Genomic DNA, 72089 nt, shown 5'->3' with positions numbered 1-72089 from the left:
TTATGACTGTGCAATGCATGCTTGACTTGTTTTAATATTACGGAGAAAATGCATTAGTAAGTCAATAGCTGGACATCATAGCACATACCTGGGACCCCAAAACCTGGAAGGTGGAGGCAGGACAGTCAGAAGTTCAAAGCTATCCTTCACTACATAGTCATCCTTAGCTACATAGCCAGCCTGGGCTACATGAGATCCTGTCTCAAAAAACAAGCAAACAAATACACTACTACTACGCTTATAAATCTGTTCCTGGTTGGCCTATTTTTAAAGCATACTTAGCATCATTTTATGAAGATTCATTTTCCTTAAAAACAGGTGACTAGGGTAGACTGGAGTACCACTCACAGTTTTCAGAGTTCTAAACATACTGAAGTGGGTGTGTTTTATCTCTTATCACTAGAGTGTTTCATGGCTGTACAAAAAGAAAATCAAGAGCTTAACAATTGTACTAGAAGAAATTGGTGTAGTTGGTGGCATGGTGATACGAGGCACGCACCAGCGCTATGTTCTTAGACTTCTTTAAGAAAATACAGGATGGGGACAGTGAAGAGTTGGCTCAGTGGTTAAGAGCCCCTGTTGCTCTTGTAGAGGACAAGGGTTCAGTCCAGGTATGCACATAGTGCACATAATATATATGGAGGCAAAACACACATACGCTTGAAGTCAAATAAACCTGAAGGAAAGAAAATGAAAAATACAGGGTATGGTGTGGAGAGGTGGCTCAGCAGTTGACAGCACATACTTCTGCAGATGACCGAGTTCAGTTCCCATTTCCCAAATCAAGCAGCTCACAACCGCTTGTGACTCCAATTTCAGGGGAATCCGAAACCTTTGGCCCTAGCAGAGTCCTGCACAGACTTCTGTGCACATACTCACCTACAGACCACACAAATGCACACAAATAAAAATAGTAAAAATAAATCGTTTATAAAAGGAAAATATAGAGAAGGAGCCAGTGACATGGATCACTGGGTAAAGGTGCCTGCCACACAAGCCTGTCCACCTGAGCTGGATTCCCAAAACCCACATCAAGGTGGATAGAGAGAACTGACTCCACAAAGCTGCCCTTTGACCTCTGTGTGTATGCTGTGGCACACACTCCCCTATCCCTGCAAACACACACACACACACACACACACACACACACACACACACACACACACACACTAAAAATTTTAAACAGAAAAAGGTAATTATTTTTATGGGATGATTTGAAAACTACAAAAACATTAAATACCTGGATACTTATTGCATTAGTCAGGGTTCTCTTGATGAACACAGCTGATAGAGTGAACGTCTATGACTGGGGCCCAGCGAAGTCAACCACAGCTGTGTCCCCACAGGAAGACTCCAATAGCTACTTAGTCCACAAGGCTGGATGTCTCTGCTGCTCTTCAGTATACACTGGAAGGCTGAAGAAGTGGGCGCTAACAGCAGTGAAGGATTCAGCATCAGGCTAGAAGAACTTGCCAGTGAGAGTGAGAGCAAGCAGGCAAAAAGCAAAAGCTTCCTTCTTCCAGTCCATGGGCTGCTGTGAGATGTGCCCCAGATTTAAAGTGTGCCTTCTGACTTCAAAGGATCTGGATTTAGAGTGGGTCTTCTCTCTCAAATAATCGAACCAAGAAAATTCTTCATGGGTGTGCCTAGTTGCTTGGGTGTTTAATTAATCCCAGATGTATTCAAGCTGATAACACTGTGGAAACAAGAAATATGATAAGACATCCCATGGGTCATTGCAGAATGACACACGGCATGAACCTGATATTGTATAAAGTAGTAGATGTGTACATAAACAATGTCAATGTGCAGAAGACCAGGGAGCAGACTCAGTCAACTTCCATCGGGGCAATGGTACCTCTGTGGGGTGTGGTGGGAGAGAGACTTTACTTCTCACATACTTTTCTATTATTTACCACACTTAGTGAAATAAACTCATATGTTGTCTTGTAACCTTTTTAACAATATAAAGAAGTAAACTATGGCCTGGGTGGGTGTATCACTCCCAACAGTGGGAGTGTGGGCCCAAGGTAACCATGGACTGTTACAGATTGAGAAAGACAGAGAGAAACAGTGGAGGATGGGGATGAAGAGATGGGTGGCGTGTTGACATCACTCTCTAGTCCCTCTCACCTGGCCAAAGAGAGGCAGGTCTCTTGGACAGTGTCTCAGATACTTTTCAATAGCTGTGACAAAGAACGATGGCCAGAGCAACTTCTGAAAATAAAGTGTTTAATGTGTGGCTCACAGTTCCGGAGGGCTAGAATCCATGACCGTCATGGTGAGGAACATGGCAGCAGGCAGGCAGGCAGGCATGGTGCTGGAGCTGGAGCTGAGAGCTCATGCACCTACACACAAATGTGAGGCAGGGAGAGCTAACCGGGGATGGTGTGAGCCTTTGAAACCTCAAAGCCCACCCTGTTGGAGTATGATGCACCTCCTCCAACAAGGCCACACCTCCTAATCCTTCCCAAACAGTTCCCCCACCTGGCAAGCAGCAATTCAAATATATGAGCCTATGGGGGCCATTCTTGTTCAGAACTACCACAGGCAGAGAAGGTGGTATCTGGGTCTTGGGGCGGGAGCTACATGAGGGAAGGGAGAAATAGTAAATACTGTAAGAAGAGGCACAGCCCACATCACGCACCAGAAGGGGGCACGATTAAATGCAGTGAAAGTATCCCCAGGTGCCAGCCAGGATGACTCTGGCGGCTGCCCTGGGGTTACAGGGTAGCAGTTGGATAGCGAGGGGTCAAGGGATGAGTTAGAAGGGAGAGAAAGTGCAAAACGGTCTTCCCAGAAGCAAAGCTGTGGGAAAAAAGAGCTAAGGGGACCCCTGGGAGGCTGAGGTGACCCCTGGGAGGTGAGTGAGGAGCCCTGTGAGGTTGCAGTATGAGGAGGGCAAAGCCAGAGAGCGAAGCTGGATCAAAGAGAGTTGTCTCCACCCAAGGAGACCAGGGCAACTCCATAGCCATTCCAGGCTGGGTGGGCTGGGTGGGGCAGGCTGGCTGCCCTGAGAGGGGAGAGCAGCTGGGCTGGGCCAAGGAGTCAGGGGAAGTCAGGGAGAGGGCCGAAGGGTCACTGGAAGCATGGAGTGGAACACTAACTACAAGGGTGTGTCGACTCCTTTCTCCTCTAGTCCTTGTTGTGAGTAGGGTGAGACGTGAGAGGCAGCCTGGCAATCTGGGGCTAAATTTAGCAGGGGATGAGCAGAGCGGACAGCGGGGAAGAGGGAAGGACTGGACTGGTCGCGCTCAGGGAGAGCTGCCAAATGGAAGAGAGTCTGGGGGACCACCGGGCAGGAAGAACGGGTTAGAGACAAGGCCACAGAGCTCCTGAGTAGGGGTGAGGGTTGTGGTGAGAAATGGACTGCTAAAATTTAAGAGATGATTTTAAAAATGGGAACAAAGAGTCTGACTCCATTAAAGTTACTGTCAACTGACTATAACACAAGACCCCCCCCCCCCCAAAACACAGTTTCACTTTTTTTCCCACTTAGAGGAAATCGAAAGGAAGGTGATCTCTTGGTGCCTCTAAAAGCTTCAATGACCTGGGCTTTCATCTGTTTTCCTGCCTTCCCATCCTGGCAAAGGGCTGGGAGTCTCAAGGTCACCTTAAGACTCGCTTTGGCTGCTGTGTGCCAGCTGTTACATGTGTGTGCCGAGCAGCTACAGACTTTCAAAGCAAAATAGCATAGCTCCCAGCCCAACACACTCACTTTCATCTCTCCACCTAATCTAGGCACCGGACCAGGACCAGAAGTGAAGAAGATGGGGGGGGGGGGATATATGATGTTTTCCTTTAAGACAGTGTCTTACTATACAACACAGGGCATCCTCAAACTCTTTATCCTCCTGCCTCAGCCTCCCAAGCACTGCAATTATAGGCATGCAATACCATTACCATGCTGAAAAGCCAGTTCTCACTTAAGGTAGCAATGGTCCAGGCTAACACCAAGGTCTTATTTCTGTCCTCCTTGCTGTGACCAAATAATTGGCCAGTGCAACTTAAGGGAAGAAGAGATTATTTCTGCTCAGGATTTCAAGGGATTTTTCAGTCCATCATGGTGGGGAACTCATGGCTGCAGGTGACTCTCTGCCCGTGATGGAATCATGTATCAGCAGTGTGTTACTTAGCACGGACCACGAAGCTGACTGGTACACTGTAACACTCAAAGCCACAGTGATCTTAAGTCATCAGCCAGCTAGTTCCCACCTCCCCAGGTTCCATAAAATTCCCAAACGGAGTCAGCATCTAAAGCAAGTGTTCAAACACATGAGCCTATGCAGACGTTTCACAGAGGTCTGTCACTGAGGAAGAAAATGTAGAAGGCAATTTGTAGATACCTTAAGAGCAAGCATTGCATGGAAGACTCACAGTAAAGCAGACTCTGCTCTCTCTAAAGTAAGTTTGTGTTCCAGGTGTAGTGATTGCCCAGCTAGAGTCCCTTCTGGTGAGCTCAGGAGGAAGTCCTGGTTGCGACCTCAGTGTGGCCATCACCAGGTGTCCCCTGTTACTTGTCCAGTCTGTTTTTAAGCTGACATGAACTCTAGCTAGACAGTGCTAAACGGTCTGATCGGGGCAGGGGTCACAGGGGAGCACAGTGTCCTTCTGAGCAACCTGTTGGGCTTGGAATCCACTGTCCACCAAGGTGGAAGAGTCTGGCCCTCCACCCACCACCTCCCTCTGGATCTCATTCGTCGCTAAGGTAGGAGGAGAATTCACTGGGGATGAGAATTCATCTAACCCAAGTTCCGAGGGCTGAGCACGTGGTGCCTCCCTCCCTCTTCTGCTGACACACAAGGTCCTGATAGCGCGTCCACCTCTCAAATGCCTGCAGTGCTGGTCCCATGGACATCCTAGAGAACATCAGAGCAACAGGAGCACCTGACCAGTGCTTTATACAATTCACAAATGAAGACCCTCAAATAAAACCGACTGAACACAATTGAAAAGTACATTTAAAACTGGACCACCATCCTCCACTTATGGCAACCAATAATCACCACTCCTTGGCTCAGTTTACCTATCACACTCTGAGAAAAAAAATTTTTCACTTTATCTGTAATTTTTTCATTGACACACAATAAATGCAAACTATGGTGTACAGTGTGACATTTCAGTATCTGTATGCAATGTAGAATTAACGACCAGATCAGGGCATTCGGCAACTCCATCTCCTCAGACATGCAGCATTCCCTTGTGCTGAGAACATTTAGAATCTTCTCTACTAGCTATGTTTTAGAAATATTTGTGGTTTTTGTTTGTTGTTTTGCTTATTTGTTTTGGAACAGGGTTTCACTATGTAGCCCCGGCAGACCTGGTATCACTGTGTAAAAAGACCAGGCTGGCCTTTGGCCTTGAACTCGCAGAGATCTGCCTGCCTTTGCCTCCTGAGTACTGGGATTAAAGGCAAGCACCATCAGGCCTGGCCTTTTTGGTTGTTTTTTTTTTTTTTTTTTTTTTTTTTTAATTAATGAGTATGTGTGTGAGTCTAGATGAGTCTATATGAGTGACCAGGTATCCTGGCCCTGGAGCTATGAGTTGTGGGTACTGAGCCCCAGTCCTCTGCAAAAGCAGTAAGCATTTGTAAAACATTGAGCCATCTCTGGAGCCCCATGCAGCCTCAGTTTTATATTTTATAGGTGTGCTTGAATGTATGTGTGTATGCACCACATATGTGCAGGTACCCACAGAAGCCAGAAGAGAGTGTCATATGCCCTGGGGTGGGAGCTACAGGTGGTTGTAAGCCACTGATGTGAGTACTAGGGATCCAACCCAAGCCCCTGGGCTCTGAACTAAGTATTCCATCAATTGTTGTCAACCATAGATGTCTAACTGCTTCATTACAGGGTATTAAAAGTTATTCCTCCTGTCCTACCACATTCCCTGTTTCCATTAATTAGATAGAATAATATAAATGAATGAAGTTGAATGCTTGAAACTTCACCAGTTAAATGAATGAAGGGGGAAAAAAAAATCTCCCCTTTAGGGAATGTTATTCCAAAGTTCCCTGAAGCTTCAGAAACATGCTTGAGAGATTTGTAGCTGAGTTTAAAGGCTGAGATGAATTTGTGGTCCTCAGACTAAGAGAGAAGCTTGTAGGTCCACTGCAAAGTTGGAGCTTTTAAACACACCAGGGAGCCAGGGATAGTATCACATGTCTATAATCCCAATACTCAGGGGAAGCAGGAGAATTGCTGAGAGTTTAAGGCCAGCCTGAGCTACAGAGTAAGTTCCAAGCTAGCCTGGGCTCCTGAGAAAAACCCTGACTTATAAAAATTGGAAAGAAAAATCCATGTGTACACCTTTTCAATCTCCCCCTGAACAGGAAGCCGGTCTGGTGGCTGCAAACACACCTACTCTGTGTAAGGTTGGTCTGGCTCCGAGGGGCTGCTGTCCCCATCAGGTTCAGTCATGCTCAGTCCTAGGTCCTCTTAACTAGTCTCACTGTAAAAATAGAGCTAAAACAAATCAGGAGGTGTGCAGGACTACGTCTAGGCAAAGACGCTAGGCCATGAGTGACGGTTTTCGGCAGAGACTGGCAGAGCCATTCCATGCCCTAATGTTCCTGTTGTCCCCAGCGGTACCTGAGCTGCAGACAGGCTCTGCAGGGCCACCTGGCATGCTGTACATGTTGTTGCAATTCCCCACCCAGACTGAACACCTGAGCGATCTGGCAAAACAGCCTGGGAACCGCTGTGTGCTGTCTGCCCTGCAGAGAGTGTCTGTGGCAATCTGTTTGTTTTCAGTAGGAATGCCAGTAGAATTGGAAGGACCCAGTCGGAGCAGTCCAAATTCATTTAGACTCCAAAGGAGTCCTTTGAGTTATAGATTCACAAGGCCGCCCGCCCTTTGAAGGCGGTTGTTTTTGATTTTCCGTTGACTTGGCATCTGTCAGGAGCGTAACCCTGAAGACTGTTGAGCATCTGAACATGGTGTCCATTCAAAGCTCAGCTTTCCTTCTGTGTTTAGACTCAGCTGACCTGGAACTCAATAACCCTCCTGCCTCGGCCTCTGGATTACTGAAATTTCAAACATATACCCATCACCAGCACAAAGCTTCCATGGGAAACATTCTCTTGAAAATTTACAAAAGCAAAAAAGACACATGTCAAAAAGGAATGTCTTTTTTAGACAAGGTCTCACTTGGTCCAGGTTGGTCTCTTACTCATTATAGACCTGGAGATGACACAGAATGGCTGCCTCCACCTCTGGAGTCCTGGAATCACAGGCATGCATCAGCACACCAGGTTTATGTAGTGCTGGGGATCAAACCCAGGTCCTCAGGTATGCTAGGCAAGCACTCTAGCAAATGAGCTACATCCCCAGCCCTAAGTGGAATTGCACAACATCCTGAGGAGGCATCTTTAGGAATTTTTATATGCAATGGGAATGATAGTTTTATTTCATCAAGTAATACATAAACAAAACAAATAGGTGAGTACCTTCCTTGGAAGCCTCTGACATGGCGGCTGACTGTGCACACTCGGTTAGTATCTGACTGAAATAATGCCTTTGGTACTATGACTTGGGGCAAGTTATAACCTCTGTAATCCTCAGTTTATCTGTCTGTAAAATGGGGATAATAATAGTCATACTTCAGGAGATCGTTGTCTGGGTTAACAAAGGTGGTGATTAGCAAGGGTTTCATCTACACACAATAAACATTCAAAAACTGGCAACTACCTTTATTTTGTCATTGTCCACTATGAAGTAACAACTAATAACAACACAGAGGCTCATGGGTGTTTTCCATGCACTGCTACATACTAATATTCTCTCTTTAGACATTCGGAGATAACTAAACTTGACTGGATACTACTCCCCCACTGTTGACTGTGGGTGCCTATTTGCTGTGTTCTGGAAGAGTCTCAGTATAGTTAATAGGCCAGCAAATGTATCTCACTTGAAGGCAGAGAATCAAGAAATAGAGGAAACATTAACTTTTGGGTATCTGTCTGTGTATGCTGTTAAGTCAACAAACGTGTTGGGCTTTGGGAACAGTACCATGAGCTGAACTTTCACTTGCAGAAATACTAAATCACAAACTGGTTTTCAGAGACCAAGTCAGTCTTTTAGATTCTGGAACAACTGTGTTTGGATCATATTTTTAGAAGACATGGTCCACTAATAAAAATGGCTCAAGTATTTCTCAGGGCATATCATTGTATTCACAGGGAAAGTGGCCGCACACCTAGCCAGGTGTGTATGCGTGCATACCTCCCCTCCTGTTCTGAAGTGAGGAGGAATGAGAGAGGAGAGCAGGTGGAATTACAACAGCTCTGAATGTTTAATGAAAATGTTTAAATCACTCTCTCCCTCCTCCTCCCAGCCTCCTGCCATCTCATTTTTATTAGAGTCACCAGCTTCCAGATAAAGCCTTCCTTTGAGCGGGAGCTGGCCCTGCTGCTCACAAGAGAAGCACATGAGCATCCCTATCCTGTTTTCTTGAACCCTTTGTGACCTTCTGCAATGAACAAAGCAAAACAGTCCAGTGGATTTTTTTTAAGTGATTTCATATCTTTTTTTTCTTTTCTTTCTTTCTTTTTTTTTAGCCCTACAACACAAAAGGTAGAAAAAGGAACAAATAACACTTCCATGCAGTAAAATGCAGAGGTCGGCAGCTTCCGCTTCGCCATGTGCACTGAAAGGCTGGGTCTCAAACGCACAGGTGTGCTGGCTGTCTCTCTGACGGCTGTCTGAGGGTCCTGTGTTACGGGACACTGTGGCTGAAGCCCACCAGGCCTGAGTCAACTGCAAGAGCCAGGGAGCATTCAGATCCCACCAAGAATGTGAAGACACAAGCTCAGAGCAAGCCTGGCAGGCAGAGGACCAGACCCCTCCTCTACCTTCCTTCCCCTCCTCACTCGGTAGCCATTTACCTGTCACATCCCTGGGGTGAGATGGAGGGTGAGTGAGACACAGAGGCTGCCCTTGGAGTCACAGGCACCAGCACTGACTGGAAATCAACCAGCTTTCTTCAGAGCAGCCCCAGGAACCTTGGGGGGCGGGGGTGGGAGGGCGTGAGGCTCAGCACTCTGTGTACTCTGGTCTCCCCGCCTTGCAAAAGCTAGCTCCTGTTTTTGCTGACCACAGCACATTCCAGACAGAAGTCTGAGCAGGGCCCCCTACTACTTCGTCAATAGAGACTGGGACACAGTGGGGTGACGATGCCTGCAGGGAGGGAACTGGGAGCAAAGTGTCACCCTGTCCCCAGAAAGCCCACTGTTTAGTGGGAAGCACTAAGATGTGTCACCCATCAGCACAAACATGTGGTCTGGAGAGCAGAAAGAAGTCAGTGCTTGTGCCTGCCAGGACCCAGAAATGCAAATGGGACACATCCCTAACACCAGCCTCAAGGAAAGAAGACCTCCTAAAGGTTCATTTTTATGTAATGCCTTCTTCAAGAAAATAAACATAGATAGGAAAAATAATGGAGAAGGGTCAGGGGTTCAACTCAGTGGTAGAGTGTCAGGCTCTGGATTTGACTCCCAACACTACCACAATCTCCAGAAGAGAAGAGGAGGCAAGGAGAGGGGGGAATGGAGGATTGTACTGTTGACATCACCTCCAGAGGATGACCACACATCAAAGAGTACACGGGCAATACAAAATGGACTTGATGGGTTAAAAGAAAGAAGGAGGAAAAAAAAAAAAAAGAGGACACAAGTTAGCTTGATAGAAAGAGGAGTTTGGATCTGAGAAAAGGTTGGGGTGAATCTGATCAAAATACATTGTACACAAATAACTAACTAAAAATTGAAAAGAAAAAATCTTTAAAAATGTTTTAAATAGAATTTAATAGTGATCACAAAACATCCTGGTTCTCTTGGGGCTGGAAAGATGGCTCAGCAGTTAAGAGCACTGACTGCTCTGCCACACGACCTGGGTCCAATTCCCAGCACCCACATAGCAGCTCACAGCTGACACCCTCACCCAGACATGCATGCAAAACACCAATGACCATAAAACAAGAATTAAAAACAAAAAATAAAAAATAAAAAACATCCTGGGGCCGGGCGGTGGTGGTGCAGGTCTTTAATCCCAGCACTCGGGAGGCAGAGCCAGGCAGGAGGATCTCTGTGAGTTCAAGGCCAGCCTGGTCTCCAGAGCAAGTTCCAGAAAAGGCACAAAGCTACACAGAGAAACCCTATCTCAGAAAAACAAACAAACAAAAAACCAAAACCAAAACATCCTGGTTCTCACAAAGGATCTCAGGAACGCTGGGCTTTCTGGTGGCTTTGTTTTGTTCTGTTTGTGAAGTATGGCTCGGAATTGCTTGGAGAAGTAGTTTGGGCTTGTTTTGCCTTTTTTTTTTTTTTTTTTTTAGAATAATGAGTGAGCAGTTGGCAACAGAAAATGTCAGAGGGACTCAGGCACAGCAGTTGAGTTCTCAGACAACCTTCAGCGGCTCTCCAGACCTGATCCATAAGAAGTGCTTTTAGGCAGGACAAGAAAAAGAAACAGAAATAAAAAAAGAAAAGAAAGAACGGACCAATAAAGGAAGCCATTGCGTTTCTGCATTCGCCCAACCGGTAAGGGAGACTTCCTTGCGTGGCCTACATCGGCTGACTGGCCATTTGTCATTCAGGTTAAACACAAGACAGAAGTGGGCATTGTTCTGATGCTGGCCGGATAACATCCCAAGAAAACTGGTGTGAGGGAGAGAAGCAGATCATGGGCCACGCCGTCATTTGAGTTTCAAAAGCACGATTTTTCTGTTAAAGAAACATCTTCAGTTTCCCAGGCTGGACGCACAGTTCCTAAGAGCAGACGAAAATTTTCCACTGGACTCACTTGTGAGCAGAAACTCTATGTAGTGGCCAGGGGGCTGCCAATCTCAGCTGTCCCAGGACAGTAGACACGGCCCACTTCACAGCCACCAGCCTCACTCCCCCTCACAACTACTTTCTGTCTCTCCCTCGCCTAGTGAAATAATTTTGCAGACTAACAATCCTAGTCTACTGCAGTCTAGGCTTATGAAAACAAAACTTTATACCTATAAAACTCGTGGTTGTGGTTGTGTGTGTGTGTGTGTGTGTGTGTGTGTGTGTGTGTGTGTTTAGTCCTCTAAGTAACCCTGTAAAGTGGCTAGTGTCATCCCACTCATCTTCTTACCAATGAAGCCAGTTCTCAGGGGAGTCACTTGCCTGAGGCCACCCAGGGAGCAGGTGGAACACAGCCCAGGCCCAGCTGGGCTCTGACCTGGCTCTTTTGCATCCCGAGGCCTGGCCGGCCCTACAGCTGGTGGATCAGCTGCTGTTCCTCAGGGTTGCCAGAACCTTCCTGGCCTCCCGTGACCCTCTCTACCTGGAATTACACTTCCTGCTTCTGTGGCCCAGCCTCTGCCTCCTCCTGGAAGTTGTTCCGAACAGTCCCCTCCACTGATCTACATGTGCCCAGGCTTTAGTGAGCTGCATAGCAGAATGTGAAGTCTTTTATTTGGATATGGAGTCTTGGCTCTTCCAGTCATCAGAAAGTGACATTTGACTCCCAAATTCCTCTTCTTGGGTGCCCAAAGGAAGGCCTACTTCTACAAGATCAAAGCAGGAGAGAAAGGGGTGGTTAAGGGGACATGGAGGAAGAGGGGAGTCAGTCCCTCGCCTGAAATCTGGTTCTCCACATCTGACAGAGTCAAGAACTTAGGCACAAATGACAGACTGGAGGGAGCTGTAAAGATTGCTTGGGTCATATGGCAGTTCTGTTTTTAGTTTCTGAAGAACCTCCGAAGTTTTCACAGCAGCGATGTATGAGTCCCCTTTTCCCTATATGCTCATCAACATTTGTTATGTGTTTTCTCAATGCCTGCCGTTCAGACAGATCACTGCTCAGTATTTATCCAAAGAACTCTATGTTGACATAGCACAGAGACACTTGCATATCAGTGTTGACTGAGGCATTGCCCACAAGAGCTAGGCTATGGAACCTGCTTACATGTCCTAACACAAAGGAAGTGGGGAAGAAATGTGGTCTATATATGTGTGGGATGTTAGTCTGCCAAAAGGAGTGAAGTGCTCTTATTTGTCGGAAAATGGAGATGGTCACATTAAGGGAATCGAGTCAGTTTCAGACAAACAGTACATGCTTTCTTTTATCTGTAGACCCTCGATATTGTATGTTGCATTAAATCACGTGTGTCATATGCCATGAAGGCAGATGAAATTGTCTAGAACAAAAGGTACTAATGAGAAGGGAGGGGGGAATAAACAGGAGGGTAGGAGGGTGTCAGGAACGTGGGCAAAGTATATCATGTGGAAACATCTTTTTAAAACCCAGTACTATGTACAATGGACATACACTAAGAAAAGGAACGGAAAGACGGCCTGCATCAGCATGACGCTCTTCACAGAGAGAACTCTCAAACCAGGTGTCACAAGGACTAATGAATGATGTTTAAAACCAAAACATGTGTCCTTTTAAGAGGACCCTTGCTGGGGCTGGGGAGATGGCTCAGTGGTTAAGAGCACTGACTGCTCTCCCAGAGGACCGAGGTTTGATTCCCAGCTCTCACATGGCAGCTCACAGTTGCCTGTGACTCTAGTTCCAGGGAACCCAACACCCTTACAGACATACATTCAGAAAAACACCAATGCACATGTTTTTTTTAAAATGTTAATTCTTAAAAAAAAAAAAAAAAATACCCTTGTCAGCATTTCTCTGTCGTCCCTAAAACTGAGCAAACCCTTTTATACCAACACCTATAATTTCATTCACAAAAAAAGCTATTAAGATCAGGGAAATAAGCAAACCAGCTAATTTTTTAAAGTTAATTTTTGAATTTTGCCTAGTCTTTGAATTTGGTTGTAAATTATACCCTCTAAAAGCAACATGGCTTTAAAATCATATAGGTGATTATTGCTAAGATAACAAAGGCACCTTCCTCTCCCCCATTGTGTGTGTGTGTGTGTGTGTGTGTGTGTGTGTGTGTGTGTATGCATGCCCGTGCTTACATGAAAGCATATACTACTGATCTACAGATGTGGTTTTGAGATTGACAGGACCCTTCTCAGCCCAGCTGTTCTGACCCAGGCACTTTGGGCAGTGGAAGCTCACCTAGAAATGGGGCTCTCAAGTTCATAATCTCCAACCAAACCGACACAGATGTATGTGGGAGTAGGCAGAGAAAAAGCAAACTTTCCTGAGGGAAAGTGAGAAATTCCTGAGCGGGAGAGCTTCCCAAGGCAGGAAAAAGACAACAAACTGGTTTTGTCTAGGCTTGTTGTTTTGTGTTGTTTGTCTTGAGTGAGATGTACAGCCAGACCTGGACAAAGACTGAGGTCATTTCTGCTGAGGTTGGCTTATTCTCTAAGCTATCGTGGGCCAAGCCAATGGAGGGCCTGCATGCTGTATGCATGCCTCCCTGGTCCAGTCAGGGAGATGATTACACTTGGTTCACACGCTGCCCACCCAGGTAGGGCTTGCTGAAAGCCCTCTTTGTCCATCTCTCACTAGGGCTTTGTCAGCTGCTGACCTTGACTGTCTGATAGCTGTTAGCCCACCCGTCATTGACTCTGCAGGTGTCCAGCTGGCCAATTAATTAGAACTGCTGACATCATCTTATGGTCCCATTGACCCTAGAGACCTAATAATGGATTTGAAAGAAGTGCTTCCAACATCTTAAAATGTGGGTGACAGAAGAGGATGTTTGGAGGTGTGTGAAAATGTTCACAAAGTACAGTATGTAAATATATGAGGCTGTCCTAATGAATCCATTATTTTATTCAATTAATATAACATGAAATACTTAAAAATATTACTGACTAGTGCTATTTGCATAATGAAGAAAAATAACTTGGGGGATTTGGGAGAAAGAGAAGGTTTATGTTCTCAGTTGATGAGGGCAGTCAAACCCTTGGCTCACCCTTCTCATTTGCATGGCCTTGAAAAGAGTTGTGTTGTTTACTTTTCCAGTGTTGCGATAAAGCACCATGGCAAGGCAACCGGGGAGAACAAAGAGTTTATTTGGGCTCTTGGTTCCAGAGGGATAGGCATCGCTCGTGACAGGGGCTGAAGCTGGAAGGTTGAGAGTTTATTGAGCCGTGAGCAGGAAGCAGAGGGATCAATCTGGAAAGGGAGTGCATCCTTAAACTCTCAAAGCCCGCCTCTGATGAGACACTTCCTCCCGAAGCCACACCTCCTAGACCTAAGCAGCTCCTTCAGCTGGGGACCAAGTGGTGAAGCTCGGAAGCCTCTGGGGACATTCTCACGCAAACCACCACGTGGACATTGGCTCTGGAAAGCTAGAAAGCTCCCCGCGTTGAATTCCCATCTTTGTAAAATTGAGATGAGCCAATCCCTCACAGTCGCTAGGAAGATGCTGTAACTCATCCTCTTATTAACACAGGAGAATCACTTTCCATACTCACATAGAACTGAACGAGGCCTTAGAACCTGTCCTCTACCCCAAAGCATGTCATTAGTGGGCAGGTCACTTTGTGAGGATTCTATAAACATTTTCCAAGTGCCGATGAGATCCCAGCTTAAATGAAACCCAGATTCCAACTGGATGTGGTTACAGGATTGAGGGGAGCTACAGAAGGATGAATTCTTGACCCCAAGAGATGTCAAAAAGAGAACACACTCTGGAGAGAACAATGCCTTTCATTCCTCACACCCCCTCATCCCCTGGTAGCATGGTCATTGCATGCGATTGTCTAAAATTAGATTGTTCCTGGTTATGGCTCCTGATACCTGTCAATTTTGTCACTCTTAACCAGGAAACTGTGAAACTACAAGATTTGTGTTCAGAATAAAAACTCCCTGGGCTGAGACGACTTTCTTTGAAGACCTTACCCCCAAGTTTCAGAGAGTGAATATACATAGAAGGAAGCAGATATGCCTCCATAGGGTGAGGGAATGAGCATATTAAAAAGTCCTCCACAGTGAGTAACACATGGCCAGATGGCTACTCAACAGCTTCTGTGCTTTGGAACATGCGCGGGACATGTTGGGGCTCAAAGAACATTTCAAATAGCAACCCTTATGAAAGCGAGAGGCACAATCAGCCACATAAAAGAGAAGAATTATCAATCCAGGCATGCTAGGGTGTGTCCATAATTCCAGTATTGGGAAATGGAGGCAGGATGGTCAGAGGTTCAAAGTCTTCTCCCCAGAGAGAGTTTAAGGCCGCCCTGGCCTACATGAGAAGCTGTCTCAAAAAAAAAAAAATAAAAAATAAAAAATAAAAACAAGAAAGAAAGAATGCTGTTAAGAGAGAGAGAGAGAGAGAGAGAGAGAGAGAGAGAGAGAGAGAGAGAGAGCAGGAGCTTTGAACTGGAGAGATGGCTCCACAGTTGAGGGCACTTGCTGCTCTTCCAGAGGTCCCGAGTTCAGATCCTAGCACCCATGTCAAGCTGCTCACAACCATCTGCGACTCAGGCTTCAAGAGACCTGATGTCTCTGGTCTCTGAGGTCACCTGCACTTACATGCACATATTCACATGCAGATTCACACACTTACACATAATTTTTAAAAAATAATGATAAATCAACCTCTAAAAAAGAAGGAAGTTGATGAGTCCCACACCATGGTCATCCTGCGGAAGTTTCAGAAATGGATGTTGTTATGAACGGATCACATGTAAAGAAAAGATGCTCCCAGACGATGACAGGGGACCATTTAAAAGAACCACACACCTGGGATCAGGAGAGAAATGCAGGAAATACTGCTGAGCCCTGTTGAGGAAGAAAAGGCTTTAAAGATAAACGGTGTTTCATTTCAAAGCTTTCATCTCGCCCAGTGTTTTTCTGAGGAAGATTTGGAAAAGAAAGCAAAGTCATCGCAAACCAATCCAGCAGTGATACAGGTCTCTGGCACAGAGCCAGAAATGACCTGTGGACTCCTTCAGCCGGACCTTCTACCCCAGGTCACCAGACTCCCCAACAGCACAAAGGTACCCCAGCAAATCTCCAGGCACGTCACTGTTATAAGGGCAACATGAAGAATTCACACACACTGGAACACGCTCATGCCACAGAGCTTTCTTAGAACCACAAGCTCGAGCCTTCTTAAGGGCAAAGGAGACAGAGAACGCCCGGCTGATAGCCAGTAGTTCAGAAGCAGCAACCCCAAAGAGAAAGAAAAGGCCTGGCTGAGCGAGCTGATTGAGCCTGATTTTTCCACCTTATTTTCATACTCATATTCAGCCAATCAGAGCCCAGCTGGCTTCCGTGCACCCCTACAAATGCCGATAGGCTACAGCTTTCCAGACTGAACTGCTGCAGGATCCTATGGAGGATGAAAAGAAGAAAGACTTCAGAGCCGGGCTGCAGAAGGCAGCTGGAAGCCTGAAGACTTCAGGATCCAGTCCTAGCCTGTCCCCTCCCTGGAAAAGGAAGACTTGCCTTCAAGACTCTCTAAGGACAGACTCCTCATAAGCTCCCTGTTCCTAAGTCTTCTGCCCTAGGCACGGAGCTCCAGGACCCTGCGTTTTGACCACCTACAGATGAGAATTCATTCCTTCAGGTTCTTCTAGCTTCAGATCCCTATTGCTCCAGGGACCTGAAACTCCAGGCCTCAAGACCCATTGCTCCTGCTATACCTCTCAGTGACCCACAGACTTGCTCTGCAAGGGACTGCTTTTGCTTAGCTCCTCGGAGTCCCCTAAAACCTTTTATTTTGTAACATTTCCTGGAGCTGCTATGGCTGTTGGTTCATGACCCTCAGTCAGCATCCTGCCGCTACTAACAGTTGAGACTTGTCCTATTTAAATCAGCGTGGCAATCTATCTGATGTTATTGTATCCCACTTGGAGTTGTTAATCCCTAACTGACAATATAGCACCTCCCACTTGCACTCTGTTGCTTCCCACTCCGTTCTTGGAGGAGATTGAAACAAGAAGCTGGGTGGATGCAGGCAATGGTCACCGACCGCTTTTATAAGACAAAGGCAAAACATTGTCCTCTGAAGTATGCTTCCCACTGGAGAGGGACAATTGATTACTCTGTAGATCCTATTGGGCAATTGTCAAACGGGTTAGGTTCTGTAAACAGGTCTTATCACATACTCTGAAAAAAGAAAAAATAGATAACTATTAGACTTGCAAAGGCAAGGAAGGGTGGAGTAACATCTCCGTTGCTTGAATGGAAGCCAACTTGGGGCTTGCCTGGGTCACGAGTGGGCAGCAAAAGTGCTTCTGTCATCGCTCCAGGTCCTCACCGTGGGATCCAGCTGCCATGTGAGAAACTTGGTCTAAACTAAAAGGTGAGATGCCATGAGGGGAGTGCAGTTGCATGTCAGCAGAAGCAGCGAAGGGTAAGGTTTTCTGCTCTTGCTCTGACCTTGTGGTTTTTAACTCTGCAATCGGTTCTGTGTTTCTTATTTAACAAGCCTGTTACATCTACAGGGGAGGACCCTGACAGAAAAGAGATCATCCCAAACATTCCATCAAGTCCAGCTTCTAACTGAACACATCTGCACGGAGGACTCCATGGAAGAGCAACAGAACAACCAGGCTGAGCCCAGTCAACCTACAATCACAAGAAACAATAAGCCTTCAGGTTTTCTAGGTCACCAAGGACTAGAATGATGTATTATACAGCAAAAGACCACAAATAGCCACATAACATGTGGATTCACTAAACAGTGACTGAAAGCAAGTTCTAGAACAAATTTCTTATTGTCAAAACTGCACCTTCTACAAGAGATGCCCTGGAGAAGCCAGTTATCACTCAATTACAAGGACTCCTTTGGGGTTGTGTGGTGTTGTATAACTCCCTCATGCCTGGGAATTGTGAGCAAACATCTATTCACCCCAGATAAACAAGTATAAACTTGTGAATCAGTGACTTCGCTGAGATTACCTACAGTAGCAAGAATGACTCAAAAAACCTACATGTCATAGATGAAAATTCACAGAAGACACATCCATGGAGCTCCCTACCCAACTTGAAAGCAGCTCCACTGAAGACGATCTCCTCTCCATAGCAATTGTTTGCTGTTCATAACTTGGGTGTGGGCCTTGTGACTCTGAACTTTTTAAGTCTCCTCAGCCTTGCAAGTTTTCTTAGCTTCCTGAGTCTAACCTATAAGCATTGCAGCTGGGATGGAAAGGGATCCTGGAAGTTGGGAGCCAAGGAATACCACAAAGCCATCTTAAGCATAGCAGCTCACAGCTCTGCTCCAGAGAAAGGTTTCCCCAATGCAAGTTAAACAACTCTGCTCTTGCAGAGGAGGGTTTCCCCAGAGAAGTTGTTATAGCTCTGCTCTAGGAATGGTTACAGTTCAGCTGTAACACTACAGGGTCAGCACAGCTACTGTTTGGATAACTGTCCCCGAAAAGCCCCTGTCTTAAATGCTTGGTCCCCAGCTCATGGCGTTGTTGGGAGGTGATGTGTGGTGGTATTGTGTTCCCCGAAATACTGTGCACCCTAATAAACTTATCTGGGGTCAGAGACAGAATAGCCACAACATTAAACATAGAGGATAGGCAGTGGGAGCACACACCTTTAATCCTAGCATTCCAGAGGCAGAGATCCATCTGTTCAATGATACAGCCAAGCTTGGTGACTCACGCCTTTAATCCCAGAAAGCGAGCCTTTAATCCCAGAGAGTGACAGCAGAAAGAGAAAGATATATAAGGTGTGAAGACCAGAAACTAGAAGCATTTGGCTGGTTAAGCTTTTAGGCTTTGAGCAGCACAGTTCAGCTGAGATTCATTCTGGATGAGGACTGAGGGGCTTCCAGTCTGAGGAAACAGGATCAGCTGAGGAACTGGCGAGGTGAGGTAGCTGTGGCTTGTTCTGCTTCTCTGATCTTCCCACAACCACCCCAACAACTGGCCTCAGGTTTGATTTTATTAATAAGACTGTCTAAGCTTCATGCTACAGTGATGGAACTTTTAAGAGGGCTTGCAGTCACCAGGGCATGCACTTGAAGACATTGAAATCCCAGCTCCTCCTCTTTCTCCTCTCTTTCCTCCCCATCTTTCTCTCTTCCTTCTCTCCCTCCCCTTGCCTCCTTTTTTCCTTTTACTTTCTGACCGTGAAGAAAATAATTAGTCACAGGCGATGGCCATGATGTGCTGCCTTGCCAATGTCACAAAGGCAATGAGGCCAAACAGGCATTAACCCAAACCCTCCAAAATAGCCAGGTATGGTGGTGCATGCCTTTAAGCCCAGCACTTGGGAGATAGAGGCAGGTGGGTCCTTGTGAGTTACAGGCAACCCAAGGATACATAGTGAGGCCCTGCCCACCAAAAACAAACAGACAAATAAACCCCTCCAGATTAGTGAGCTGAAATAAACCTCTTCTCTTGACAAGCTGATTTGCTCAGGCATTTGTTATAGGAACAGAAGCTGATTAACACAAGCTCCTTGGTTCTGCTACCCTGTGACTTCTAATGTACCTGCCCCACTTAGCCATCTACCTCCTTCTGTTTTCCATCCATCTCAGGCTCCTGCACAGCATCATCCTACTGATGAGATGTTAGGAAAATTACATGGAACTATGGAATGTTGGGATATTGTTGAAACTCCACTTACTCAGACAAAGCTGGTAGGCTGTCTGGCACCAAGGATAACTTCTATCCAGGGGCAAAGACTGGGTGCCAGTGAGGGATGCCTCAAAGAGACTGAGGTCAAGGTAAGCTACTTTCTGACTGGACATTGTGCAATTATAGGAAATGCGAAGTGTGTCAGCTTTGAAAGACAACAAACTACTATTTCGAGTGTAAAAGTAATTCTCAGGAAGTACAGCCTTTTATGATCATAATACTTATCCTCACAGGTTTTCCTCCTCAAACTACCTGTCCCTAGGTCTATACAGAATCACAGGTAGGAGAGAGAAATGTTGATAATTACAAACAGTTTATACATAGCACCAGAGAAAACAATTGTTCAGACAGAATTAGATCATGTGAGTAGTTGAACCTGACTGTACATTTTAGAAATATCAGGACGTCCCAAAAGCACTGACTTTGGGAGAGATCAAGATGGTTCTTATGTGGAATACTGAGTTAGTCCTTCAAAGAGTGAGTTATTACAAGAGAAATTGCTGTCCTGGAACTCACTCTGTGGGCCAGGCTGACCTTAAACTTTTGTATATTTCTTTAAAAAAATAAATAAAGACTAGAAATTTAGACTAGGAAGATCAGTTTTCTTCCCTGGAGTAAGTACATCAAGAACCACCCTCAAAGGCAGGCATGGTGACACATACTTATAATCTCAGGACATGAGAGCTAGAGGCCAGAGGACCAGGAGTTCAAGACCAGTTCAGTACATAGTGAGTTCAAGGCTAGCACAGGCTACATGAAATCCTGTCTCAACAACCACACCACACCCAAAAAATATCCACCCTACCTGCCAATGCTACATACCCAGCCTTGACTAGAAGTTAAACACTGTGGATACTGGCATCACGACCTCATCTTTCTTTTTTAATATTTCTTTTTATTTATTTGTATGTATGTATGTATGTATGTATGTATGTATGTGTATGTGCTTGTATGTATATACATGTGTGGCCATGGAGGTCAGAAGAGAACATAAGATTTCCTACAGTCGGAGTTACAGAGTATTGTGAACCATCATGTGGGTGCTGGGAACCCAACCCAGGACCTCTGCAAGAACAAGTGCTCTTAACCATTGAGACATCTCTTCAGACCCCCTCCCCCACACTGCTTCATCTGAAGCCACAGATCCCTGGAGAATTTGACTGATGTGGATGGACACTTCCTCTGGAAAGGTGGACTTGAGCACATGGACACCAACTCTTATGCATGGTTCCATGAAGCCAGTGAGATACAGTCCATCCTTGTACTTTGTTTGGTAGACCACAGATTCCAGATCAAGAATGCCTTACATGAACCTGATCTCAGGCAATAAGGGTTCAGGTCCTCCTCACTATCTATCAACCTTGAGTGCATGACTGGACCTGTGAGCTTCAGTGACCTCAATCCTGAGATAGGAATGGCAGCTCTTATATTTCAAGGATTGTTGTAAAGCTTAAGATTGATTTGAGAGGGGCTGGAGAGAGGGCTCATGGTTAAGAGTGCTTCCTATTCACTCTTCCAGAGGGCCAGAATTCAGTTCTCAGCACCCATGTCAGGTGACTTGAAACCACTTTTAACTCCAGTTCCAGGGGATCTGACTCCCTCTTCTGGCCTCCTTGGGTACCTGCACTCACATGCACATACCTACACAGACTTACACATTTACAAGTAATTTAATATAAAATATATTTTTTAAATCAAATGAATAAAATGTTCCTTATTTCCTTACAGGCAAATGAAAATCTGATGGCTGAAAACATGGCCTGAGAATCTTCAGTTCATTAACTGCAGCCAGCAGGTTAGAGGCTGTTTCCAATAGTTACAGTAACCATGGGTGACAGCATCCATAGCAAACCACAGGGAGGTAAACATAATGGAGTTGACCCTCCAGTTCTACCAGTGTGGATGGAAAAATCTGAAAAACAAATTGTGTCTGTATGAAGATGTAAAGTCTGTTTTTCCTGTCGTGATTCCCTAAAAAGTTCACCATAACAACTATTTACTGTGTTGACATGATGTGTACTGGGTAGTTTTATGTCAATTTTACACAAGCCAGAACTATCTGAAAGGGGGAATCTCAATTGAGAAAATGCTTCCATACGATCCATCTCTAGGGCAATTTCTTTTTTTACTTAATTATTTTATTTATTTTTACCTACCAACCAGTTTCCCTTCCCTCCTTTCCTCCTGTTTCCTCCCCCCACTTCCTTTCTACAACTCCCTATCCACCCCTCAGAAAGGGTAAAGCCTCCCAGGGGAGTCAACAAAGCATGGTATATCAAGTAAGACAGGACCAAGCGCCTCCTCACTGCATCAAGGCTGAGTGAGGCATCCCACCATAGGAAATAAGTTCCAAAAAGCCAGCTCATGTGACAGGGACAGGTCTTGATCTCACTGCTAGGGGCCCCACAAACAGACCAAGCCACATAGCTGTCACCCACATGCAGAGGGCCTAGGTTAGTCCCATACAAGCTCCCTAGTTGTTTGTCTAGAGTCTGTAAGCTCCTAGGAGCTTGGGTCAGCTGTCTCTGTGGGTTTCCCCTTCATGATCTTGACCCCCCCCCCATTGCTTATATAATCCCTTCTCCCTCTCTTCAACTGGACTCCCGGAGCTCCACCCAGTGCTTAGTGGTGGACCTCTGCATCTGCTTCCATCAGTTATTGGATGAAGGTTCTAGGATGACAATTAGGGTAGTCACCAATCTATTTACAGGAGAAGGCCAGTTCAGGCACCCTCTCCACTATTGTTAGGAGTCTTAGCTGGGGTCATCCTTGTGGATTCCTGGGAGTTACCCTGCTACAGGTTTCTCCCTAACCTCATAATGGCCCCCTCTATCAAGATATCTCTTTTGTTGCTCTCCCTCTCCTTCCATCCCCCAACTCGACCATCCTGATCCCTCATGTTCCCATCTTCCATCCCCTCCCCTCAACACTCCCACACCTCCAGTTTACCCAGGTGATCTCAACTATTTCCCCTTTCCAGGGCAATCCATGTGTCTCTCTTAGGGTCCTCCTTGTTACCTAGTCTCTCTAGGACTGTGGATTGTAGACTGGTTATTACATCTAAATATCCACTTATGAGTGAGTACATAACATATTTGTCTTTCTGGGTCTGAGTTACCTAACTCAGGGTGATTTTTTTTCTAGTTCCATTAATTTACCTGCAAATTTCATGATATCATTGTTTTTTACAGCTGAGTAATACACCATTGTGTATATGTACACATTTTCTTTATCCATTCTTCAGTTGAGGGGTATCTAGGTTGTTTTCAGGTTCTGCCTACTATGAATAATAGTTGAGCAAGTGTCCTTGTGGTATGATTTAGCATCCTTTGGGTATATGCCCAAGAGTAGTATCACTGAGTCTTGAGGTAGATTGATTCCCAATTTTCTGAGAAATTGCCATACTGATTTCCAAAGTGGCTGTACAAGTTTGCACTCCCACTAGCAGTGGATGAGTGTTCCCTTACTCCACATCCTCTCCAACATAAGCTGTCATCAGTGTGTTTGATGTTATCCATTCTGACAGGTGTATGGTGGTATCTCAGAGTCATTTTGATTTGCATTTCCCTGATGACTAAAGATGTTGAGCAATTCCTTAAATGTCTATTAGCCATTTTAGATTCTTTTTCTATTGAGAGTTATCTATTTAAATCTGTACCCCATTTTTAAAATTGGATCAGTTGGTATTTTCATGTCTAGTTTCTTGAGTTCTTTATATATTTTGGAGATCAGCCCTCTCTCAGATGTGGGGGTTGGTGAAGATATTTTCCCATTCTGTAGGTTTCTGTTTTGTCTTATTGACTGTGTCCTTTGCCTTGCAGAAACAGTTTCAGGAGGTCCCATTTATTAAGTGTCGATCTTAGTGTTTATGCTACTGGTGTTATATTTAGGAAATAGTCTCCTGTGCCAGTGCATTCAAGGCTACTTCCCACTTTCTCTTCAGTCAGGTTCAGTGTAACTGGATTTATGTTGAGGTCTTTGATCCACTTGGACTTGAGTTTTGTGTATGGTGATAGATATGGATCTATTTGCATTCTTCTACATGCCGACATCCAGTTACGCCAGTACCATTTGTTAAAGATGCTTTCTTTTTTCCATTGTACAATTTTGACTTCTTCATCAAAAATCAGGTGTTCATAGGTGTGTGGATTTATGTCAGGGTCTTCAATTCAATTCCATTGATCCATGTGTCTGTTTATGCCAATACCAAGCTGTTTTTATTACTATAGCTCTACAGTAGAACTTGAGTCAGGGATGGTGATACTTCCAGAAATTCCTTTATTATAAAGGATTGCTTTAGCTATCCTGGGTTTTTTATTTTTCTATATGAAGTTGAGTATTGTTCTTTCAAGGTCTGTGAAGAATTGTGTTGGGATTTTGATGGGGATTGCATTGAATCTGTAGATTGCTTTTGGTAAGATTGCCATTTTTACTATGTTAATCCTACTTATCCATGAACATGGGAGATCATTCCATTTTCTGATATGTTCTTCAATTTCTTTTTTCAAAGACTTAAAGTTCTTTTAGTTAGCCGTGTATCCAGCCACATTACTGAAGGTGTTTATCAACTATAGGAATTCCCTGGTAGAATTTTTGGGGTCACTTATGTATACTATCATATCATCTGCAGATAGCAAGAGTTTGACTTCTTCCTTACCAATTTTTATCCCCTTGACCTCCTTTTGTTGTCTTATTGCTCTAGCTAGAATTACAAGTACTATATTGAATAGATGTGGGGAGAATGGACAGCCTTGTCTTGTTCCTGGTTTTAGTGGAATCTCTTTGAGTTTCTCTCCATTTAATTTGATGTTGGCTGTCAGCTTGCTGTATATTGCTCTTATTATGTTTAGGTATGTTCTTTGAATCCTTGATCTCTCCAAGACTTTTGTCATGAAGGGGTGTTGGATTTTGCCAAAGACTTTTTCAGCATCTAATGAGATGGTCTTGTGGCTTTTTTTTCTTTCAGTTTATTTATATGGTGGATTACATTGATAGATTTTCTTATGTTGAACCATTCCTGAGTCTCTGGGATAAAGCCTACTTGATCATAGTAAATGATTTTCTTGGTGTGTTCTTGGATTCAGTTTGCCAGTACTTCATTGGATATTTTTGCATCAATGTTCATGAGGGAGATTTGTCTGTAATTCTCTTTCTTGGTTGCTTCTTTATGTGGTTTGGGTATCAGGGTGACAGTAGCTTCATAAAAAGAATTTGATAATGCTACTTCTGTTTCTACTGTTTGGAACAATTTGAAGAGTATTGGTATTAACTCTTCTTTGAAATTCCAGTAGAATTCTGTGCTGAAACCATCTTGCCCTGGGATTTTTTGTTTTTTGTTTTGGTTGAGACTTTTAATGACTACTTCTATTACCTTAGGGGCTATAGGTCTATTTAAATTGTTTATCTGGTCTTGATTTAATTTTGGTATGTGGTACCCTATCCAAAAATTGTCCATTCCTTTTAGATTTTCCAATTTTGTGAAGTACAGGTGTTTGAAATATGACCGGATGATTCTCTGGATTTCCTCAGTTTCTGTTGTTATGTCTCCCTTTTTGTTTCTGATTTTGTTTATTTGGATAGTCTCTCTCTGCCTTTCAGTTAGTTTGGATAAGGGTTGTCTATCTTGTTGATTTTCTCAAGGAACCAACTCTTTGTTTCAGTGATTCTTTGCATTGTTCTCTTTGTTTCTATTTTATTGATTTCAGCCCTCAGTTTGATTATTTCCTGTCATCTACTCCTTCTTGGGTGAGTTTGCTTCTTTTTGTTCTAGAACTGTAGGGCATTTTCTTAATTTCTGATTGATGGGGGAGGGCCCAGCCCATTGTGGGTGGTGCTATCCCCAGGCTAGTGGTCCTGGGTTCTATAAGAAAGCAGACTTAGCAAGCCATGATGAACAAGCCAGTCAGCAGCATCCCTCCATGGTCTCTACAGCAGCCCTTGCCTCCAGTTCCTGCCCTGATTTAGTTGCTGTCTTGACTTCCTTTGATAATGAACAGTGATATGGAAGTGTAAGCCAAATAAACCCTTTCCTTCTAACTTGCTTTTTGGCCGTGGTGTTTTGTTGCAGCAATAGAAACCCTGACTAAGACACTCTATTAGAACTGGTAAGTCATCTAGAAACACTTTGAAATTCATGAGAGAGTGTATGTAGATTCTATGGAATAAGTCATTTTATTCAAGGAACGTGAGCACCCCTTGGATTCTGATACCCACTATGAGGATGGGGATGGAAGGTGGGCATGTGCTCCAGAAATGATATGCCGGGGCAGTAGAGGGTAACTACCTGAAAGAAGCTAGATCTAAGAAACCACCCCAGTAATTCCAGAATGACTATGAAAGGCAGAAATGAGAGACGAGTGCCACCTACACAACACTTGCCTGTGAGGGTGACATGAAAAAGTGTCAGCAGTAAGGGCTGAACCAACAAGAAGGATGACAAAGACAATATGCTTTGTGCATGAGCTGGAAGGAAAGAGCTAAGCTCACAGAGCTGGGATATTACATGGGAGCATTGGCACAATAACAACTAGACAGTATTTAGTGTCCCCATGCACTCTCCTCACTCACGTGTAATAACCTCTCTCACCCACTTTCCTGCATCCCATTTTTAAATTTCTTTTATATTTCTTCTCCTGCAACAGCCATAACCTGCTCATTCCCTATGTTTCCACTGCAAGGTGCAATTGCTTTCAATCTGGGGCATTTGCTGATGTCTGTACACAAGATTGTTCTAATATCTCCGATTCCTCACAGTAAAGCACAATGCTCTTGAGTCTGCAAACTGCGTCTGCTCTTTTGGTCATCCCCCAAGCACCATGTCCTGCAATGGCAGGCTGTCTCCCCAGCTGGCACTCACAGAATCCTATCTGCTGATACTATAATTTATGCTGCTGTAAGAAGTGACTCTAGTGTAACTTAACTGGCTGTCCTCACCTCAAAAAACTTGAAGACCTGAATCACAATGACATCATAAGGGACATCCTCAGAATAACAAGCTCAGCTGGTTATAAAGAGGCCAAACCCTCAAGATAGTCACTTGTTTGTTCCCAACAGTTACTAAAAGCAAAATAAGCAACTAAAGGGGTGGGGGTGGGGAACCAATGTGCCATGGGCCATCTGGTCAACCTCTTAACCCTTGAGGAAGTGTTCAGACTACTCTGTCTAGAAAATAGGTCTCTGGTCAAAGAGCCTCTTGACTGCTCTCACCTCTTCCTTATTCCCATTTTTTCCTTCCACTCAGGCAGTTTGGCAATAGTGTGTTCCTCATACACAGTTGTACAGAACTTAGTGATGGGAATGCTTCCTGAAAAAGTGTGTCATTAGCTGATTTCTTCGTTCAGCATCCTAGACTACACTCACCCGAACCTAAGCAGTCCTGTCAATCACTCCATGTTGCTTCTTGATGAAGGCCAGAGATGGAGTAAAGACAAGATATATGTGATGATGCTGGTATAGTAGAGCACAATGTTTATAGTAAACCTCTTTAGTAAGTAGAAAAAGTACACCCTAAAACAGTGACTAAAATAGTGATTAAGAGTTACAGTATGAACATAAGCCAATAGTGTAGTGTTCTATTACTGCTATCAAGTATTCTGGGCTGCGTCTGATTGCATAGCTATACTTTCATATGACTGGCACTACGGGAGGTTTGTTCACAGAACCACTTCCACAAACACTAACTATGAGCTATGATGTCAGGACAGCTATGACATCATGAAGCAATGGGAATTTTTCAGCTCTAATATTATGGGAACACCATTGTACATGGGGTCAGTTACTGGTGAAACAGTCATGTTGACTGTGGTCTGCCCTGGGGACTCACAGGATTTTGTTTGCCTCTCTCTCTCTGTCTCTCTGTCTCTCTGTGTGTGTGTGCGTATTTATTCATACCTGTAATCCAGTGTACATGCACATATGTGTGGAAGCCACAAGTCAATGTTGGGTGTCTTTCTCGATAATTTCTACCTTTTTTGTTGTTGCTGTTGTTTTCAAGACAAGGTTTCTCTGTGTAGTTTTGTGCCATTCCTGGACCTCGCTCTGTAGACCAGGCTGGCCTTGAACTCACAGAGATCCACCTGGCTCTGCCTCCCGAGTGCTGGGATTAAAGGTGTGCACCACCACCGCCCAGCCTAATTTCTACCTTTTTTAAGACAACTCATTAATAGATGATGCAAAGATACAGCAAAAATACCAATAGAATAAGTGATTACAAAGGGATTGCATAGTAAAAAAAAAAAAATCTTCAGGAGCTGAAGAGGTAGCTCAGCCCATAAAGTACTTGCCTTTCAAGCATGAATACCTGAGTTTGATTTCTAAAACCTATTTTTTAAAAGCCAGGCATAGTGGCACATCCTAGCACTCTGGAGGCAGAGACAGGAATGCTGGGGATGTCTTTCTGTATGCTGTGAATGTGTATTGCTCTGATTTAGTTGATAAATAAAACGCTGATTGGTCAGTAGCCAGGCAGGAAGTATAGTATAGGTGGAATAAGCAGAGGGGAGAATTCTGGGTAAAGGAAGGCTGAGTCAGGAGTCACTAGCCAGACACGGAGGAAGCAAGCTGTGAAGGCAGAACTGAGAAAAGGTCCCAAGCCACGTAGCTAAACATAAATAAGAATTATGGGTTAGTTTAAATGTAAGAGATAGTGGTAGGCCTGAGCCATGCAGTTTCAATTATCCAAGCCTATTTAATTATATAAACCTCAGTGTGTTTACTTGGGTCCAAGCAGCTGCAGCACTGGCAAGTGGGAGAGATTTGTCCTGACCATGGGCCAGGTTGGACACAGGAAAACTTCAGCTACACGGGAAGATCTCTAAGACTCATAGCCAGCCTGTCTGGCCTGCTTGGCAAGTTCTGGGCCAGTAAGAGACTGTGTCTTAAAAACCAGAAGGTAGATGGTACCTGAGGAATGACACCTAAGGTATTCCTCTGGCCTCCATATGCACCTGAATACACGTGTACACTGAATCTTCACTACACACACACACACACACACACACACACACACACACACACGATGAAATACCAGGACTAAATCCAGTCACAGCAATAATTTCATTAAATGTAAACAGACAAAGAATTTCAATTCAAGGAAAGGCTAAACCGACCCGGTGGGAGGAGCAAGACCCAAGTATACTCTGTTCACCAGAGATGCACGCCTGGGCAGAGACAAAAGGACAGGGAGAGATAAAGATATGCAACGCCAACACTAATTACAGGAAGGCTGGAGTGGCTGTGTTAGTTTAAGACAAAATAGACTTGAAGACACGTAGTTTACCTGAGATAAAGAAATACATTGCTTCAGATCAGTATACCACCAATGAAGAAAATATCCATATATCACAGGGAGATGCCAAATATGCATGTGGTATCTTGAGCATAGAGCTCAAAGATGCCTGGAGTAAAACTTACAGAACTGACAGGAAGAACAGATGCAGCTGTAACCGTGGGTAGGTGGCCACACCATTCTGTCATTAGTTGACTGAGCATATAGATGGAAAATTTTGATAAGAAAATAGAAGACCCAAATAACATCATCTGCCTCATTGACAGCCCCAGAACCCAACTGTGAAATCTACATTATTGCTAAGAGAACACAATGATTCACCAGGGTTGGCCTTGGGTGGGACCTGCAAACACGGCTCAATGAATTTCAAGATGAAAGCCCTATATAAGATATTCTGGACCAAACAGAATTAAATTACAAATAAATTAACAAGAAGATATAGGTAAAAAGCTGAGGCAGGGGTATGGAGGTGGCAGCTGAGGCAGGAGGCATGCAGGAGGAGGGTAGCTTCCTCAGAGTCAAATTCCTGCATCCCCAGCTGCAACTCTGCTCCTGCAGTGCCCGGTGAAGAGGCTAGCTGGATGGGCTGGTGAGCCCAAGTCAGGAACTGGGTAGGGTCCTCTGACCGCTGAAGGCAACTGCCAGGATCAGGATGTTCTGCTTCATGAGGGACGTGGAGCCTGAGGATGTTCCTGATGGACCCCTTCATAATTCACTACCAGCATCTGAAACACATGTTGTCAGGTAGCTTTGGATACAGCCCCTTCCTTAGCATCACAGATGGCAACATGCCTGCAATCAGGCCTGTCAACAGCAGGATGTAGGCTGGGGCTGGCTCTCCCTTCCAGATGTTGGGAATGTCTGGCGGCTTCGTGGACCTGTTTGGAATAATGCATGACCTGACTGGGAACATGGAACCTGTGGCTGCTGGAAGCAACTGCCAGACCTTTTCTGTGTCCACTGTCATCTCCTACTCCAACACTGGGGATGGTGCCCTCAAGATTTACCAGGAGGTAGCCGGGCGGTGGTGGAGCACACCTTTAGTTCCAGCACTTGGGAGGCAGAGCCTGGTGGATCTCTGTGAGTTCGAGGCCAGCCTGGTCTACAGAGCGAGATCCAGAAAAGGCACCAAAACCACACAGAGAAACCCTGTCTCGAAAAACCAAAAAAAAAAAAAAAAAAAAAAAAAGATTTACCAGGAGATGTGCTCTGCCCCAAGTGGAATTTGGGAGAAATGGACGACTGTCCGGGACTCAGCCAGTAGTCTGTCATGTTTGGGACAGGGCTCACATCCTCCAGTGCTCCCGAAACCACTTAATGGGGGAACCAGGAAGAACTAGAGGACTACAACAACCTGGATGAAAGTGAGGTAGCAACGTCTAATGATGAATGGTAACGGGAGACGTCCCAATTCTGGTAGCCACGTCCTCTGGAATTTCGACAGCAGGAGGCATCTGTGGGTCGGGGATGAAGGGCAGAGAGGCGTCCTCACTGGGCTATCCAGGGATCTGAGGACTCCCACGCACAAATGTCCAGTCGCTATGACTGGTGAAGGGTCCAGGCTCCCGGCTTCTCTTACACAGTCCTGAGAGGCTGAGAAATCATCCCTCGAAATAACGTTGTCCTTTCCAACTTCCATCCCAATTTAATGTTAAATTAACAGGCAAGCTGGCCCCCACCTCTCCCTGGGGGGTCTCAGGGAGAGCCTTTTACTGATGCCTTTAACCTACTTTTCCTGTCTCTCATTCCCTCACCGTGATGACCCCACCCATCTGTCTTCACTAACTTGAGTTCCGCTGTTCCCTCTCCAAGGCCCCTCATCTTCCCTGAGCCCCTGCCACACATTGAAATGTTTTGTGGGGCAAGCTCTCAGTTTAGAGCTCCCCATCCCTCAGCTCCCCTGGACCCTTGCCCACCTCTTCCACAGAGTCCCACTGCAGATACCATAGTCCTATCAGGGCTGTGGAGGCAGTGGACTAGTTCCCAACTCCTTGTCCCTTCTCCCATGCCCACATCACAAAAACCACGTCCCTATACCCTTCTCTGCCTTTACAAAAATAAATGATTTGTGCAACTTGTGACTAGGTGTTTATGGACTAAAGGAGAAAGGGAAAAAAAGAAGATGTAGGTAAAATCTCCCCCAATGGACAAGTTAAACAATATATACTTAATTTACTCATGGGTCAAAGGCATTGCCAGACAACTTAGAGAATAGGTTAAACCTAATCATAGTGGAGATTGAAGACAAAAATCATGAAATACAACTAAATAATCTTCAGGTTCAAAGTCTTATGATTTTCATTGTGTGTATTAGAAAGATTGTTTTAAAAAAAATCAAATACACAATCACAGACCTCAGTTACCCCCAACACCATCACTATTAGTTTCCAGGACTAAAAATACTCAACCTGATTAAACTCTGCTTCAAGCTACCTCATGCAGCAAGCATGAGACCCAGAGGTCTCTCCAGCTCTGCAAAGAAATGGCATTTTATGATCTTGTTTAAGCCCTTGTTCTGAGAACAAATGAATGGATAGCTTAACACAGGTGAGTCCATGTAAGCTGACAAAGCAACCCCAGTGGTAACATACACAGATTACAAACCCCTGGGTTGGGGTGGGAGAGGGAGGAGACAGGAAAATAGAAGGGAACTGGTTGGGAAGAGGATGTGTGTGTGTGTGTGTGTGTGTGTGTGTGTGTGTGTGTGTGTGTGTCTCAGGCACAACCAATAAATAGCTGCGGAAACAAACCACCCTGATCCCTGAGCTGCTTCTGTCTCCCTCATCTTATTCTGAGGGTTCTCAACTGAGTCCGTGTGTGAAAAGCCTCCATGTACCGATATTCTTGGGTATTTGAGCACGCGTCTTGTGAGAGGAAGATGATGTCCTGTCAGGCTCTACCACGTCACCAGAGGAAAGCCACCAAGGCTGCCAGCCACGTGGAGACCTGGCCTCAGTAAACCACATTCTTTGTCTTCCTGTTATTCTTGCCAACATGCTGACGTTTGACTGACTTTCCTTAATCTTCCTCAGACAGCTCAAGTTTAGAAACTGTCAGTGTAACTCTTTATGCCATACTAAATTCCATAGGTTAATGCCCTAGCAATTACAGGAGAGTCATTTTTAATTCCACGGGGAACACTGACAGCTGCCTCACACTCGAAGAGTTGTAAGTCCAGAGTGATGATTTCTTAGTAAAGGAAGCATCTCCTGGGTTCCTAATTGGATTAGGAAAGTCATTCATTCAGCTTAATTCAATTCACTGAAAACTGGCTCTTTTCACATCACCTATGTGCTAAAAGTTGGTGCTCATGCTGGATCCTGGTGCTGGATTCCAGATGCTGGGTGCTGGAACCAGTGCTAGGCACTAGGTGCTCGTGGTATATGGGGTACTGGGTGCTGGGAGAAGCAATGAGGTTTCTGTCGCCAAGGGTCTTGCGCTCCAAAGATGTGCAAACCAACTTCCAAAATAGCGCGGGAGAATGAAAGATGTTTCAGCACAGAAGGAAAATTACCATTATTTGTGAGAATCAAATACTCTTTGAGTCTTGAAGGATAAGAATGACTTTTGAAGATGGGGAAAAGAAAACCTGAATGTAAGGAGCAGCACAAAGATCTGGGCTGCTGGGCTGCATGGCAGTCATGGAGCATGTGCTCTGGGAGCGTACGCTGCCCGTGGCTGTGAAGGGGAAAGGCAGACAGCAAGTCTTCAGTCTTTAGGGTAGCCTCGAGGGTGAAGGGCCACAGAAAGGTATTGCAGGGCTCTATGGAGAGTGGTGGGGTGAGCTGTCCAAGACTGCAACCCCAGGAGCAGTGTGGGAGAGGAGGGGGTACCTGGCTGACACCTTCCCAGCATCTCAGGAGGCCCACCCTTTTCTTGTCAAATGTCACAGCCTCTGTTATGCTTTCTCTGAAAGCCACAGGCTGGTGCCGCCCAACTTTCCAGTGCCCTGCCCCTCCCTTTTGAAATCCTCATTGTACTTATGATTGTTAGTTGTCTCTCTGCAGGCTCATGAGACTAGGGACTATAGGGCTGGTGGAGTTATTTGTGGCCAGGGCTTCACACACTTGAAGATACTCAGAGGATTGTTGAGTGAATGAACAGGGTTTCCGAGGGCCCAAAGTGAGCCATCAAAAAGACAGAGAACATGCCAGGTGTGGTGGAGCACAGCTGGGTGGTGGAGGCGGGGGACTGTGAGTTCAAGGCCGTCTTGAACTACATGGAGAAACCTGTCTCTAAAAACCAAGAGCTGGGGAAAGAGCTCAGTGGGAGGTAGTTTGCCTAGCATAGCAAGGCCCTGGGTTCAAGCTCCAGAGAGAGAGAGAGAGAGAGAGAGAGAGAGAGAGAGAGAGAGAGAGAGAGAGAGAGAGAGAGATGCTGGAGAGGGATAGAGGAGGATTAGATGTCTAGCCAGAGGGGAGAAGGCTACCAGAGCCTGGCCAGAGACAGGCCCGGAAGAGAGAGTGGATCGCCACAACTTTCACATTATTCTTAGAATTCACTAACCATCAGCCTGCCACCCTCTTGCTAGGAGCTGAAATTGAGCCTTATAAATAAAGACAGATGTTCAGCATCTTTGCATTTATGTTCTCCCATACCCTCGCTCCCCTGGAACACTAGAACACAGGAAACAAGCATCATCCACGTCACTCATAACCTGCCGGGGTGGGGGGTGGGGTGGGGGGGGGGGTGGGAGTCGGGGCATGTGAGTGGTGGCTTCGGAGTACAACCCGACCTATCAGAAAGGCTCCTCCAACCCGCTGCCGCCCCACCCCCCCATGCAAGGGTGTGTCACGGCATGGTTGGCACTGAGGAGGTCCTTTCTGACATCAACTGGAACAGCTGCAGGTGAAGACAGACTCTTTTGTCACCAGTCTTGAGATACGTGTTGATCCTTCCCTGGGTTGAAGTTAGAGATTCTGCAGCCAGCTCTCAGCTGAGCCAAGGTTTTAGTTAAAGATTCAAAACAGAACCAGTGAGACGTAATCTTGTTTCATCTGTGGAGACAGAGGATCCGGTCTGCTTGGATTGCAGTCGCTATGGGGCTTTGATAAAGAACCTGGGAGATAAACAGCTTAGGTTCCCAGTCAAAGTCTGACGAAGGGTCCCGATTAGGTCTGGTCCGCAGAGCCAAAGACTGGAGTCAGGTTGGATACTGCTGGGAACTAGCTCATTGCGCAGCTCTTTTCTTCTCTTTTATTTATTTATAATTATTTTTTTTGAGAATTTTGTATAAATGCACACAATGTATTTTTGATCATACCCATCCCCTGCAGCCCCCCGGGAATCCCCTCTCCAGCACATCTACACTTCCTCCTCCTAACTTCATGCCCTCTTTTTATTTTTTTAACCTACTAAGTCTCATTAGTGCTGCCCATTTGTGTTCCCATGTGGGTGTGGGGGCCACTGGAGCAGGGGCCACACTCCTAAAGAAAAACGTCTCTCCCTTCCCCATCAGCCACCCACTGCCTAGAGTTCCTTAGCGGGTAGTTACAAGCTGGAATAGTTACGCGCTTGGTCCTGTGCTGCACTTATGCAGCACACCACAGCTGCCGTGGGCTGGTGAACTCAGTGACTGAGCCACCCCCAGAAGACAGCATTTCATGGCACTCCCCTGCATCATCCTCCAACTCTGCCACTCTTTCAGCACCCCAGTTCTGTGCTTCTGAGCCTTGGGTAGGACGAGGTTAGAAGTGCTTTGAGAAACCCTGTCCTGGGAAAGTGGCAGCTTTCTGAATGACTCACTTTGGGTCCTGTCCTGGGCTGATTTGTTACGAAGAAGATGGAAGTCTCGGAGCGAGGTGTGGTGGCTCACTCCTCTAATCCCAGTATCAGGAGGATTGCCATGAGCTGGAGACCAACTCGGGCAAAGTGAAATTCTTAGGAAATAACACAACAGCAAAAACAGAAAGAAAATATACAGCCTCTAAACTTCCTACCAGGCCACACCACAGAAGTTGTAAATAAGCCCTGTTCATGGAAGCTGGGGCAGCCTTAGCTATAAAGATCGGAGGGATTGGTGGTGACATCCATGTATTCTGAAATCCAAATGAGCCATAGCTGAAGATTTCCCAGCTGGACTCATTCATTCAACATGTGTTGGGGACTGGAAAATAATGAGTGTTTGACAACTTGTGAATGAATTAATAACAAAATAATACAAGAAGCCATGTAATAAACAACACATTTATTAAGATAAGAAAATGTTTGAACATTTTGTTGTCTTATTTATATGTAAATATAAATAAATAAATAATTATTTATATGCTGTTATAGAATATGCTTCTGTTAATTAATACAAGACCTAACATTAAAGAACCAAGGGCTTTTTAATTAGTAGATTTCACTGTTATTTATTGTATTTTTCTTTTTGTGGCACAGGGCTTCACACGTGTGAATTCTCTACCCCGGCTGATCTTCAGCCCTTGGTCTTTTTTGAGGCAGTCTTCCTATGGTGCCCAAGCTAGCCTTGAAGCCACTATGCAGCCCAGGTTGGCCTCAAACATATAATTCTCCTGCCTCAGTAATTTACAAGTACTGAAATTACACGGTGGGCACCACCAGACCTGGCAAGAGAGCAATTTGAAGCCATTTCACATTTACAGAAAAATTAAGCTCCTGCATAGAGTCCCCACAAGCTCAAGTACCTCTGCTATTCACGTCCTGCACTGAGATGGTGTGTTGGTTACAGCTGGTATGACAACGCCAATAAACTATCAATCACTAAAGTCCAGTTCAGTGCCCACACTTGCCCACTACTCTCTGTGAGTTTGGACAGATGTATAATGCTGTGTGTTCCCCATTAGAGCATCATAGAACCATTTCACTATCTAAAAGCCTTGTGCGCCTCACCTTCTCCTTCTTCCATCCAGCAACCTTTCATAGCCATTGATCCTTTTACTGGCACCAGAATTTCACTATTTCCAATGATCAGATTGTTAAGAATCCTAAAGTGCGCAGCCTTTCCAGGCTGCCTTGTGTCATTCAGCACAGCACACACAAAGCTCCTCCATGTGTTTTCTAGTGTTCCATGGTGGATTTCTGGACTGGTGAATAATATTTCATTGTATGGACGTACCACAGTTTGTTTCACTGGTAGAAGAACTGAGGCCATTTTGTTTGCTTCCAAGTTTTTCCACTCATAAACAGAACTTCTTTAAACATCCTTACAGGATTTTATGTGAGCATCAGTTCTGACTTTCTTGGGTAAATAACAAGGAATCTGATTACTGGATCATAAAGGAGGTTTTCAAGAAAGTGCCAAACTGTTTTTCAAAGTTTCACACTCTGCATAGTCCAGGCTGGTCTTAAACTTGTGGAAATCCTATCTTGGTCTCCCAAGTGTTGGGATTTCAGATGTGAGTCACCTCTCCAAGCTTTGAGTAGTTTGGGAGGTTTGGGTCCCAGTTCGATGAGTTATTTGCCTGTCTTTGATGCTAGCTCACAGTTAAATGGGTAGGTGTGTTCCTCTAGTTTGACTAGTCTCTTCATGCCCTCCTCACATAGTGTCTCTCACAGTCCAACCTCCAACGCCCTCCTCTCCGGAATGATGCTCTTAATATGTTATCAGTAAACTGAGGTCACCCAAATTTCTCTTCCATTTGTTATCTAGAAGATGATCAGTTTTGCTCTTTTCATTTAGATCCATGATTCATTTTGAGTCAGTTTTTTGTGAGAGGTGTTATGATTTTTTTTAAGATTATCTTTTCTCTGAAGAGTTGCTTTTGTTCACAAAAATCAGACTTTTGAAGTTTGAACTAGTAGACAATGCCTTTTGTTGTTACTAGACGGGGTCTCACTGTGCAACCCAGGCTAGCCTCAAGTTCACAGCCTCACCATTCCATCATCCTGCCCAGTCCTGGAATTATAGGTGTGTGCCACCACACCTGACACACAATTGCCTAATCTTGAGCAACAGACAGGAACAGTGAGATGTCCTGAAAAAATAACTTTCAAAATAAAGCACAGGAAGGCCATGGGGCAGCTTTGAACCTAAGCCCTATGCTGCAAAGTGCTCATAGATAATCCTCTTCTACAGCCCAGCTTCTCCCTGGCTATGGCCTCTGTGGCCCTCGGGACATTATCACATCTCCTTGCCATGTTTTTTCTGCACTCATCTGAGAGCAGGAAACTGAAGCAGCCCAGTGAGGAGCAAGTGCTAAGCGATGCAGTGGAGGCTGTGGGAAGAAAGGCGCGTCGATGTCAACATAATGCTGTCCGCACTCAGACTGGACGCCGCTGCCCTGCTCACATCTCAGTGATACCAGCAACTCAGAACACGGTGAGACAAGAGAGAAATGAGCAAAAGATGGAAAAGGAGACACCGACAGGAACGTCCATATGGACACAACAAAGTGTTGTGTGGGGAATGTCGCTAGGAAGACAGGAGGCGGAGATAGAGCCTTCATTAGAGTCCAGACACTTTGCCTGGACTCTCAGAAGCAAGGTCCCCTTTTAGACCACAATTCGGTAATTTGGATAGCCCCTTCTGTCCCAAGGAGGACACTAAAGTAGAAAGGAATAAGAGTATGAAAAAAGAGAAGAAGAAAGAAAGGAGAAGGAGAGAGACCATTTCGGGGACCCTCTTGCTAAGGTGCCAGTTACTGATGGTAACTCGTCTAAATCCTCACATGGCACCTTCAAGGGTTTTACATTGCAGCTGGGCTTGACTGACACCTGTCATTGACAAGAGCTGGGCCACGGCTATAGTTAAACATTCTACAGTCCACACATCCCGGGAAGCTTTCAGAACCATGGCTGGCCAGCGGAGAGGTGTGCCGCAGCATCCACTAAAGACTGGCTGCAGTGAAGGTGACATCCGGGAAGCCACCAAACGCAGAAGGATCAAAAGTTTCAAGAGCGAGACTGGAAGAGAATAGAGGAGCGAAAGTTGCTGAAGTCATCTACTATTTGGGACATCCCTGAAGTCATAAGGGCCTCCTCGTAAATGGGGACACCTTGGGAGTTGGTGGACAGTAGAGATCCTGCCCAGTCTGTGGTGTCTCTGAATGGGCGACACAATTCTTAGTAGTATGTTCTCATCATTGGAGGATGGGTGTGCTGGGCTTGGAAGCCCAGAAAGGGAAGGCCTTCCTTCCTGTGGCTAGAACTTGGAAGGAAACATTTAAGGGAGGGACCCCGCAGGGCAGGGAGTTTGGAATCTTGTAGGAGCAGCTTGTATTAGTCACTGCCATGTCACTGTAGCCCAAAAACGCGATGTTGACAACTTCAGCCTTTACATCAGTCCACAGTTTCAGAAGGTGTCCTCGAGGCGGGGAAGACACAGTGAGAGCTTGGTTCGTGGTGACTGGAGTGGTCGGAGGGAGAAGCTGTTGTAGCAGACCAGGAAGCAGAGAGGGCAAGGCAGGAACTAATATGAGAGTCAACCTTTGAGAAGGCTCACACTTGGTGACCTATTTCTATCAGGTAGACCCCACCCTCCAACATCTCCGGAACTTTCCAAAATAGCAGCACATCTGGGGACCAAGCATTCTAAACGAGGGCCCATGGAAGACATTGCAGACTCCAGCACAGCTCATCCACCTCTCTCACACCTGGGTCTTCTTTCCCATCCTCCTGCAACTCAGCCTCAGATACCCCCATGCTCTCTCAAATGATCCCAAGAAATAGTCTGAAAATATAGTTACAACTTGCTGCCAATGAGTGAGAGCCTAGAGCCGAGGAACAAGTCTCTCACATGCCCTCCACCTCTGTGCACCAAACATACAGCCACTAGCTTATGAAAAGCAAATGTCCTTCACCAGAAAGGACAGGAAAAGCCCTTGTAGCCAAGACGGTGAAAAGTGAGTATATTTATCACTTTCTAGTTACAAAGTATCTGACAAAAGGAAAGGTTTCTTTTCAGCAAGCTGAATGATGAGCTCAGTCCCCTTTCTTCTTCATATCTAGCCCATGATTTCTGACTATGGTGCTGCCCACATTTGGGGTGCATCTTCCTTCCTCAATCAATCCTCTCTGGAAAAGCCCTTATTAGTTGCACCCAGGACCGTGCCTCCTAGGTGACTCCAAATCCAGTCAGATTGACAACTGAAGATGGACCATCATGGCGCATCACTGAGAAAGTCTGCATGGAAACACTAAAGGAGAATCAAGGGGAGACTTAAAAGCAGATGATCTGCCTTTTGCTTCCTGATGCCTCGACGTCTCATCTCAGCACTGTCGGGTAATTCCTTAGTTCTCCTCCAGGACTGAAAACATCACAATAGTCCATGTCCAGCCCAAGTCCTGAAAGCGTTCAATGGTAATACCCTGAAACTGTCAAATCCTTGGTCTTCTATTTTAGAGAATAGTTAAGGGAAAGACATAAGAAGGCAAAAGGTCAGTACAAGAAGTTCATTGTTCTGAAAGATGCATTTGTAGTTAAAGAACTTGGCATCTAATGGTGGGCGATCTCTTCATTTCTAACGGTATACTCACATACAAACATCTCCAGTATTACTAATTTTTTTTCTGGGGAGGGGAGGAGAAGACAATCCTACTTAAACACCCCAACTCTTTCCTGGCTTGCTTATCATCTCTTTTTTTTCCCTCACAGTTCATTGTGGTGAGAGCAGAAAATAGGATGAAATTGATTTGTAAAATCACTTGTTACAGATAGTAGATAACAGTTCACATTTTCCGGGGGGAGGTGCACTGACTGGCACATGCCTGTACTCCCAGTGCTCAGGAAGCAAAGGCCAGAAGATCACAAGTTCAAGACCAACCTGGATTACATAGCAAAACCCTGGCTCAAACAAATAAGAACATTTGTGGTAGTGTATACCACAGATAAAAATGAAGGGCTAAACAAGACCTCCCTGTTCAGAAACCTCATGCTCTTGGCCACACAGAGTGAAGCCCTTGACCTTAGCACAGTCCTGACCAATGTTCTATTCTCAGTTGCTTACAATCATGATTCTCAAAGGAGAAGGAACTAGTGACAGGGATCAGTTAGCATCTCCTGGGAGGATGAAAGATCCCACATGTACTGGTTAATATTATGTATGAACTTGGCTAGTCCAAAGGGCCCAGATTTGTTTTGTCAAGCACCAGTCTCAATGGCACTATGAAGACAGATAGATGTAGTTTCTAAGTGTGAATAACAGTTACATCACTGACTAACTCGGATGGCCCACTGTAATGGGAGTGACCCTCACAAAATCAGCGGAAGGCCACAGGAGAAGAGGCTGAGGTCAGCTAAGGAAGAGGGAACCCGGCTCCAGACTTTTGGTGAGAATCCACTGAGTCACCAGCTCTACCTGGTTCTCCAGCCTGACCTGTGGATTTCGGATTTAATGACCCCGCATTTCAAAAGCCAATTCTTTAACATGAATCTCTCTGAACACATACACAGACTGCCTGTGGGTTCTCTGTCTTTGGAGAGTTCTGACTCACTCACACATCATCCTTCAGAAAACTGTCCCCACCTGGGCACACACTGCCACACTGGCTCCTCCCTCAACCCAGCTGCCTCCCCCTCCCTAATTCCTCCTTCACCTCACCCCCACCCCAGGTGAACCTGTGTGGCCTTGACCAGCCACATTGTCTCCCACCCAACTCCTACCAAAGCAAAGCCACAACAAACCCAGCAAACACATCCGAAGTGGCTTTGGTTCACAGTTCTAGAACTAAATAGGCCTCAGGGCCAGAGTGGCTTCTGAGAACTACGGCGCTATGGCGTGCCTAGCTGAGACTCGAGGGCAAAGAGCTGAGCTGAGCACATAGGGAGATGGCTTAACTGTCTCCAGCTCAGCGTTCCATTTGCGCCCACGGATCACCCGCAGTGACTGAAGCTCAGTTGCCATGCCTGACTGATTTGTTGACTGATTCGCAGATTATCTGCACTACAGTAGGTTGTATTTTGTTGCATAAGGGCTTGAATATAAAGGCTTCAATTTTGTCGCACAGAGACTTCACGTTTGCCAACCAGCAAACTGCACGCTGATTCAATTCTGTTTGAACTGTACTCTGTCACTCCGTCGGTTAGATCTAGGTGGGTGAGGGTGGGTCAGAGAGAAGGAGGCAGGGTCTGGAATTTTCCATAGGAATGAAGCCAGGATGTGCAGCACATGTCTGTGGCAAGTACGGGGAGGAAGGAAAATTCACGGACAGGAGATGGTTAAGGGTAAAGGGGGTGAGCAACAAGTCTTGGATTGTCCTCCAGAGCCTCACCCCTGCCTTCCCATTTCATTGCACAGCCCAAGGCCAAGGTCGTCAACACCAGCTACTCTGGAGACTTCGGTTTTTTGTCATCGTTCTGTTCTGCTGGTGGTAAGAGAAGGTTTGGCTCACTGGACTGGCTTCCTCCGAGAGGCAGCTGAGGCCCAGCAAGCCTCACTTCCAGCCCAGGGGCTCAGCTGTACTACAGTGCCACTTGGAAACCCATCACCCCATGCCCCATCCAGCAGCCTCTACCTGTGGGCCATTCTCTGGCCTCTGCGTGTTATCCCCTAACACACCCCAGCTGCCTGTTTGATTTCAGCTGTAACCGTTGGCTGTATCCGAACGTGGCAGGGCACTGTTGGCTCCTATAGCTTAGAAGATATCATCCAAGTTACCATAGCTGCTGGTTACTATCCGAGCAGGCTTAATGCTGCCCTAACAGACTGAGCACCTCAGACTGAGCACCTCAGACTGAGCAGATGATAATGAACACAAAGTTGCTGGCTCCGGTTCTAGAAGCTGGGAAGTGCTGTGTCAAGACACTGGCCAGTTGAACAGTTCTTCCTCAAAGAGGGTAATTAGAACACTCCGCCTTCACATGGTAGAAGGCAAGGGGGCAAAGGTGGGACTAGGGGCCAAGTTCACCCCTTTATGGAGGTACCAATCCCTTAGAAGGGGGAGCCTAATCACCTCTTAGCACTGTCACATAGTTCTCAAATTCTGGCCTGGTCATTTCAAAGGGAACATTCGCCCCCTTGCATGCAATCATAGCTCACTAGCTCTTAAGCTCAACCTTCATTAAGCTCTCCTATTCAGCTCTGCCCAATGCTGTCCCTGTCTCATGTCCGAGCCTCAACCTCTCTCCCGGATTAGCCACACATCCCTGACCACTGTGTCCTTCTATTCCCAGCACAAGCCTTCTGCTTTCAGCAGGCCAGTCTGTCTCCTCACTGCACCAACACTCATCAGACTCTCCCAGCCGCCCCCATTCCAGCCACCCCAGCTGAACAACTGCCCCAGACCTTTCCATCCCTTTCTAGCCTCCTGAAAAATAAAACTTGGAGTATTTTCCATCTTGTTTGTGTATCTGTTGTGAAATAGTACTGTGTGATATCATTATGTGATGCAACATACTCTTCTATGGCCAGAAGTGAAGGCATTTCAGTAAACCTGGGCATGTGGACTTAAGGCCCAAATGAGTACTGTCCTGCTATGGAAATATCCCAAAGAAGTTACTGGCAAGTTATTAAAATTCCATTTCAAAAGCAAATAAAATCAGAAAATAATCTCCATAAATACATTGGAAGAATTTCACAACCTGTGTTGGTTAGTTTTTGTCCACTGGACACAAACTACAGTCACCTGGAAAAAGAGAACCTCTCCTGAAGACTCACCTCCATCAGCTTGGTCTGTAGGCAAGTCTGTGGGGCATTTTCTTGACTAATGATTGACGTGGGAGGGTCCAGCCCACTGTGGGTGGTGCCACCCTGGGTAGGTGGTCCTGGGATGTATAAGAAAGCTGGCTGATTAATACATGGAGAGGTACTTAGTCTTATTGCAACTTGATATGCCATGTTTTAGTGATACTCATAGGAGACCTGCCCTTCCCTGGATGGAGATTGAAAAGGAGGGGACTGGAGGTGACTGATATGGGAGGGTGCAGGTGAGGCTCTGGGTGGGATGTAAAATAAATAGATGAATTTTTTTAAAAGAAGAAAAAAGAGAGAAAGCAGGCTGAGCAAGCCATAGAGAGCAAGCCAGTAAACAGCACTCCTTCATGGTTCTTGCCTTGGCTTCCTTCAATGATGGACTGTGAGAAGGTGTTTGCAAATTAGAGCTGTAGGCTGTATACACTTTAGTCAGCAAAGAACCAAAGATGGAGAGTCCAGAATTTCTTGGGAAAATGCCCTACTTGTAGACACTTCAGATCATTTTCCCAGAAGGCCAATGTACCAGGCACTCAGGTGGACATAACCCTTCAAATCCCCCAGCTTCTGTGACCCTCTCTCTAGGCTCAACAGCAGACCATGTGTGGACATGGCCTAGCAGCTACAGCTCCAACAGAAAATGCACTGCCGTTGTGGCCTAGGATGTAATCCTTGCTGAGCATGGGATCTTTGAAACATTATTTCTGGGCCTGGAGAGTAAAGAATCATAATGAGCCTGGTGGCGGTTGCACACGCCTTTAATCCCAACACTCGGGAGGCAGAGCCAGGCAGATCTCTATTGGTGGAAGTATTATGGCAACTCTATGTAGTTAAAGGGGAGGTTTATTTTGTGGCGTAACTTACAAGTAAAGGGATAGTTTACAGGGTCCAGGAAAGGTGAAGTGCAGTCCAGCAGTGTTCTCTGGAGAACTCTGCTTGGTCTACTTCCAGCATCCAGGATCCAGGAACCAAGAGCACCGGCACATGCAGATCTCCAGTCTTAAGGGCTCCTGTCTCAACCCAGCCTCATAGGCGTGACAGTTACCCAAAACCTCAATGGGGGTAGTACTTCCAGGTCAAAGCTAGAACAGCTACCCACTACAGATCTCTGTGAGTTTGAGGCCAGCCTAGTCTACAGAGCAAGATCCAGGACAGGCACCAAAACAACACGGAGAAACCCTGTCTCAGAAAAAAAAAAAAAAAAAAAAAAAAAAGAACCATAATGATTTAGCTGCCACCATAATATGTATGTATGTACAAGGCACCCAACTGATGGTCAAATATGCTAGAATCATACTTTTCCTCATTTTTAAAAAACCAGATTCTTCTAATATTTGTAACTAAGTGTCAAATAACTCAGGCTGGCCTCAAACTTACTATGAAGTGGAGGATACACTTTTCTGATCCTCTTGCCTCTACATCTTGAGTGCTGGGATTACAGGTGGCCACAACCACACCTAGTTTAGGCTGTGAAGGGGATCAAACCCAGGGCTTCATGCATTCTAGATGACTCTACCAATCTGAGCTACATCTCCAGTCCAATAAATACTTCTTGAATTCCCTTGACAAACACCAGCTGGGATCCCAGAGTGCACCAAACACAGCACTTGTGCTTGTACGGGGGTTATGAAGAGCCAGAGGATGCTGTCAGCATGGTATCCAGATGAGCAAGAAGACCAGTGATGACTAAGAAAGCATGCATCATCCAGTGGACCGCCAGTAAAAGGACACAGCTCCTTAGTGAAATGGCTGACTCCAGGGCTGGAGCCGGAGGTATCCAAGGTGAGCCCGCAGCATCTTGTAGGGACAGACAGACAATGCTGCAGCATACACATATACACACAATTGTGGGTGCACAGGAAAAGGGAAGCAGGAGTCAAGGAGAAAGGTGGAAACAATCTGAACATCAAAATAATGAAGATAGCATGCGGTTGTAATACAAAGAATAAATACGTGCGAGTGTGTGCTGATATAAAAAGGTGATTGGAGGCTGGGCGCACACCTTTAATCCCAGCACTCAGGAGGCAGAAGCAGGCAGATCTCTGTGAGTTTGAGGCCAGCCTGGTCTACAGAGTGAGATCCAGATCCAAGACAGACACCAAAACTACACAGAGAAACCCTGTCTCCAAAAAGAAAAAAAAAAAAAAAAAGGTGATTGGAAGAACTGACAAAATACATCTGCAAAAGCTAACAGACGATCCCACACCTTAGAGATAGGCTGTGCAAGTGATCTCTTCAGAGGAGTGCTATGTGGAAGCGGGAAAGAGTGGCCTTGCAGGGGCAAAAGCTGCCTGGCACCACCTCAGCCACTTGGCCAAGATGGGCATTAGCAGTCAGGGGCCAGTTTGTGCCTTTGATATGATGTGTGGAAGTAACTCTTTCCTTCCATGGTCATTCTCTGGAAGCACTTAACCCCTATCCAATCCTGCAGACAGAATCAGACAAACCCCAAGGAGGGAGTCTACTAAATACAACGTGAGTCTTTTGTTGAATGAATAGACAAATGTTTGCTTTTATTTCAAAGAATACGTTATTTTCCTCTCTTCCAGGCATGGAGGACTATGCCAGGGAAAACGCAATCTGGTCCTGTGTTTCCAGCTTGGACAGTGAATGCCTGCGTAATGGGACAGGACCCCATCCCTGAGCACATGTACCAGCTGCCAGGCAGAGGGAGAGGCAGTCTCTCCCTGCTGCTCCTTTTGCAAAGGGACAAGAGGACACTCAGGGGAGAAATGTTCAAAAGAGCCTCTTGTGCTCATTTCTCCCCATCTCATATTGCAGATATCCACACCTTGCTCATTTTGTACTCATTAAATGTAGGGCCTTAGAAATCACCATTGCAATACAAGGAGAGGGAGTGATCAAACTAATTCAGGTCCCCGTTACAACCAAGTCTACAAGGACCCTTCTCAGCGTGGTACAATGCTTTCTGATGGTAGTGCGCCACCTTTCCCAGACCCTGTAAACTACCCCTTCACTTGTAAGTTACCAAACAAAATAAACCTCCCTTTTAACTACATGGAGTGGCCTGAATAATTTCACCAATAAGTCACATTGTAGCTGTCTCCTGAAGGTTTCCATGTCTGACACAGATCCACACGATCTGTCACCACGCCAGGCGTCTTTGTACCACATGTTTAGTTAACTGACTTTTCAGTTTCCTAATGAGAAGCTCACCCAATCAGTAAGCTCACGTGGTCTACACGAATTTCTGCCACAACAAGCCTTCCCGATAAGAAGTGAAAATTGAAGAATAAAGGTAAGTGGTAAGACATACATGATGGGATCAAAGGCCTCCGAGCCAGCACAGATGATCTGAACAACAACAACAACAAGTTAATTGTTTGTTGAGAGGGCGCCTCTTCGGACACCTGTATAATAAGGCAATCCTCGGGGCTCTTTTGACTGTCCCATATGGTCCTGGAGCATCTTCCACTGGCCTGCATCTGGCACTGTTGTACAAGGAACCAGAACCAGGAGTAAGATCATGTCAATCTATACGCAGAAGCAAAAGTTGTTTCCCAGGATTTCCTGCTGTGCCAGTTCAGCTCTTCCAAGCAATGCACAAATACTTGTGGAGCCATACCTGCTATGTGCAAAGTGCCCGTTAGTGTAGGAAAGAAGAAAGGAGAGAGAGAGAACGCCAGAACTTCAAACTTAAATCTCACCATCTCCAAAGAAGTTTACGGTCTGCTTGGGGTGGGGTGGGGATTTGTTTTCCCGTGGCCACAGGTGAGCTTGCCTGGAGTGCATGCTTCCAGTGGGATGGCCATGCTTCCTGTGCTGTGGCCAGGCTGTGGAAGGCAGGGAGGAGCACCAGGGCAGCCTACAGCCATCTATCTCATTTGTACCCCCATCCCTGGGTTCCCGGCCATTCCAGGGACCACCCAAATGCTCTAAATTTGGATGACCCGGGCCAAGTCTGAGAACCTTGTGTTCAAGCATTTTAGAAGGTGGGTTTTCCTAAAGTGTTGGCTCAACTTCCATGACCTGGAGAGACATTTTAGGAAACACTATTAATTCTTTTTTTTTTGTGAAAGAATATGACCCAACAAGTAGAATATAGCTAAGGTGGGGACAGTATAATTACCAGCCAATCTTGTGGAATAAGCAAGTCACACATCTCTTGTCTGACGTAGGACAAGGCAAGCTTAGTAGGAAAATGTAGGGTCCCTAAATGGCTTCCAACATTCCCAGCCCGGCAGCCCCCATACCACCCTCTGTGTTTTCTCGCACTTTTCCTGACCCTGTCTGTGACAGCAGACGCAGTGGGGTCTCTCAGCGACACCAGACCAGAAGGAAATCCACTTCACTTCCCTGGAGGAGGCTTGAAGGGATTCAGCTGACTAATAAAAGCAACACTTGTGACTCCTAAGTGGTCATTAATGAATAAAGAACCCCCAGGCTGCACTGGAGGTGAGGGTGCCCAAAGGGTCCACAAAGGAGGATGAAAGTAAACCAGCTGCCTCCTTAACACTGCTACCAACAGAAGCAACTCGCTGCTGGCTCAAGGCCCACTCGCCCAAAGCCTGCTCCCTTGGCGTTCTGGGCAGCCCTCCCCTCATTACTTGAGCCCTCCAGTGTCCAGTCCCAGCAAGGCCTCAGCGGGCAACTCTTCCCTGCCCTTGTTGGGACCTGGCTGAGCTTGCCCATCGTGGTCCACGCTCCACCCACATCCACGAGAAGGGACATGCCTTGTGTCCCCAACCCAAGCCTGGCGCTTAGGCTGGTACCTCTCCTAAGGAACACTTGTCGTGGCCCCTGACCCCAGAGGGAGGGTCTCACCTGAGTCCTCTAATCCACGCCCCCTAACCCTACAAGGAAAGCCCCCCTGCTCCCTGCTCCACAAAAGGGGACCCGCCCCGCGCCCCCAGCCCGGAGGGAGGGCGGTGCGCACCTCGGCTGGCGGGCCGTGTGCCCGCGCTCCTCTCCCGCAGCCCTCCCGTGCGGCGTCAGGCAGAGGCGGGGTAGGGCGCGGTTAAAAGAAGCCGCAGGTGGAAACCGGGGCTCCACCCGCACAGTCCCCGATTCCGTTCCCGCTGCGAACCGTGGGCGCCGGATCCGACCTGCGCGCCCGACCGGAGCTGTGGACACAGCTGCGAGCCGGGAGCCGGATCCCACCGAGCAGGTAAGCGCGGGTGGGAGAATTTCCTCCGAGAAGCCCGAGTAGGTGAAGGAAGTGGAGTGTCCCCTTCCTCGCCATATTTGCCCCTGTGGGGCGCGGGAGTAGCGACAGTCCCCAGGTGGCCCGGTGGCCACGGGCAGAGTCTTGACGGAGCCGTGGGTTCCCGCAGCCGGGCTGCCCGCATCCTTATCTGCCTCCCATCGGCATCCCATTTGCGTGCCCCCCACCCCCGCGGGCTAGAACCGCGGCGAGGTGGTTATGATCCCCACCGTCCCCTCCCCCCTGCGCGCTGCTCCAGAAACTGGGATCAACTGGTTCGACTTCTGCACACACCGTGCCCCTCTGACTTGCACAACAGGTTTTAGAAATACATCAAGTTGTGTAAAGTGACCAGAGTCCAGACTGAGTCCTTTTCCCCACTTCCTTTGCTGGTTTGCGGCTGTCTCTGATTTGGAGGTCATCGACCTGTTCCACTTGGGTTTGGGGAGCGGAAATGCAGAGCAAAAAGAATGATGTTCAAGTTCAGTCCAACCCTGAGACTTGGAGCAATGGATAAGTTTTGGACAGAAATGTCCATCTAGGCTGCATGATTAAGACTCGGGAACTTATGAAACGAAGATGACAGTAGTGTGCACAACAGTAATTAAAAGTAATTGGTGACACATCTGATTAAAAAGTTTAGACACGGCTAGTATTTCCTTGTCGGGTGAATGAGCCTCGTCCCAGGTGTTAGCCTGGTTTTTGCAGACTTGGGCTCCCTTCTCTTCTGAGGACCAGGCCTCGGGTCTCAGAGAGCGTGGGCACTGGAAGGGCTATGGATGTCCAGCCGAGGTAAGGGACACCAACCAAGCGACGTTAGTCAGTTTGCGCCTGCAGCCTTGTTTTCCTTCGAGTAGACTTTATGCTTTCTTTGCCCCAGTTCCAGCAGAATCTAACCAGTGTTCTAGAAGAAAACGTCCTGTCCTGGTGCAGTTTCCTTAGAAGTGCAGGATACTGCTCAGAACTGCCCCTGTAGAGAGCTTTGTCAGCTCTTTGGATCCAGCAGAGTCTGTGGGGGGTGTTTGTCTGAACAGTGCCAAGGAGGAGAGGTGGTGATGGAGAGAGCTGCCTGCCGGGGTGCTAGCCTGTCACTGGGGTGTGAAGGGTTATCATTCACCTCACCACTGTCACTGAGACCCAGAAGACTGGCCCATCCACTTGGGTCACTGGTGGCTGTTATTAAAGGTAAATTACTGTAGTAACCCTTTTCTTTATTTTTTTTTTCTCCTTTTCACTGTAAGAGACAGAAAAGTGCTGGGTAGGGTCTTTTGACAATTTCAGCAACAGAAAGAAAATTCTGACTTGCACATCCTCACCACGCAGTTCTGATTCATTCTAAAAATTCCAGAGACTATGAGTTTGGGTGTATTGGTTAAGTGGAATACAATTATGGGAAAGTTGTTTGCAACCCAAATTTCTTGGCCCATTAGAATTGTCCTAACTAGGATTTTCAGGAGCTGTTGCTTGATCTGGGAGAGTGGAACTGGACCCCAGAAGCCTCCCCCACTCCATCCCCCAGAGTCATTTAATTGTAATGGAACCTAAATGAAATGCTTGGAGAGGAGAAAGCTTTGCTTGGAACAGGCGACTGCTAACAAGTCCTATTATCAAAGGGGTGTTGAACTTAATGGGAATATGTTTTGTAACTCAAATGGAATAAGAAACATCATTTTGTAGCTTGTCCGTTCTTACATTTAAAGGCATAGCAAAAGTTTCATTCGTACTGAGTTGATGATGACAACGTGTATGAATCCTAAACCTGATGCCGTCACTAGTCACTGTTTTGAAATCACAGTTCCTGATAGTTTGCATCATTAAATTTCAAACTCGACTATCAGGTTGCCTCTTGGGTCACCTGAGATTTCTGGAGACTTCTTGGTGAAAGAAAGGCTTTTGAGATTTGTTTTTAACTCTGGGATTGGGAGGTTGGCCGTACCCAGCTTCTCAAACTCTTTGCCACTCTTTGCATACATGAGAATTGGGTTTGGGGTTTGGGATAGAGTATATCATCATCATCACCATTGTTATCATGATTACAGGGAAATAAGCCTACACTGGAGATTTGCAGGAGTGGAAAAGTGCAGAGCATAGGAAACTGACAGTACCCAAATTTACCCTTTAATGGATCTGGTGATCAAGGAAAACTGCCCATTAAGTTCATCCAGTGAACCTGCACAGAACTCGAAGGAATATGGCAACAATGATGTTTTTTTTCCCATTCAACAGGTGACATTGCCACTGCCATCCAAAAACAGAGCAGCGCTGAGGTGCCATCATCACTGCGCTCCTAACCTCTGGAAGAGTAGGAGGAAGAGCTAGAAATCCTTGCAAAGGGATTTCACTTGGGCTCTCGAGCTGGACGCACTGGGAGTCCTTGGGAAGAAGACTCAGGTTTGGGAGTTTTGTCTGGACCTGGTTTCCTTGTGTCCTCAGTTCTACAGACCTCATATGGGCCTTGTAAGGAATGTGCTTGCCTCTTGGATCTATTAAGTAATCATCAAGTGATTTTTTTTTCTCAAATTGTACTGTAGATTGATCTAGAAAAAGAAAGCTCTTTCTGGGTTCTGTCTTCCATGGAACTAGAATGGCATTATTCAGCCAGCACAATTAAATTCCTAGGTAAAAAGTTTCGGCTCTTCCTTTGCTGAACCCGATGACCTAACTCAGAAGGCAAAGCTCTCTCTGCTCTTCCCCATCCCCTCCTCCCAGCAGCTGCTGACACTGACAGCTCATCTACCTAAATGTTTTCTCTTCGACTCTCATAAAATTGTCCTCAACCTTCAAATACCAGAAGCTTCAAAACCAGTTGTTATGACATATACCTGTAAAGCTCAGCCCTCAAGAAGCGGAGACAGGGGCATTATTATGAGTTTAAGGTCACCCTAGGAATACAAGGCCAGTCAGAGACACATAGCAAGGCCTTGTCTCAAAACAAAATAGTAAAAATGATCACGAAATTTCCTCACTGCTGGAACAAAAGTAGACCCAGTTTATTTGAAATGTGGAAGGGATGACAAATGTGCCTCATAAGAGTGTGTCTCAAAAGTGAGCTCATTGCTGTATTTTTAGAGTTACATATTTAAGGCTGGAATTATAATATCAAGAATTAGTATAGAACTGTACCCTGTAATGAAGTACATCACAGAAACAGATGTAATGTGTCTTCTTAAGCCTAAATGCAGCCACATTCTTGTAAGGTGACATCTGTGGAGCTAAGCTATATCTATTTATTTGTTCCTTATAGGCAAGCCAGGAAGCTGTCAGATTAAACAAACTTCTCTGGTATACAAAGAAAGAGTTAATAGCTTGGTTTTCACTGAAAAGCCTCCTCCCATCAGCTCAGCCCTTGAAGCACGGAACAAAAGTGGGTTTTGCTCACTGCAAGCAGCCAAGGGTTCTGGTGGCTGCAGTCATTTGAGAAATTTCTTGTGAATTAGTGACCATTTGTCTCATGGAGGGTATTTCCACTCCTCTCCAACCAAAGCATTTAAGAAAGATGCCTCAAGGTCATGGGTTCTCAAGGTCATGGATTCCTACTAGAAGAGGGGGCGCAGGAACTTCCTAGGACCTGTCTTCATCCCGCCTCCCACTGGCCGAGGGGTCTCTACCCACTAATAAGGCAGGGCAAAGGGCAAGTCCTTTAATCTTTAGTAATCCAACACCTCCACCCATCAGGTGCTCCTTGGGTGGGGAAGAGTCTCCCAGAAGCAACCAGGCTTTCCCAGGAACTGAAGTCATCTATGAGGAAATACAGGGCTCAGGAACCCCAAAACTGCCCATCACCCTGGACTGGCTCCTAATACTTACCTGTAAGGTGATCTCCACTTTCTTGCTTTTGGCCCATAGAAAATGCATGTAGGGCAGATACCCAAGACTTTATGGAAGACACCGCAGGAATGACATGGTCTAAACAAAGAATCTGCAAGAGCCATCTCACTGCTGGAAAGGGCTAACCCCAGTTCACCTCATGTTCTTGGTACAGCCACTTAGGGCCGGGTGAACGACAGGGAGTGGTAATAACCTTCTTTCTCGCTCATTTCGTTTGTTATGAACAAAGGGGTTTTTATTGCTTTTCAGGAAGACCCCCTTGAATCGGGTGACCTGCTTTTTGCTGGATTGTCTTGAGTGACCAGTAGACTAAACACGCTGGAAACATTTGAATCTGACTTATTTTCCTTTGGGACTTAGACTGTTGTAGTCCTTTAAAGCAATGGTTCTCAACCTGTGGGTCCCTTGTGGAGTTGGAATGACCCTTTTGCAGGGTCGTTCCTAAGATATTCACATTAAGACCTTAGATATTTACAGTATGATTCCTAACAGTAGCAAAATTACAGGTATGAAGTAGCAATGAGAACATTTATGGTTAGGGGGGATCAGCACACCATGAGGAACTAACTCTATTGAAGGGTGGCAGGAAGGCTGAGATCTACTGCTCTAGACTTCTGGATCCATTGTTGAGGCTGTTTTTCCTTCGTACTTTTTGTCTGGAGTATTTGTTTGAGACAGGCTCTTGTAGCCCAGGTTGGCCGGGGGCTTCCAGTCCTTCTGTCCAGGTTCCCATGTGCTAGGCACGCACCACCACACTTAGCTAAACTCGTGGCTTTTAATATTAAAGTAAGTTAAGCATATTGACAGTTGAATGTCTTCTATTCAGATGCGATAGGTGGATAGAAAGAAAGTCTTCAGATTATTTAATTCGGAGGCCCAGGGTGGGGGTGGGGGAAAACAGTAAAGCTAGTGCCTCTGTCTGTCCTGATTCTTGGGGTGTGGGACCAATATTCTTAGGAAGAAAATATGATCCCTCCACCGCCTCTGTGACCTCAGCCCCTCAGTGTTCATTCAAGCTCTGTGGTTCTTTGACACCTCCCTCATCCATTCACTTCTTAGAAGTCAGGTGACCAGTGAGAAGGGCCGTGATGGAGAGCTTACAGAGGAAGCAGGCCTTACAGGGCTGCTCGAGTCCCGTGGACTTGGCAGCACTGGGTGTGGGGAGGGAAACCTCATCCATGGGGCCAGTTGTTGAGCAAACTACAGAGTGTGGTGCGGATTGGTCACCGAGAGAACATTTTAAAACCAACACTACCTCATGGGGGACCAGCTGTGGCAAAGCATGTGTGAACAGCAAGGCTTCCACACTTCAGCCTCCTCATACTGGCCACATACTGACACATGGCAGCAACCGCCAGGGAAATTTAATATAGTGTCTTCGGTAAGAACTAAAACCTCATTTTCATAATTCCTTTTAGTTAAGATGAAGTTTTTCTTTCCACCACATAGATACTTAGAGTGGGAATGCCAGTCTCTTGGGGGCACGGAATACATAGTAAGTAAGAGAGAACTCTTAAGTTGTGGGGCTTCAGACTGTGGCTTCCCAGTGACCCATCTCTCTGCCTCACGGGACTCAGCTTGCCTCTGACCAAAGGCTTCCCTAGCTTTACCAAGAGCCTGTTTCAATTTTTCAGACTCCTAGCTTTGTCTTAATGCTAAATACACAACCCGGCTTCTAAGTTCCAGATCAGCACAAGGTTTGAATCTTTCTGCTACAGTTGCCAAGACTGCTTGCCAGGTGCCCTGCAGTCCAGACCCTCAAACTTTTTTGCCTCGGCCTCTTAGCTGCTCCCCTTGTAAAATAAAAGACCCTCATTCAAGACTCTGACACCTACTTAGAGTCCCACAGGTGCCCCCAGAATGCCAGGATCTCCCTGGGACCATGGAGTGGGTATGTCTTCAGGGAGCCTGGACACTCAGTTTTTGTGTAGCCTAAGTCATTTTTCCATAGTAATACAAAGACACTAAAGTCCTGCTGAGGCCAATGCTCCTCATACAGAGCACTGATACTCCTTAACTACAGAGTTATTATTAAAAGAACTGTGAGGATGCAACTATGTTATTGATGTTATGTGAGGTCTATAAACATTAACTAGGATGTTGTCCATGTCATTGCCCAATTGCTACAAAAATAACTAGAGTGTCACTTTAGATCTTTGTGGAGGTTAAACGGAAAGTACCCTAGGTCAGGCCCGGGGATATATAGTTCAGCTGATAGAGTGCTCACCTAGCACACACAAAGTTCTGGAGTTCCATCCCCAGCATTATGAACAAATAAATGGATACTTTTTATTGGTTGCCAATTAAAATTGTACTGTCTGGAGTGAGACATGGTGGTACACACTTGTAATCTCAACCCAGGAGGTAAAGGAAGGAGACTCAGGAGTCCTAGGCCAGTCTGGGCTACAGGAGACTCTGTCTCAAAAGCAAAAACAACACCAGCAGAAGTTAACCATGGCCATATAATTGAAGGAATGTATCCACTACTTTTTTGTATATTGAGCACAAGTATCTCTCTTACCTTTTTACATTGTGGAGGTTTGACTTTTGTTTTCTCATTTTGTTTTTGTTTTTACAGACTTAGGCTTCTCCAGTAACCTTTGGTCTGAGTTGTCCCATCTCTCTGTGGCTTTAGGTTCCCCACCCTCACCTACCTCTCATAACAATGGACATGGATTTGGGAAGCTTCATTCCTCCACTTTTGCAAATCCTTGAGGATAGAATTCAATTACTCTTTTCTTTCTTATTAAAAAAGTTAAGATTTAACTCAGTGTAGGCTGAATTAAAATCATTGTGTACATTTGTGCCTGTACTGGGGGTGAGCAAGCTCAGGTTCAGTGTGGCTACCAATCCAGATGTTCTGGTGATAGCCCTGTAGTCACAGCATGTGATCAGCTTTTGCAACTAGGAACATTCTGACGTTTGGGCCCATGGCAAGGGGACGAATTCTTGAAACCAAATCATGGAAATTTCTAGCTATACCCCTATCATGCCCATTTCTACCCACCACGGTGTACACCTCAGCTGCCGTTGTCTGACCCAGCAGGACAGACAGCATCACACAAGGGTCAGATGATGTGGTAGCTACTTGATGAGCCCAAACCTGGTGGCTTTCTGAGAAAAACATAGACTCTAGCATTAGTCAAACCCAGGACAACCCAGGGGACATGGTGGGCAGTGTGAGCAGTGGCCAGCAATGCTGAGGGCAGCCTGTGGACTAGGCATGAGTAGACACTGACCATGGTTAACTTGGGAGAAAGTTGGACAGTGTTTCTCACCCACTTCCAAGCAAAAGGATTTTGGTGACTCTTTCATCCCCTCCAAATGAATGAAAACTTGCCTGACTGTCTTTGTTTCTAAAGATTTTCAGTGTCTGTCATTCATTACTCCCACACACATACACACTTAAATAAAAAACAAAACAAGAGCATGCCAACCAATTCTTTCTTCTTGGTAATGTGGGATAAGAAGCAGCTATTTGAATTATAGTGAGAGTTGCCATAGAACAATGGTTCTTAACCTGTGGGTCTTGTTCCCTTGGAGTTTAAGCGACCCTTTCACAGGGATCACCTAAGACCATCAGAAAACACAGATATTTACATTTTGATTTGTAACAGTAGCAAATTAAAATTATGAAGTAGCAACAAAATAATCTTATGGTTGGGGGTCACCATGCCATGAAGAACTGTATTTAAGGGTCGCAGCATTAGGAAGGCTGAGAACCACGGCTGTAGAGGAAAGAGGATCCTTTTCTCTCGGGTTGTCAAATCAGTCTTTTAGAAAGAAGGAACGTCCTGGGCTTCTGTGGCCCCTGGTGCAACTGGACCCGTATTTTTGAGCGACAGCCAACACATGGCCTGCTTCCATCAGAGAACAAGGAAAAAATTTGTGTCAAACCTTGTGATTCTCTTTTGGGGAAGATAGTTGAAGATACTCACTTTCCTGAGAGCACATGATAGTAGCAGATGGTCCATTCAAGCCAGAAATAAATATACACTGTATAAGGTCAACTGACAGCATTGTTTCTTCTTAGTCTGCTAAGTAAACCATACTGTGTCATTCTAATGAGTGATTTTTGCTGTTATTTTGTGGCTTGAAGAAAGTGCTTAATTACTAAAACCTATGACAGAAGTTCTGAGTCCCACAGTAAAACCACAATGATACAATGTATACGTTTGCCTACTGAAGAAAGGGAATTTGAGCATGAGTTTGTCTACCTGTGTTCTTGGGTTAATGACAAACACCACCTCATACACAACCTGTGTTCAATTGAACTTAGATAACTTATATTGCATGTGAAAGGCACAATTCTTATACTAAAAGTGGAATCAAGTACCTATTTACTGTGCCGATCATTTATTAAAACTCCTCACCTAGTAGGGAAATTGTCAGGTTGATGCTGCCTCGTAGTTGTAATACATGAAGTTTGTCTACTATTTGTGACTTATGGTCAGAAATGAGAGACCATCTTTATAATGGTCGTTCCTTGTCAGAAAAGCACATAGTAGATAGTGGACCTGCCTAGATTCATGTGGCCTTGGAATTTCACTATGATAGTGGTTGGTTAATTCAGAGGTGCCTTCCACTGATTAGCTCTGCTCCTTTTTGTCTCTTTAGGAATAAACCTGCATGATGGATTGGGGGACCCTGCACACTGTCATCGGTGGTGTGAACAAGCACTCCACCAGCATAGGAAAGGTGTGGATCACGGTCATCTTTATTTTCCGAGTCATGATCCTTGTGGTGGCGGCCCAGGAAGTATGGGGTGATGAGCAGGAGGACTTTGTGTGCAACACTCTGCAGCCGGGGTGCAAGAATGTCTGCTATGACCACTTCTTCCCAGTATCCCACATCCGACTCTGGGCCCTGCAGCTCATCTTTGTGTCTACGCCAGCACTGCTGGTGGCCATGCATGTGGCCTACTACAGACACGAAACCGCCCGTAAGTTTATCCGTGGGGAGAAGAGGAATGAATTTAAAGACCTGGAGGACATCAAACGGCAGAAGGTGCGCATCGAGGGCTCGCTGTGGTGGACGTACACCAGCAGCATCTTCTTCCGCATCATCTTTGAAGCCGCCTTCATGTATGTGTTCTACTTCCTCTACAATGGGTACCACCTGCCCTGGGTACTGAAATGTGGCATTGATCCTTGCCCCAATCTTGTGGATTGCTTTATTTCGAGGCCAACCGAGAAAACAGTGTTTACGGTGTTTATGATTTCCGCATCTGTGATTTGCATGCTGCTCAATGTGGCCGAGTTGTGTTACCTGCTGCTAAAATTGTGTTTCAGGAGATCCAAAAGAACACAGGCACAGAGGAACCATCCCAACCATGCCCTGAAAGAGAGCAAGCAGAATGAAATTAATGAGCTGATCTCAGATAGCGGTCAAAATGCAATCACAAGTTTCCCAAGTTAAGTTTGTCAAGTGGAAGTGAGCCCTGACAGAGCATGCGCCCTCTCTGTAGACACCAGCACTCTGACTGTTCCCTCTAGGTCCAGAGTTTGTCTATAAATGACTCATAGCAAATAGATACTTGAGTTCAATTTTTGTAGAACACCTGAACCATTCACACACAGCATAAGTCAAAATTAAGGTCCATCTCTAAAAATAAAATCCTGGTGACAAATAAACCTTGAAGTCACCTTGACAAGTCCTGTGGGGATTGTCTGACTTAGTGTGGATTTCCTGAAAATTTATATAACTTGTTGATAAAGAGCAATTTCTCTAGAAATTAATAGTTTTATCAGTATGATATTTTTATAGGGTTGAATATTTTAGTTCTGACCTTGAACTTATATATAAAGTATTTTTTTATGACTGGCCTTCCTTACCTGGAAAAAATACACAAAGTTAGCTTTGCAAGTGCGCCCCGAGTCTCTAAAGTCTGAACTTGTAAAGGGTCTAGCATCTTATGACTACTGTTTCACACTGTCTGAGGACAGTTTTATGAACTAGTGTGTGCTTTTAAGGTGAGATGTGTTCACTGGACAATATATGTTGCGGCTTGCTGAATACAGATGGAATTGAAGGAAATGGGACACTTTTTAAAACTGGCCTTCTCCACCTATGGTGAACAATGCAAACACAAATGTGATCACCCCAATAAAGCTTGACCCTGTCGCTTAAGCCTGTGTACACTGTGGGTTTCTGTTCCTTCCAGGCCCCCACCACCATCACCAGAGGTGATGAGTTTTTGCTGGGGAGATTCTCGTTGCTATGGGTGTAGGTGCCTAGATTTCAAGAAGCATGCTTATGTCCTCGTGTCTGTGAACACCCTCAGCTTGGAGAGGATGCTCATAGGACTCTGGGAAATGTCTTCTTGGTCATCTCAGCCTGAATGGTACTCCTGTGTCATCTTAGCACTTAGGAGGCAGCAGAGGCAAGAAGAGGTCAGCTTTGGCTACATCGTGAGTGAGTTAGCCTGGGCTAAATATTAAGATCCTGCATCAAAAAACTTAGAAGAGTGGAGGGAAGTCTTATAGAAATATCTTGGTCCATTTTGTGATGTTGTAACAAAATGCCAGAGACTAGGTGATGTGGAGGCTGAGCACTCATAAGGGTCTTCTCGGTCATCAGAACATGGAGGATAGCTCTGTGGTGGGAGTGGGTGTGACAGGGAGGGATCACACACACGGCATAAAGAGGGCCAGTGAGTCAGGGATGTGTCAGGTTGCTTATGACAACCTCTTCTAGGGGTTCCCAGAAGACCTGCATTCATCCCTACTAAGGGCATGCTCCCATGACCTAAGTGCCTTCTGATAGGCTCCTCCCACAGGTGGGCGATAGGCCACCTCAACATCGCCCACCAGCTACTGATGTGCAACACTGGCAAACCACACCCAGCCTGTAGCAGCCTCAGACAAAGCTGGCCTGAAAGGACTTGTCACCTGAGCCCTTTGGTCCACAGTGACTGAGCACCAGCACCTCACACCCAGGGATTTCCAGATTGGACACATAGGCCTCCTAGTGGGTGTGGGTGAGTCATTGTAGACTGGTCACTCTGGAGAATCATGAAATAGGAACACAGCCTCCCTAGCAAGGGCTTGTTAGCATGCTGCTAAATGCTTCGCCATCCCAAATGACTAATGACATTAACTGGAGGACACCTAGTCAATGAAAACATAGAAGGGTTTGACACAGCACTCCAGTTCCTAAAAGACCTGTTCTGGAGCCTCTCCCCGGAAGAACAAAGGAGGAATTCTCCAGTTCCCGTGGGGGTAAAGCAGACAAATAAATCCCAGACATAGTCCATCTATAAACAAGTTAGTGCCAATGTAGAAAGCAAGAACCAACCTTTAAAACACCACCACAGCTCCATCATTGCGAATAAGATCTAGTCAGCCTTTATAAGTCCTGATTCCCTTCTGATGACCCTTTCTTTTGAAAGGAAGAGGTGGGCTTTCAGGGACAGACATTGCCGCCTTGGGCACAATCCCAGTCTGCATGGAAGAAGGGCTTCCCACCTTGCACTTGAGACTACCCTTCTCTCACAGGACAGACTGGTCCTCCTTCCCTGCCTCCCTCCCTCTCTCCAGTTTTGAGGTATAATTGATACACACAGATCTGCATATGTTTAATGTGTCTATTTTGGTGAGCTTTGAACTCTGTAAATACCTGGGATTCCAGTACCAATTCAGGGTAATAATCGATCTACTCTTCCAAAGGTTCCCTGGTGTCCCTTTATTTGTATACAAAAAAAAAAAAAAAAAAGGAAAGGAAGGAAAAAAAAATAAAGAAAACAAAACCAAAAAATTTTAAAACTTTAACATGAGATCCACCATCTGCACAAATGCAGAAAAGAGTACAATACCACCTTGTTTTGTTATTTGTTTGGTGTTTTGACGTTATTTTGTTTGTTTGGAGATGAGGTTTCTCTGTGCAGCCCTGGCTGTCCTGGAACTCACTCTATAGACCAGGCTAACCTTGAACTCAGAGATCCTCCTGCCTCTGCCTCCCAAGTGCTCGAATCAAATGCATGCACCATCTCCCAGCTACAATATCACCTTGTTAACTGTAGGCGCAATGTGCCATACATCTCTAGTAGAGCTTAAACATCTATGATCACTGAAACTTCATACCCATTAAACTATAATTTCCTCAAGCCTCACCCCAGCCTTGGATAAAGCCCTCATATTCTTTGCTCCTGTAGGACTATTTTAGCCACCTCATAAAAGTGGAATGATACGGCATGTGTCTTTATGTTTCACTGAGTGTAATGTGCCTCGGGTTTGTTCATGCTTTAGCAGAAGATAGGGTTGCTTCCCTTTCAAGGTTGAATAGTATTCTATTACATGTATACACTATATTTTTCTATATATGTATACCCCATATTTTTCTTCACTGATGTGTCAAAACTATGACAAGACATCACCTGTCATCTCTCAGGATGCCGATGTCAACATAGCAAATCAAAAACACAGGTGCTAGAGAGGACGCGGAGAACCTGGAACCACTACATTGCTGGGGGATGGGAAACAGTGCAGCTGCCCTGGGAAACAGTGCGAGGCTTCCAGTAAACACCAAAAGCAGATCTACAGTCTGGTCCAGCATTTGTACTGGAGTATGCACTTCTGGGTACACTTCAGGGCAACAGAGTGTCAAAGATACATTTACACTTTCATGTGCACAGAAGCACCATCCCCAAGAACCAGGAGAGGGAAAGGGCCCTCCTTGCTAGTCAACACGTTCCTCTCTGCACCTCAGTGTCCTTAGAGTCCCTCCCCTCAGGCCACTGTATCTCCTCCCCCACCTTGTTGCCACTGTTCTGAGAATGAGCATCATTCCTCTCCCCCCACCTATTTCTCAGCATTGAGTCTGGGCCCAGTTTCTCCACTGGACCAAAACCATTATCAGCATGGAAGACCTGAACACCCACCCCAAGGGCTTCTCAGCTAGCCTGCTACAACTTTCAAATCTTTTCCTGGATTCTGGCCTGCTGGTCCACCTGCAACTGTGTCTCTCTCCTCTACTAACTTTGCTTCCATCTCTTTCTTCAGGCCAAGTGCCTGCTCAGAACCTCCCTTTCCTCACCTTACATTCTTCTTCCTTGGCAGTATCATCTATCCGAATCTGGTATTTGCCCTACAGGGTAAAAAGTTCAGTAGTTTGCCCAGGGACAAGCGATAAAAAGCAGCAGAGGAAGATTCATTCACACCAGGTGTGTCTGCAAAGTCTGGAGCCTCACCAGGCCTACAGCTCCTGAGCAGCCCACTTGTCTGGAGAGACAGAGATCTGTTCAAGGTCATCCTCAGCTACATAAGGAGCACAAAGCCAGCCTGCCTCAAAACAGAGCAAAACCAGAAAACGGTGTGTCTACCCCATGTGACATGTGATCTACCGTTGACTAACCATTCTTCTAAAGACCCCACCTGCTTCTCCTTCACTCTGGATAGCTCTGAGGGAAACTCCGATCATCATCATTTCACTGGTATCCTAGTATGAATGGTTTAGAAACAGGAAACCGAGGCATAAAATGACTAGTTCCCTGCTCCCGAGAGTTGCTGCAATTGTTGTCCAGGGAAGTTTTTACATCCCATAGTCTTCACTTTTATTCCCTGTGTGCACATTTTTCAGATGGGGTTTCAGTACATAGCCCAGGCTACATGCAAACATCATTTTTCTGCCCCGATGTCCTAATTCCAAGGGTGCCCCACCATGTCCGGCACCCAAAGGCTTTTTTGCTGAGAAAGGAACCAGCCGTGTGTTGATTTGGAAACTGTACCACTGCCTGTGCCCCTGTCACCTCCGACAGGAAACCCTGTTTGCCTGCCTCCCCCACCCCCACCCCAATCAGGTGGTTTCCCTCCTGATTTAGTCAAGATTCTTTTTTCTTGGTCTTTAGTTTGGTAAGTTTAATCATGATGTCTCAGCATGATTTCTTTGTTTGGTTTTGTTTTGTTTTTTTTCCATTTAACTTTCACTTTTTGGCTCTGAATTTAGGTCCCTCGTAAAATTTGCAATGTTTTTAGCAAATATTGTTTCCTTAAATTTGTTCGGTCCTGCTTCCTTCACGAAAACACTGGGGCACCTCTGTGGTAAAGAAGGTCCCTGGAGCTCTTTTTTCCCAGGCTGCCTTCTCCCTCTCTTCTCAGACAGAATGCTCTCCACTCTCTCAGCCCTCTAACTTCTTACTCCTGTGCCTCTGGGCCATCCACTGAGCTCTCCATCTGCTGCATTTTCCAGTTCCAACACTTCCACTCCGTTTTCCTTTACACTATTTTTATGGTGCTGTGGATTGAAGGGACCGTCTCATATGTGTGGGGCCTCTCCTCTCTCTCTGCGCACCCATCTGTCTGCTGAGGGTTTCCATTTCTTCCATTATTCCAAACGTGTTCGTAATTGCTCATTAAAGCATTTTTATTACAGTTGTTTGGATGTTTTGGTTGGAGAATATGTGGTGTGTGTATGTGTATGTGGTGTGTATGTGTGTGAGAGAGAGAGAGAGAATGTGGTGTGGTGTGTGTGTGTGTGTGTGTGTGTGTGTGTGTGTGTGTATGGTATGTGTGGGTGTATGTGTGAGTATGTGGTATGTGTGTGTGTGTATGTGGTGTGTGTGTATGTGTGTCTTCCAGAAGCTGATGTCATTTCAGTCCCTCTCCACCTTAATTTTCAGACAGAGTCTCACGGAACCTGGAGCTCCCTGACTTCTAGCCTTGGTACTCAGCAAGCCCCAAAGACGTTCTTGTCTCAGCCTCCCCAGCCCTGGGATTACAAGCACATGCCACCATGCCTGACCTACGTGAGTGCTAGGAAGTGACTGGAGGCCTTACTGATTTTGTTTTCATTCATGTTGGAAATTTCTTGGTTCTTGGTATGACAAGAGAGTCCCGGTGGCATTTGGAGCACATGCAGATTTCACTGAAGTTTGTTACTTTAGTCAGAGCTCTCTGGGACCACTCTGATGGCAAGGGCGGGCGGCTCCTCAACATTGTTAGCTGGAGGGAAAGTGTAGAGTTTGCACTTAGCCTCCACAGACAACCAAGGTGGGCAGGGACTCCTTATTGCTGCTGAGATGGATCTAGAGTTCCAGTTCCTGCTGTGGTCTCCACCAATACCATGTGGAAATCCCAACTCCCATCATGCTGCCTATGGCATAACACAGGGCTAGGGAAGGTAACCCATAGTCCAGACTGACTCCGTACCATGGGGCACAGAGGCCTGGGGTCCAGCTGGGAGGAAAGTCCACACTCCTACGTGAGCTTCCCCGACACAGCCTTGGTGGAGAGAATACCCTGTCACAGTCTCACCCAGATACTCTGGCTTTCTCTGCCTTGGCTGGGAGCTTTTCTGGAGTAACTGGTTTGGCAGCAGTAGTAGCTAAAACTGCTGTCTCTCACTCAGAATCCTTTTCCTGGTCCTTTCCCTAGGAACAGAATGCTTTCCCGAGATTATTTCTAATTAGTTCATTAGCAGTTTGTGGGGCTTTGGGGAGTTTCTGTCTGCACCCATGGGTGTTTTGGATCACTGGCTTTCCTGCCTCTCTGCCCTCAACACAATCCTCTTTGATGATCTCTCATTCACTTCTCCACAGTCACTGCTTCCTGGCTTCTGGTGTCTGCTGCCTCCAGAAGCCACTTACTCTTGCCTCTGGGTATTGCAAAAACTCTGTGTCCCTGGAATGTCCTGCCCGCCTGTCCCCTTCTCAGCCTGTCCTCTGGACCGGGTCAAAGTCTGCACTGTGGAGTTTTTCCCTGGGCCAAAGGCAGACCCATTCCTTCCCCACCCCCGCTTCCAGCCTGCTCCTAAGCTATGAGTGCATTCTGGGGCTCTCCCTGCTACTTCAGGGGCCCTGCTCTTTGTCCCCCAACGTGCTCTTCACACAATGAGCAGGCATAAACACATGTTGGGTTGATCAGCACCTGGAATACCAATGCTTTCCGCTCCCAACTCTGTGGCTGGCTGTTGGGTAAGGAAGAAGGCTCATTAGCTTCCTTACCATAGACTCCAAGACCAGTAAACAACTTCCGTCTGCCAGTAATGCCACAGTCGCCATGGTTTCTCCCACCCTCTAGGAGTACTAGGTGAATGCTGATTGACAAAAAGAGCTGGGCTGGCCAAGGCCTTTTCAGGCTGTCTTAATAGGAGGTGGGGAGTTGGTGCTGTAAAAGAATGCCTAGAAACCATTCAGAGGGCAAAGCCCAGTGAGGAGCTGGGGCTTGACAGCCAAGAATCTCTTTAAAGATAACGACACAGGAGCAGAGGCTCCATTATTCATCATCCTCAGAAACAAGAAGGTGCTTGTCAGCCTAACCTATGTCTACATATGATTTATTAGACAGGCAATAAAGTAAGCATTCTTGCTTTTCCTAATAGTTTTGTACATTTACGGACTTGGGTTTACTTGGTGTTCTGCTTTTTGGTTAGCACTAACTATGTTGTAAGGAATTATTTAACTGTCTGCAGTGTTACTCATGGGTACCACTAAGAGGTTAGTTTCCTGTTCAAAATTCCTTTTTTAAATCTTTTTTTATTTCTTATTTTATTTATTCTCTCTCTCTCTCTCTCTCTCTCTCTCTCTCTCTCTCTCTCTCTCTCCCCTACAGGTTCTTAGCATACATATTGCGGCTTCAGTTTTGTGTCTTTGTGGAGTTCTGGAGTGTGTGAACTGTGTGAACAAGTGGGTCTCTGCGTCTATGTCTGTTCCTGGTGCCTTTTCCTGGGCTCTTTTCCTTCTGTTTGTTTTGTGTCCTCAGCCTGTTTTTGTTTTTTTTTGTTTTTTTTCTAATAAGAAACAGAAAGGCGGTGGATCCAGACGGAGTGGGAGGTGAGGAGGAACTGGGAGGAGTAGAGGGAAGGGAAACCGTACTCAGGATATATTATACAAGGAAAAAAAATTATTTTCAATAAAAGAAAAAACTTAACAAAAAAAAATACAGCTAGAGACAGTCTCTTCTGACTGGTCACGGGTGGCCATTTGACATCCCATGCTCAGAAAAGCGGAAGGGGAAATGGAATGTCATGCCTGTAACCCCGGCACTTGAGAGGCTGAGGCAGGGATACCAGGGTCGGGCTACAAGGTGAGTTCCAGAATAAGCTGGATGAGAAAAGAGGGGAAGAGAAACCCAGAGGGGACGCGTGTTGCTTCTGGAGCCTCTGAATATTCACAGGAGGGGATACTCCATGCTGGAGCTGGCATTTGAGGGTTGTGGTATGGTGAACCTGCCTGTGATCCCAGCACTGGCAGAATGGTAGTGGGTTCAAGGCCAGCCTAGCCAATTGAGAGAAATATCTCAAAAACATTAGTATTTGAGTCAGCCCAAATATCAGAGATAATCTTGGCTAAAAGTCTGTCCCAGGGATTTGTGGTTTTGCATGGAAAGGATCATAGTCTTACAAGTTCTCCAAGGTAGCTCTGTCCAAACTGCTGACCTGGTCTGGGGCTGCTCTAATAGAATACCATAGACTTCAAGGCTCAAAAACAATGGAGATTTATTCCTCACAGTTTGGAGACCTAGGTGGTTCATGACAAGGCACCACAGATTTCCACTGGTCTCCGGTGAGGAACCATCCCTTACTTTGGCGGTTTGTGTCTGTGTTCTCACAGGGATAAGGGACGGGGTGGGCTCTCTACACCCTCCTATGAGGATGCTAACTCCTCTCCATCTCAACATGTGACTAAGGCGGGGGTCACAGGCGCTGAGTCCAATCATCAAGTGACAAGAGTCACATGAGCATAGACACAAGCCAGAAGTTCCCAGGTCTGCTGATCAGAATTTCTAATCTCACAGTCCAGAAGTGCTCAAGCCCCTTGGGGCAATGCTCATGCTGGTGTTACATAGAGAGCTGCAATTTCCCCTAAATTCTATGAACCAGCTGCCCGCTGAGATGTCCACTCTGGAAATGTGTCTTGTTCCACCACAGGGTGATAAAAACGACTGTTTAAATACCGTAAAGTGATTCAGATCTTTATAGCCCAATGGACTCAAAACATTAGTTTGGTCTTTCACAAATTGTTCCCTTCAGGGAGGGGGTCTGGGGGTGACCCATGACCACCAAGAATATCACCAGCCTAATGCTGGTGATCAACTTCCATTGATCAGGAAGTCATTCTTTCAAACACCCTGCACCCTGCCATCACTCTCTTCCAGAGCCAGGGTACACTGCAGACTCTGCTAAGCTCTCCTGGGTCTCCTTTCTCTTTAGCTATTTATCATTCTCCATTCTGTGTCCTTTGCTGCCCTGGCCCTCATGGCTTCCCTGCCAGCAGCCTGCTTTGTTTTTAGGGCTATCTTCTTTCTCTTTCTTTCAAAATGTTCTCCCTTATCTCCTTTGGTACCACAAAAGGTCAGGAGCCAAACTCATCACCAGATGAGAACCAAGTGTCCCCATTTGCTCCTTACCTTGACCGGAAATTAGCCCAGCCCGGCCATGGTATGATTATTTGAAAGAAAGATCTTGTTCCAATCAGTCTCCTCTCCCAGGATGGAGGCAGGGAGAGAACTCCTTCTAACCAGGAACCTCCCTCTCCCCACCCTTGTTATACCAAGGGCTCTTTTCCTCAAGCACCCTCCATGATGCTGCTCCAGGTGTTATACACCCTACATGGGAGACGTTCACAACCTCAACTCCTGAAGAGCAGATACAGATGGCCAAGCTGCCGATGGCCACGGTGTTGACAAGGGGAAGGACCAGAGACTCTGACAGGGGAGGGGATGTGGAGAAGGTGTAGACAGCATTCCTTGGTTGAAGACTTTCCAAGGTTCTGTTTACATTTTGCCCTCAAATGTCACGTCCCAGCGTACATACCGGCCTGGGGAGGAGACAAACGTTGAAATCAACCTGCTAGGCAACTCAAGAACGCCCAAGGACACTTCCTTTCTCAGTCTGAGTGCTTACCACCATCTCCTGATCCACTGTCAAAAGTCCATTCTTATTTCTTTCCTACACTGTCAACATGTGCCCCTTTGGTTCTGTGACCTCAATCTAAACACTTTTACCTTTACTTCCTGTCTATACCAACACTGAGTTTCACTCTTTCTTCGAGTGAAACTTCTCAAGGTAGAAATGCTGCGATCACCTCTCTTCTTTTTTAGATACATACATGGAAGGCAACATTTTCTTTCTCTGCATTACTTAAAGGGCATCCCCAAAATTTTTATCTTTGTTTTTACTTTAATCCATTTGAAATATTAATCTCAGCTACTCTGTAGAGTGAGGCAAAGGATTCCAACCTCAAGGCCAGTCTGGGCAAGGCTGTGAGATCTTGGCTCAAAAGCAAATAAGGTCAAAACAAAATACTTTAAATTTCTCTTATAATTATTTCTTTTATTCATGTATTTTATCCCCAAATATTTGGTAACTTCTAGACACATAATTATCTAACTTGGTTCTATAAACACACATATGGTTTCCCTTCTTTATAATTTATTGAGACTTGTTTTATGATTCAGAACTTTAGAAGAGAACAGATAGAGTTTGTGGGAGACAGTTATGCATAGATGTTTATGAGCACAGGACTCAAATATAAATGAGGTCCTGTTAGTTGATACAGTTTTGATCTTTGGTGTCCTTAGTAACTTTTGTGAACATTTTCTATGAATTCTGTTGGTCTGTGTATACAGATTTGTCATTTCCCCCTTTGGTGTTTCCAGTTTTACTTCTTGTGTTCTGCAGCCCTGCTATGTAGTAAATCCACAGTCAGGACTGATGTCTTCTTCATGAAATGGCCCTCTGCCCATTTGCAATGGCTTTTCAATTTTGCTCATCTTACTTTGAGCTGTGGCTTGTTTGTTTGTTTGTTTGTTTCGAAACAGGGTTTCTCTGAGTAGTTTTGCTGCTTGTCCTGGATCTCGCTCTGTAGACTGAGCTGGCCTCAAACTCACAGAGATCCACCTGGCTCTGCCTCCCAAGTGCTGGGATTAAAGGCCTGTGCCACCACCTCCCAGCTGAGCTGTGTTTTAATAATACAGCATTCCTGCTTTCCTTTGATTTGGATTGACATTATCCTTGTTTTCTACCCTTTTAATTTCCACGTATCCATGGATCTACTTCTATTGATTATTTTTCCTCTTGATTGTGGGTTTCATTTTTCTGCTTCTTTACAAACCTTTCAATCTTTCACCACATGATGGGTATTGTATATAAAATATCTCCAGGGTGTTTTGCTTTTTGTTTCCAGTGAACACAAGTCCTTTTCTTTCTGCCAGGAGCTAAAATGACAGCCTGAGCAGTCAGATTTCAAGATGAAGGTGGAGTTGAGGCTGAGTCAAAGTGATAATGTGAGTGTATAACTGAAGTCCGATGCAAACAAGGACCCCTCGGCTCCCAGCCCAAGCTTACCATCCCCTCCTACACACACTCTGCGGAATGTTTAGTCTCTTTGGTCTCATCAGTTTTTGAAATAGAAAGCATTTGAGACGGGCTAAATATTGCTTGAGGCTTACCTTGCAGTCAGCTCTAACATGGTTCCGGAATTTAAGCACCTTGAGTTGTCTAATTCTGTTTTCCAGTCATGTACCAACTGCTGTGGTAAATTGGGAGAAGGTATGATTATAAAACCAAAAGAAGTCACAGTTGCACTTGGGTTGGTTTTCTGTCACTGTGATGAAATACCTGAGGTGAACAGTTTATGGGAGGAAAGGGGTTTTGGTCTCATGGTTTCAGAAAAGTTATTTTTGTTTTGCTTTACATTTTTATCTGCATATATAAATTATACAGAACACTGTGATTTTGAAATTATTTTAATGTTTGTATATTGTATATTTTTCTACCACTTGCACACCCCCTTCCTTCTTGTTTCTGCCTCATGCCCCCTGATCCTCCTCCTCTCAGCTCATCTTCCTTCTGCTCTCAGGGTTTTGGTGTTTTGGTTTTGGAGAAGGGTTGCTGTTGTTTTCATTGTTGCTGTTGGCATATGTGAACAAATGAACTTCTGTGGAGTTCCTTACAGGAATATGGTTCTAAGGGTTAGTCACAGGAACATAGGGAACTCACCAGTTGCTACTCCACTAAAGAAAACGTCTCTCCCTCTCCAATAACCATTAACTGCCATGGATCCTTAGGGAAGGGAGAGGAGGCTGTGATCAGTGGGCTGCATTGCAAACAGAGTACCATGGTGGTGAGCGTTAAACTAGCTTACTTCTTGGGTGCCAGGAAGCAGAGAGAGATGGGCAGAGAGAGCTAGATCATCAATTCAGTGAGACTGGCTAGCCAATGAGCTCCAAGGATACATCTTCTCCCTTCACCCATGCACTGGAATTACAGATGCCCAGTGTTTCACCGGTGCTGTGGATCCCAACTCAGGTCCTCATGTTCTTGTGACCACTCTGCCAACTGAGTCATCGACTCTGCCCAGCTCTTGGATTCTTAACTTTGTTCCTACTTCTGTTGAAAGGAATCAAAAGCACTCTTTTGGCTCCACTGGTAACACATGCTTATTATCCCAGGATTTGTGAGGCAGAAGCTAGGGTGAGAGGTACTGTAGGTTCAGGCTCAACCTGGTCTACACCGTGAGTTCCATGCAGTCAGGGATACTATGACAAGGCCTCATCTTAGGAAAAAAGCAAGAAAGAAGAAAGAGGAAGCAAGAACTCTTCATTGACTTCTTCAACGAGGTAAGCATGAAGCATCTGAACACGTAGGAAATATCCTATTGTGCATTGATGATTAACACACTAACCTGTATCAGTTTACAACCAGAGATTCTTCTCTCTCTCTCTCTCTCTCTCTCTCTCTCTCTCCCTCTTTCTGTGTGTGTGTGTGTGTGTGTGTGTGTGACTCTGTGTGTCACTTATACTATCTAAACTTAGCCATGTTACATCTGCAACATTGTTTCCTTTGATAAATAATAAGCACAAAAACTCCTTTCAAAAGCCTATCAGAGGCCAGTCATGGTTGCCTATGCCTTTAATTTCCAGCACTTGGGAGACAGAAGCAAGAGAATTTCTGAGAGTTCCAGGACAGCCTGGTCTACATAGAGTTTCTGAACATCCAGGGCTACATAGAGAGACCCTATCTCAAAACAAACAACAAAATCGAAATCAAAAGCCAAGTAGCCCAGTAGCCTGCATGTACATCATGGAATGCTCAGTAAAAGTGGCTGTTCCCATCTAATGGTAATGCCAAGACTCTGCCCATGGCTCAGCACCATCTTCGTGTAAGCTACATGCACATGGGAGTCCCAAATCACCACCACCAGCAGCCTAGTTCTCCAAATTTCTCACCAACTCATCCATTTCAAATCCCGGAGATGAAATAAAGTTTCTGCATTTTCTGTCTCTTCCCAGAGTCTAATTATTGACATTGAAAGTCTCCAAGGGGCTGAGCAGGTGGTCCAGTGCATGAAGCACTTTGTATGGAAGCGTAAGGGCCCAGCTTTGAGTCCCTCTCTGAGATCTCAATGCTCCCACAACAAATGGGAAGCTGCAACGGGAGAATTCCTAGAGACCTGCTGAGCAGCTAGCTTGCCTCAAACAAGGTAGAAGGCAAGGCCTGAAACCTGAGGCTATTCTGCCCTCCACACACAGCTGTGCCACATATATGCCTACACACATAGGCGCACACACACAAATTCACATGATTGTGCACATATACACTTGTACACATCATACATAGGCACATGCTTCCATGTAGTTCTTTACATATATAAATCCACTAAAATGTTGGGTGAGCAACAGTGTTATTTATCAAAAGCACTACTTATATACCTTTTAAGACAAACTTTTATTTAGTAAAAGACCTAAAGGTTGGGCATAGTGACACACACTTTTAATCCCAGCATGAGAAGGCAGAGGCAGGTAGTTTTAGGCCAGCCTGGTCTGCAGAGCAAGCTCCAGGCCAATCCTGTTTCAAAAGACATAAAAATAAAAAGGTGGAGGTGGGGGAGGAAAGACCTTGTTAGATGTTGCTATTGTTTCTAGCTCAGAATGGGGAGTCCTGAGGAAAGGTCTAATGATAGACCAGATGTCCTTTTCCAACATGAAGAATGCCCTTAAGATGCCCACCCACAACACATCTTGCCAGCTATGGGCCTGTTGGGAATACCAGCTGTGAGTTTAAGGCACAGCCAAGGTGGGCGGTAACATCTGGAACCGCCAGGTCTCTCCGCTATGTTATAAGCCTGTCTCACCTGCATCTGCTGTGATGCATCTGGTCTCCCTGGAGATGGAACAGAACAGGAGCTTTCCACATTTGCTTGTAACAGATACTGACATCAAAGAATGCACTTTACACTGGATCTGGGGGTCTGCATGCACCAACGTCTCACAAAGCATTACTTACCCTTGTTAAGAGCAATGCATTCTGATATTCTCTTTTTTATTGTTTCATGTCTGTATAAGGAAGAAGAGGGTGAGGGATAGGGAAGAGGAGGGGGTAGGAAGAAATCAACTTATTTCCCAGCCTACTCACGAGATCAGGACCATCAACACTAGACTAGGATACGTGGAAAATGTTCTCCCAGTACAGGGCTTCGGAGCAAGTCTTTTTAGTGCCATCTACTGTGCACTCTAGGTATTACAAGCCCTTGTGTTCCAGTCTTTACTCTGGCCCTGAGATTTATTTTCCCCCTTTTCTTTTAAGAACACTTCTCCCAAAATGGAAATGTTTTTTTAGTTTAAGGAGAAGTTTAAATAAATATCTATCATATACTTAAGCTCTATTTTAAATCCTCAGATCAAATATTCCATATTCAGTCTTCGAAAGGGAGATTTGCAGGTTGCAGGACACAACAGAACTGGGACCTTGGGAGCAAAAACCTAATTTCATGATCAGTGGTTTCCGGTGTGGGGGTGGGAACAACTTTAAATCCACAACACTGTAGATGACTGTTTCACATAGAATTGCTATTGTCTGTCAAATATAATATAACCAAGAATCAATAATCCATTATCAACCCTGACTATAATTTGTTCTACAATAGCATGTGAGGTCCCTCCCTCTTTGCTCATTCCAAAAAATGATTCAAAAATACTGTAGGGCACAATACTGTTGTCACACAAATCAGAATACAGAAATCCCATTGGCTCCTTTGTGGATGATACTGACTAGCCACTGTAACACACAGAATTTAAATTTCTGTTCAGCAGAAAGGAATGTTTCCTACTGTTGTTTCATTACAGGATAATATGTGTGTGTGTTTGACATAAACATGTTTGGAAGTATCTTTGTAATTCTCCCCTGGTCTGCTCAATTAGCCACACAAGAGCCACAGTGGTGTGTTTGCAATGCAAGTCCATGCTCATCCAGCCATGCCACTAAGGTCTCTTTCGCCACACTCTGGCAGCTGAGGGACAGCTGTTTCATTTCACCAGAACATCTGTGTTAATTTAAAAAAAAAAAAAAAAAAGAGGAAGGAAGGAAGAAATAAATAAAACAGAGCCACTTACAGCAGGTTGCCACAGCTTAAATGTCTTTAATTTGGAAGAGGTTAAATTGTTGAAAGCCTGAAGTGCTTTTTATTTTTACTCTGAATATAACAATTGGCTTTTTCTTCATAAATGATTTCAGATTTGTAAGTTTTAGAAAGCATAGGAATGGTATGACTCAGAGATAAATGAAGAAACTAGGTTTGAAGGTATAGGCCTGTGGGGCCAGCACTAAGGATGCAGAGGCAGAGGTGTAATTCACATCATCCTTAACTGATAGGAAGTTCAAGCCCAGCCTGGGCTGGAGAAGCTGACTCAAAACAAAATAACGACAGAGGTTGAAGTGAAAGCGCATCCCATGTAATAATCACCCACACAGACTGGAGGGTCCAGAAGAGCTGCTCTTGCTGTGACATTACG

The 72089-nt window shown here is 45.6% G+C and overlaps 1 protein-coding gene and 1 pseudogene across 4 annotated transcripts; both read left to right on the top strand.

The window, feature by feature from the left end:
* The first annotated feature begins 29434 nt into the window (after positions 1–29434).
* LOC118590905 lies at positions 29435–30334 on the top strand (annotated as a pseudogene).
* A 16617-nt stretch (positions 30335–46951) lies between these two features.
* Positions 46952–57492, top strand: Gjb6 (gap junction protein beta 6). 4 transcript variants are annotated; one of them, XM_036199482.1, is made up of 3 exons: positions 46952–47499; positions 49762–49926; positions 55981–57492. In XM_036199482.1, exon 3 carries the CDS (start codon positions 55993–55995, stop codon positions 56779–56781), a length of 789 nt encoding a protein of 262 aa, XP_036055375.1. In that variant the 5' UTR covers positions 46952–47499; positions 49762–49926; positions 55981–55992; the 3' UTR covers positions 56782–57492. The 4 variants fall into 4 exon arrangements, with proteins under 4 accessions (XP_036055375.1, XP_036055376.1, XP_036055377.1 ...); XM_036199483.1 differs by lacking the exon at positions 46952–47499 and adding an exon at positions 48545–48720; XM_036199484.1 differs by lacking the exons at positions 46952–47499; positions 49762–49926 and adding an exon at positions 49930–49992.
* Positions 57493–72089: the final 14597 nt, after the last annotated feature.

This window comes from Onychomys torridus, chromosome 9, assembly GCF_903995425.1.
Source record: "Onychomys torridus chromosome 9, mOncTor1.1, whole genome shotgun sequence".
In the NCBI taxonomy this organism is placed as follows: domain Eukaryota; kingdom Metazoa; phylum Chordata; class Mammalia; order Rodentia; family Cricetidae; genus Onychomys; species Onychomys torridus.
The sequence above is the reverse complement of the archived record's forward strand: the minus strand, read 5'-3'. Positions and strand labels throughout refer to the sequence as shown.

What these genes read in the sequence shown, in the direction of transcription:
- Gjb6 (XM_036199482.1), top strand. Translation starts at nt 55,993, where the DNA reads ATGATGGATTGGGGGACCCTGCACACTGTCATCGGTGGTGTGAACAAG.